Source organism: Eptesicus fuscus, chromosome 11, assembly GCF_027574615.1.
Source record: "Eptesicus fuscus isolate TK198812 chromosome 11, DD_ASM_mEF_20220401, whole genome shotgun sequence".
NCBI classification, from domain to species: domain Eukaryota; kingdom Metazoa; phylum Chordata; class Mammalia; order Chiroptera; family Vespertilionidae; genus Eptesicus; species Eptesicus fuscus.
The window spans coordinates 70,719,214-70,791,302 of NC_072483.1; the positions used below are offsets into that span (position 1 = coordinate 70,719,214).

The 72,089-nt window shown below is 38.6% G+C and overlaps 1 long non-coding RNA gene across 1 annotated transcript; it reads left to right on the plus strand.

The window, feature by feature from the left end:
* Positions 1 to 10,291: 10,291 nt before the first annotated feature.
* On the plus strand, positions 10,292 to 38,206 carry LOC129150746 (uncharacterized). Its single transcript, XR_008557493.1, has 2 exons — positions 10,292 to 10,369; positions 37,599 to 38,206. It is a non-coding gene; the product is annotated as an uncharacterized LOC129150746 (long non-coding RNA).
* The last annotated feature ends 33,883 nt before the right edge of the window (positions 38,207 to 72,089 follow it).

The following is a 72,089-nucleotide window of genomic DNA, read 5'->3' on the forward strand; positions in this document are numbered from 1 at the left end:
TGGTAATGATCAGGGACAGTCTGTGGGCAGCTTGAGGGATGTGCACAGAAGCAGAAGAGTTGGCAAGAGTTTAGGCAAGTGGAGTAATAGGTAGTTTAGGCAGGTGGAGTAAGAGGTAAGCTCTGGAAAGGACTGGACTTCAGTTCCAGGGAAGCTGGTGGACTTTAGCCACAGAAAAGGGAGCATGCATACTAAACCAGAATTTCCCAAAATGAAATCTTCTCATCACCTGCTGCAGAGTTACCTGAAAAGCCTGATAGAATATCATAAATGTATATTTTATCAAGGTCTCCAATAATGCATGTGCATTTGAAAATTGAGAACCAGTGTACTAGACTTTGAACATTTCTAGTGTATGGTCTATGCATAATCCTCATTATATTCCCAGTGTCTGGCAGCTTGTACATAATTATTGAATGAAGAAAGGAATAATTGAACAGACAAAATATATTGATACTGATGTCAGTACCCTACAATCTGTTAGTGATCTGACTCCAGGTTAGAAATGCATGCAAGAATGCAAGACAAGTCCATGTGGGATGTCACCAACAAGAGGGAGTCTGATACTGAGCCAAACGCTATTTACATTGGTGACTTCTCATGTCCTACCTGTTTCTTCTTATGCTCGCCCTTCTTTAGAAAACAAAGGTCATTCCATGATCTGGCTTCATCTGTGGTCTCAGTGTGTGAATGCTTCTGAGTCCACATAGAAGAATCTTCCCAGCTTCAAAATTCAGGTAAGGTGAAAGACCAAGTCGGCATTGTCACTGACTAAAAAACAGTCATCAATTTGAAGATCTGAAGTTTATAATTTTAGATGGGGTTGAGGGACATGTGTGCATCTGGGGTAGAAGCACAATCACGTTTAGTTTTTATGTCCAGAGGCTCACTAAGGTGTTTTTCCTAAACAATTACCTGTCTCCCTTAAGTCACATGTTATGCAAAAGAAGTTGCAGTAAATGTTTATTTTAAAAGCAAGCATTTTATTCCAAACTATATATATATATATTTCTCTATTTCATTCACTTACAACTCCTAATCTTGTCTTCCACTATTCTTGAGGATACTCTATTCTTGTTTTCAAATAATTACAAGTGACTATCATTCTAAACCAGAGTTTGTCACAGCTTATCTTTCTTATGCTTGATCCTATCCCCCACCACCCCCATTGGGCTTCCTGCCACAGCATTGGTGTCCCAACATTCAAAACTCACAGATGGTTAGAACTGGAAAATCCTATGAAACCACCTTATATCAACTCTATTATTCCACATGAGGAAACGTTGGCCCAGGAGGTTAAATTCTCCATCTCAAATTTCACTGTGCCTCACCACTGATCTTATTCCATGCTTTCTCATCAACTCAGTTATGATATCAATAGATTTTACATATACAACAAATAACTGTTTTAAAAATTGCTTTATTCTTTAGTGACATTGACTCATCCTTTAATAGTCATAGAAATAGAGTAAAGCCCACATTTAAACCTGGAAATATCTACGTAAATCAGCTCACTGATAAGACTTTGAGTATGATAACAAAATAATCAGTCTAGATATGAGACAACACAGGCTATTTTCATATGCCGTTTGCTTTCATAAGTTGATCCACCTCAAAAAAAAAAAAATCGTAGAAACAGTTCCTAAAGTCAAGCTAAGACCAAATTGTGATTTGGGGTTAAACTTTCAGGTGACAGCGGGGAGCTGCTTCTCCGTTGTTTAAAATAGCAGTTTACAGCAGGAGTTTACAATTTCTCAGAGAGGGTCTTATCAATGTAAATGTCAGGGAATTTGTTGGCTCCGTTTCTTGCTTTTAACAAACATATGGATCACATTCCCCTCGTCCATGCAAATACAAGATTGTATATTTTAATTCATCTGAAGCTTTACTGTGGAGTCTATAAATATTATATAACAAATCTGAGCAATACTACTTCCTTGTGCATTCAGGATACGTCTCTGTGATCACTATAATCAACCTAATTGGCCAAGACTCTCTAAGTGAAGGCAATAACATTTGTTTACTTCATTGTAGGAATGTGCTCTCAGCCTGGTACCACCACATTTAAATTAGTTTTTATCCAAAACAGAGAGAAATGCACCCTTCAGTCAACACAGTCTGTTAATTTGAATGTGTTTAAATTAACTGTGTGCATGCCTGTAGGGAAGGCTGAGAAGCTCTGTTCTTTGTCCTCTTATGAGAGGACTTGGTGACATTCAGACCTTTTCTTTCTTTCCTATTCTTCAGTGTGTGGAGGAGTGGAATTCCTCTGTTCTCTGCGGTGGCCGGTCATATGCCCAAAGCCACCCCAGTAACTACATTCCTGGTTGCAAAAGGAGGAGGCAAAATGATCTCTGTTGAGTGTTGTAATAAATACATATTGGAAGAATGCAAAATTTTGAGGAGAGGGGATGGAGATTGACATAGTTAGATAAGTTAAATCCAGATGAGGATAGAGTCATACCTTTTTGGTAGGAACCCCATACAGTCATACAATCCTTTCTCTTGCAGAATTAACCTCTCAACACCAAATGTTTCCTTCAGAATCATCATGCTTTTGAGATAGAGTATGTGGCAGGAAAGACTGTAACCAATAAGGCTATAGGGACTATCAAAGTGATAGTAAGACCAACCCCCAATGGATTTATGGCTTAGAACCAGCAAAAGACCAGCTCAATCCCACAGGGTGACTAATTTCACCTTAAAGTAACCCCTAGCCTCATTATATGCTCCTTGTAATACGTAGGCATACTAAACGACACACCCCACACTGCTGTGATCAGAAACTAAAAGCCCTTATAAGGAGACAAAATGGCTAATGGCGCTCTAATGAGAAGTTGCCACCTCTTTCCTGAAAAAATCCTGAATATTCATATTCCCCCCTGTATTAAATACCCTGGATTAAATGGGCCTTAATTAAAAACAAACAAACAAACAAACACACCAAAAACACACACACAAAAAAACAAAACAAAACTAGAGTCCCATTAGGGAGGGGCTGCTCTGCCTGAGGAGTAGCCTTCTCTCTGTCTCCCTGCTTCACTAATAAACTCTCTTTCACTTTAAAGTCTATGCTAGCTTTGGTTTGAATTCTTTCCTGTGTGATGCCAAGAACTCACAGTGGGTCACAAACCTTTGGGTACCCATAACCCCCAAATAGCTGCATCACTTTAATCCCCAAAGGCATTACCCCATTCCATTCCCCACCTTTTTCTTTGCCTTTTGTTTTGTAACCCTTTTCCAGGTTTACATTCTACATGCAGTCCTCACATACTGAATGCAGGGTGGCAGCTCCAGGTAGCGAATGTGGAGAGAAAAGGGATTTGCATGTGTGTGTGTGTGTGTGTGTGTGTGTGTGTGTGTGTGTGTGTGTGTGTGTTGTGGGGAGGGGGGTTAAATAGTGTCTCATAACTGGAGCTACTTCTTGTGGAAACATCTATGTGCCATGTAAAGCACATGTATATTATTATTATGAGCCTTCATGTTTGAGCAAAATTATTTTATTATAAGACATTTTAGGAAGAGGGCAATTTCTCCATCAAGGAAATAAAACCAGCCTGGCAGAAGGGACAAAGAGGGATTCACAGATTTCCCTGTCCTGGGCCTCTTTTTTGAGGTGGCCAAGTTGCCAATAGATGGGAATCCAGGCAAGACCACACTGAGAGCAAGAGAGATAAACAGGTGATGTCTCCAGCCCATGTTAAAAATACTCCATGAAACACACTTACACAAGTCAGCAAAATTAATCAAAGTTACCTCATTGCTTTCATATGCATTCTTCAGGAAACATTTTATATTTTTGTCATGTTATGCCCTCAAAAGCAACCTCCTGGTGCTCATATTTCACTTTTATAATTTTGCAGGAAAGGCCAAAGAATGTGGTATGCAAGTAGCCATTTGGGTAAATTTTATTTTATTATTATTATTTTTTTAATTTCTTTATTGATTAAGGTATCACATATTTGTCCTCGTCCCCCCATTTCCATCCCACACCCCATTTGGGTAAATTTTAAAGGAAGCCAGCAATCTCATGGCTGTCCCTCCAGTCCCTACTTCACATAGGGCTAGCACAAAATGAGCACACCTTAAATGTGTCCTGAATATGAAAGTCATCAACCATGGCTTGCTGCTGGTCCTCTTTGAAAATGTTAACTACCAAAGAAAGTGTTTTTAAGCAACAATAATAAACTGTAGTTGTCTAGGTCACCCCACTCTGAGAGGTATGATCTCATAGGGACAATAAAACAACAGCAACTCTTTGTGGTAGACCCTTAGCACAACATCTTAAATGCCACTCACCTTCTTGTCATTTTCATGACATGTGATTGCAAATAATCATAGCTTACTTTCTTTCTTTTCTTTTTTTTAACCCTCTCCCCAGGATATTTTTCCATTGATTTTTAGAGAGAGTAGAAGGGAAGGGTAGGACAGACAGAGAGAAACATTGATGTGGGAGAAACACATTGATTGGTTGCCTCCCACAGAAGCCCTGACCAGGGCCTGCAACTGAGGTATGCACATGCCCTTGACTGGAATCAAACCCCAGACCCTTCAGTCCATGGGCCTATGCTCTATCCACTGAGCCAAATCGGCAAAGTTCACAGCTCACCTTTCTTCTCAGAGGATTTGTTTTGTTCTCCAGCATGGTCTGTTTTGGTAACTTTTGATGCCCTGGTATATTTCTTGTCAATTGCTCATATTTTCCCTGGATGCCTGATTTTTATTCTGTGAGTCTTTCCCAATTTTTATGATAGGAAACCAACACAAACTTGTTTAAACAAACCCAGAAATGTATTGATCCATGAACCTGGCGTGTGTATGGGTGAATGTGCCTTCAGGTATAATTGGATCCAGGGGTTTACAAATGTCATCAGGGCCCAGTGGCCTTCTCCCTCATTAACACTTTCTCTTTAAACACAGTCATGGATGGCAACTGACAGCTCCCGATTCATCTCTTTTCAGCTTTATCGGTTTTAGGAAAAACAGATTTTTGAATGGCTCATACAGAAATATTCTGTTGAGGATTCTAGCAAGTCTCATTGTGTCACATGTCCATTATCCACTAATTATTTTGTTTGAGTCATATGTACTCTGACTGGGTCAGTCAATTGCTGTTGTTTCAAGGAGTGGGCTTGTTCCACCTGACCCACACAGAATGGGTTTCCTTCAGGAAAGGGGAATTATATTAGTGAAATAGGAGGAAAAATGGTATCAAAGAGGCCAAATATGTTTCCACAACCATATTACTCTGATGATATTCTTTGATGCTTTTGAAGTGAAATGAGGTACTGAAATGAAATGAAATAAAATGTACTTTTCCTGTAAAAGCTTTGTTTTATTTCACTAGTGATAGATGTGAAATTTTTAGAGACATGGATATTATGGCTCATTTTCTGTAGCACATCTCCCAGATGCTCTGACATGAATGAGTCTCTGAGCTAGAGGACAATCTTGGAATGTGAGTACACCATACTGGACTCAACAATCACATCCTAACTGCTGCCTGTGTTTTGACTTTTTACATTTCAAGGTTGCATTGCTCAACATGAACCCCTTCTCTCCAGATAGGTACCCGGGGAGGCCCTGGTGATTAAGAAACCTGTCCCTGGAGACTGGCTGTCAACATCAGTTCATTGTGTCCATTCATCAATCCATCTATGGATGTCTTAGGTGTTCTTTAGCAGATAGACTGAATCTGTACTCTCTGCTCAAAAGTCACCTGCTCAGGTAGCCTTTCCTGACTTGACTTCAAATAGCACCCTACCCTACTCACTTTCTAAAAATCTGTTCTGAAATTATTCTACCTGAAATTATGTCACCTATGTTGGTTTACTTAATAATTTACTATTTCCATCACTACAATATAAAGACCAGAAGGCAGGGAATTTTTTCCCACTTGTTCTCTGCTGCATCCCTGTGCCTAGAATAGTGTCTGGTTCATCTCAGTCATTCAATAACTATTTATTGCGTGTGTCAAGAAATAGATGAACAAGCAAACAAAATTATAGCAGCTACAGATGTTAGGCCATAATTCTCATACCCTCATTACGCACAAGCATAAATACATACTCAGGAAAAAATGCAACTGGAAAAAATTTAATGCATGAATAAACATGCTGGTAAAAGATCTCAGACCATGCCTTGCACTTTGCATCATGTTAGTAGTCTTGCATCTTCCCTTAATTTCCCTCTGCTTCACTTATGGGTTTTCAATTATTTATCGAGAATGATGACTAAGCAGATGGGGTTACATAAGAAGTAAAATAGCATATTTTGATGTGATTTTGGTAAGTAAAGACAGAGAAAACTGGTCAGTTAAACTGCCTAGAACATTTCTATTAATTATTTTTAATTTTATAAAGCAACAGCCTTAACACCCATTTAAAAATAAACCAGAAATGTGATTTTCTCTCTTTTATTTGCCCATTCTCATTTTCTTTTACTGTCAATATTTTTGTTTTCTCTCTTTAAGAAGTTTTGTTTTTAGATTTGAACTCTTTGCTGCAACACAGTGGAAGGCCATGTCATCCATTAGCTGTTTCCCACAAATATGGAACAATTAAAATCAAGAAGGCTGGTTTTGTAATTCATCTCTCACCTATTTCTCCAGCTCCTTTGTCTTTGGAGTGCCTGCAGCAGTGGGCAGGGCAGAGTCAGGCAGAACCAGTAGCCTGTTTTGGAGACTCTGCTACCCCTCAAGTGCAGTGGGAATTCCTTTCTGCTTGAGTGAAATGTCTAGTCTATAAAACCGGTTAGTAAAACACACTGTAATTTGGGATTTGGTAATACCGGCTTCATTTTGACAGAACCCAGGCTGACCCACAACATTACATCATGAACAGATGTGAATTCTAGCGGGTGGAATGATTAAAAACTCGTTCAGAAAGAAGAAAACTGAGTCATAGAAGGTCTTCATTCTTTTGTAGATTGCACACTGGAAGCCATGTTTAACCCTATTTACTCCATGTGGCATTTGCTTCCAAGTGGCAGTGACCTTGGAATCACCTTTGGCTCTCTTGATATGAGGAGGGTCTGATAACATGTACAAACTGAAGCTTTGAATAATATGCTTTACATGTAATTAAGACTTTGATACTTTTACATTTAAATATGCAAGAATGCTTATAGCTTAATGATTCCGGGCAAGTCAATCAAGAAACTTATTCTTCAGTTGTTTTCATCTGAAGAACAGAAACAGTAATACCTTAAGTGTGTTTTTATTGGAACAGAAACAATATATTAGGTATGATGTTATTGTGAAGACCAAAAGGGCAATGACTGTATGAAAGTACTTTTCAAACTATAAAGTACTATAAAATATTACCAGTAGTTACTATTAACAGCTATGGGCAGGTTTAAATAATGGCAGTGACTATTATATAAAAAGTATTGCTAGGATGTTTTTAAAGGACTATGCCATGCTTTGGATTTTTGATAGAGATCTGCTATATTCATATCTGTGTCTCACTTTAAATATAAATTGATTATTTAATTACTTGAAAAACAACTACCATTCAGTTGTTAGAATAGAGATAAAGTATAGATGAGTATTAATAATATCTATCTATCTATATACATATATATTTATATATTTAATGACATAATTTTGGGTATATACTAGATGTTAGCTGATGTGAATATTAACTTATGTAAATCTTTACTAAGGTTTAGGTCAAATAATTTAAATAAAATCCTCTTAAAATAAAATTCTGTTTTCTTGAAAAATAAGTAAATCTCATGCCAGGACAGATTATTAAACTGTTGTTCTGATGACACTCTACTTGGTTATTTGCAAGGTAAAGTGTATCCAAACAGGAATGATCCCTACTCAGATAACATTATGGAAGGTGACATTTATTATCTACCAAGATGGTAACCAAGACGGTGAATAAATACAGATTTGTATCCATCTAGTTTAGGAACCTATTACCCAAAGAAGTTCCTTGAAGTCAGAACATTTATGAACTGTAATTCATTCTACATAGAGTCAATCATTCAGCAAATGTGTCAGGCACTCTTCTGAGTATGGAGGCACAATGGAAGATGAGGCAGACATCGGTCCTGACTTCATGAAAATTGTATTCCAATTGGGGAGAGAAACAATATACAAATATTTACAAAAAAGTAGCTGTAATTTTCTAGGCTTCAGTTTGCCATCAAGTGACCAACTGGGATGATAAAGTCAGAAGAGGGAACTATTCAGGGCAGTGGTGACTTTGCAGGACAAGAAGAGGTCAAAGGACACAGGCTCTTTGGAGATGTAGGTCATTGGCTTTAAATATTGTTGTGATTCTTTTCAATTAATTCTTCTTCTGACTCTGTAAGCTTTATGAGCTTAACAGACTACAACTGGCAAGTAGACATCACAGCAATAGAGTCTGAGATCATCTACTCAGACTTTGTTCCTGTGACTTGGATGGAACTCTCAAGATGATGTATGTATGTCCTTGCTTGAGGGTAGTTCTTCCATCATTGTCCATGTTCTGTGCCCTCTTCTATTCCACTACTACATCCAAACAGGGTTAGGGTTCTACACGGAGTCATACTGGCCAATGCCAGTCAGGCCACTCCTTGCTGCTGCTGATAATGATAATAGGTAACTTTATTGTATTGCTTATGATGCCCAGTAGGTAATTCTTAAACATGTTAGATAAATAATGCGTATTATATTATCTATATATAAAGAGGCAATATGCAAATTATCCGGGATGCCGTAACGTCACGGCCGCTTAGGAGGAGGCTGCACGTGCAGGTGGGTGGGAGGGGTCTGTGTGGGAGGTGAGGCAAGCCACAGATGCCGGGGCAGCTTGAACAAGCCTGGAGCAGAGACAGACAAGGGGGCCTGTCAGTGCCGGCCGTGGCAGCTTGAGCAGGCCCAGAGCGGAGGCAGACAGGGGACCTGCCAGTGCCCACAGTGGCCCAGAGTGGAGACAGGGGGGCCTGCCAGCCACCGCGCACCAGCAGCCCCGCCTCTGCATGTGAGCTGCAGAGGAAACACCTTTTCTGACCGCTCATTGGCTAACCTCCTGGTATACCACTCGAAGTGTTCTTGGTAACTTGGGTAATCAGAATCCAAGAAGGTGATCTAGGGTTTTTTCACCTCACTCCTGGAGGAAAAAATGGAAGGTCCACTGCTGGAGGGGCTAAGAAATGTCATATCATTCCCTAGCCAGTTTGGCTCAGTGAATAGAGCCTCATCCTGCAGACCGCAGGGTCCAGGTTCGATTCTGATCAAGAGCATGTACCTAGGTTGCAGGCTCCTCCCTGGCTGGGTTACAGGTCAGGGCTCATGCAGGAGGCAACCAATCAAAGTGTCCCTCTCACATTGATTTTTCTCTCTGTCTTTCCCTCTCTCTTCCACACTCTCTAAAAATCAATGAAAAAATATCCTCAGTTGAGGATTAAAAAAAAAAAAGAAAGAAATATCATATCCTATGAAAGAGACATCTTGAAAATTCCTAAAGAAAGTTGTCATTTTTTTCGTGGTGAAGGGACTGGAGTCTGTGTTGATGAAAACACCTTGGTGGCTGTGGCAGCCAGCAGTGGCAGCAGCAGCAGGGTGATGGGGGTGGTGCCTTCTCCTGATCAGCCCGGTCACCTCCTGCAGAGAGAGGCCAGACTGCGGCTGTCAGTAGGACATCCCCTGAGGGCTCCCGGGCTATGAGAGGGGCAGGCTGGGCTGAATTTTGTGCACTGGGCCTCTAGTGCATATTATAAAGGGCATTTTAAGTCTCAATGTGGAAATTAGGTCAAAGTTTAGCCTTCATAATGAAGTCCGCATCAAAGCTACTTCTGTCACAGCACATATTTCTGGTTTTACCTGTAACCACATAGGTATTCCTCCTAAGGTTTCGGCAATGGCATTAAGACATGTGTCCTCCTCCTATAGTATCAAAACCAGATACAATAGTCCCCTTTATCTAAGGGAATATGTTCCCAAATTGCCGGTGGCTGCCTAAAACTGTGGAGAGTACCTAATACTATATATAAATTCTGCTTTATTTCCTATACATACATACTTGTGATAAAGCATAATTTATGAATTAGGCATAGTAAGACATTCATAATAATAACTAATAATAAAATAGAATAATTATAAAAATATACTGTAATAAATTATGTGGTCTCTTTCTTTCAAAATACCTTATTGCATTCTACTTGCCTTCTGCTCGTGATGATGGAGATGATACAATGACTAGTGATGAGATGAATGACACAGGCCTTGTGATGTAGCACTGGGCTGCGCTAAGGGTAACTTGAACACAAGCACTGTTATACCATAAGGGGCAATCTCATAACTGAGGTGGCTACTAAATGACTAACAGGTGGTAGAGGAGTAATGTATACAGCATGGAGACACTGGGCACAGGTATGATTTATATTCTGGGAGGGACAGAGTGGGATGGTAAGCGATTTCATCATGCCACTGAGTCAGGCACACAATTTAGAACTTATAAACTGTTTATTTATGGAATTTTCCATTTGATATTTTCTCAATGTAGTTGACCACAGGTAACTGAAACCATGAAAAGCAAAACTTTGAGTAAGGAAGGACTACTGTAAATCCTATAATTTAAATAGGTTCCTTGTAACTTAGTCTATGTTACATGTATTTCAGGAGTTTGAAGACTTGTTTAAAAAGTTATTAAGAAGCTAAGAGTATTGCTACTTAGCCAGGGGTGACTGTAAGATTATTATTTAAGAATACATTCCAATTTATATCACCCTCCTGTGTTACTTTTTACTATGGACAATAGTAGGGAAACTAGTATAATAAACTCTCATGTACCTATCACCTGGCTTCAACAATTATCATAGCCAGTTTTGTTTTAAGTATACCCTATACTTTTTTGGTGGGGTTTTTGGTAATCTTATATTGAGAAAATTAGTGACTAGTGATGTTTCCAGATTGTATAAGAACATGGGTAAACATGTCTGGATTGCTAATGTAGAAAAGCAGGGCTTGGTAAAATTAGAGAAAGAACCCACAAGGAAAATAATATTTGAAGGTAGAGTTCATTAAAGAAGGCCACCAATTCTCTGCTAATAAATGGAGTTTATTTTCTATCATCTGAACTGTGGTTGCTTAAGTCTTATCCCATAGAATGTGGAGTAAGGATGCTGTGCTAGTTCTGCGTCTAACAGGTTAAGAGCATTAGAAGCTTTCACTTTCTCCATCTTGCAACAATTAATCTTGGGTCACTTCTTCTTGGAACCCAGCCAGGTGGATGTAAGAGTCCCAAGCCATATGGAGATACCCCAGTAGACAATTTCAGCTGAGTTCCCGACTGACAACCAACATTACCTGACCCCTATGGGATGGGCCATCTTGGAGTTTCCATATGAGGAAGCTTCCATATGAGGTCACATAGAGTAGAGGAACCACCCAACTGAATCTAGTCAACCCACAGATTTATGAGAGAGGTTAAAAAGGTCACTCTTTTAAACAATGAATTTCTAGGGTCTAGGGTCACTTGTTCCATAGTAATAGATAATTGAAACAGAATTGATACAGGAAGTATGATCCTGCCATGACACAAAAAAATAGGTAATGTTGGCTTTAGAAATGGTGGCAAATGGAAGTTGGTGAAGGTAAGGACAACATGACAATTGTTTTTGCAAACTGGAGAAAAGAAGGCTCAAGTTATGTATTGGCAGAGTAAATATTGAAACTGTTGCCAGTGGTAACATGGAAGAAAGAAAAGGTAGATAATAAACTCATGGATCTGGTTAAGGCTATACCCATAAAGAATGTTCAAAGTTACTCATTCTGTTGGCCAAAGCACATTAGAAGGCCAGCCTGGATTCAAAGAGCGAAGAATGGACTTCACTTCTTATGAAAGGAATGGGAAATAATTTTTTTTTATTGTCTAAAGTTTTACATATGTCTTCTTTTTCCGGATTGACACCCCTCCCCCCAGCCATTCCCACCTCAGCAAGCTCCCACTGCCCCAGTATCTGTGTCCTTTGGTTATGCTAATATGCATGCATACAAGTCCTTTGGTTGCTCTCTAAACCCCCCTCCCCTACTATTTGTCTCTAGATCGATCTATTCTTGTTCATCAAATTATGTTGATCACTATATTCCACATAAGAGTGAGATCATGTGGTGATATTTATCTTTTTCTGACTGATTTATTTCACTTAGCATAATGTTCTCCAGTTCCATCCATGTTGTTGCAAATGTTAAAAGTTCCTTCTTTTTTATAGCAGCATAGTATTCCATTGTGTAGATGTACCACAGTTTTTTAATCCACTCATCTGCTGATGGGCACTGAGGCTGTTTCCAAATCTTAGCTATGGTGAATTGTGCTGCTATGAACATAGGGGTGCATATATCCTTTCTGATTGGTGTTCCTGGTTTCTTGGGATATAGTCCCAGGAGTGGGATTACTGGGTCAAATGGGAGTTCCATTTTTAACTTTTTGGGGAAACTCCATACTGTCTTCCACAGTGGCTGCACCAGTCTGCATTCCCACCAGCAGTGCAGGAGGGTTCCTTTTTCTCCACAACCTCACCAGCACTTGTCATTTGTTGATTTGTTGATGATTGCCATTCTGACAGGTGTGTGATGGTATCATTGTTGTTTTGATTTACATCTCTCAGATGATTAGTGACTTTGAGCATGTTTTCTTTCATATGTATTTTGGCCTTCTGTATGTCCTCTTTCAAAAAGTGTCTATTTACATCCTTTGAGCATTTTTTGATTGGATCGTTTATCTTCCTTTTGTTAAGTTGTATGAATTCTCTGTAAATTTTGGAGATTAAGCCCTTATTGGAAATATCATTGGCAAATATGTTCTCTCATACAGTGGGCTTTCTTGTTGTTTTGCTGATGGTTTTCTTTTGCTGTGCAGAAGCTTTTTATTTTGATGTAGTCCCATTTTTTAATTTTCTCTTTAAGTTTCCATTGCCCTAGGAGTTGTATCAGTGAAGATTTCACTTCTTATGAAAGGAATGGGAAAGAATTTTTGACCTTTGTTAATCCATCATAAGGGAGGGTTGATATTTGAAGGGTATGTGTAATCCTAGTAGGTAGTGTGAGAGAGCTCAAAAATAATACTGAATTGTGACTTAAAAAACATATGGGGGAGAAAGCGGTAAATGTATAAAAACCCTTACACCTAGAATAGAATAACAGGCTGATTTAATCTTTAATTAAAAGGACTGGCCGATTCTGCAACCTGTCCTTCCATTCTTCTATTATCATTGAAAGTAATCAAGTGGGCCAGCCAGAATAATCACAGATATAAATAAGAGATTTGCTTCCACTAAGAGAGAACAAACCACTTTCATTGTTTTCTTGATGTTGAATTAAGCAGCTAGTCTGCTTTTTTCATTAAACAGAACTAAACCCCGCATCCACCTGATTACATGGCTCTGTTTTAAACAAAAGACTATCATTGTTGAGAGGTAGGCCGTTTCATTTTTATCACAGGAAGAGATGTTAAGGTATGTTAATGTCTTTAGAAATTATTTATCCCTGAAAATCTCCTGTGCATTACACTGAAGTAGACTGGGAATTAGGAGACATTAATCTGGAAGAAAAAGCAACAACTGCTGTCTTCTTCAATAACACAAGACCATGGTTATAGCCAAACTCCAAGTACCTAAATAGTTATGTCTTTTTGGTCTTTACAGATACTGATACTTAACAGATGTGTTTTATTAAATTGCTGTGTGTGCCCTAAAGAAGGCCAACATATCTTTGCACACAGGTCTTATGTGTTCATGATCATCTGAAGGTTAATGAGGGGGTCCTGGGAAAAATTGGGAAGTTGGTGAAACTTACACTTAAACTTACTGGCCTCCTTTTTCCTGTCTCTTCCCTGGTTTCATAACAATTCTCTGCAGAGGGAAAGGTGAGGCCCTAGAAGTTAATGCTGGAGACCACATTCAGAAGGGTCAGAGAAGGGAAGAGAAGGAGTGCAAGTGAGGTGGGAGAATAAGAATAAGGCATGAACTCTGAGAGTGCAGACAGGTGTGTGCCTGTGCATTGATCTCCTAAAGGAGAAGGATCAAGAACTTACTTCCCTCAGATCCATTTAATTCAGGGGTAGTGAAGGTCCTCAATAGATACTCCAAGAATTTTCAATTTGCTCTCTCAGTTTTCAAAAACATAGTGAAACTGCAGAGTGAACAGAGGCTTTTAGCCAGTCTGTACCTCCAGAAAAGCAAGCTTCACAAAGATACAAATTGTAAAAGTTGGTAGAGAAGCTGCACCATTAAATTGTCAAGTCAATTTTCCTAACCTTCACTCACTTCCACATAAATATAAACCATCTTCCTATCAGAGGATTCTGGTGGGATTTTTCTGTCCAGCTCAGCTTGTATGTCTTGAGGTCCCCAGAATTTGAGGTCGCCATCGTGTCTCAGCCAAACCAAGGCTCAGGACCTGGCAATGGATGTACATGAGCACAGGTCTTTCTATATAATTGTCTTCCTTCTTTCTGCAGACCCTCTATGATTTTCTCTACTCTATGTGCTTTTCTTTCTGTCAGTATTAAGATTCTGAGTGCAAGAAATCAGGACTAGCCTTGGTGGTCTCTCTACTTAATGTACAACAATAATAACAACTTGTGCTAGTCATTTCAACATTTCACCCAATTTCCCACCTGTAAATTGTGGGGTTTAGCCTTACCTGAAAAGCTAGCATCCTATGATTCTGTTACAGAAAATCTGAGTACTCCCAGGCTCCCAATTTTTCTTAACCATGGCCCAAAAGACTTGTGCAGAAGATCATGTGACTTCTTTCCAACAATGCACCCTTTGTTTTGTTTTGAACACAAAAGTAATTAATCTAGCTAAACAAAAGAACACAGTCTTTGGAGAAAAATTAAATTGAGTGTCTACACAGGAACTAGCTGGTGTTTCCACAACATTTTTTTTTGTTTTTGTTTTTTATTCTGGCAACACTACTAACAATACAAGAAAACACAGTGGAAAGTGAAGGTATGAGTCACTGAGTATGAATTTGTCCCCAATATATCACAGAAACACACATATTTATTATGAAGCAGCAGGAATGAACTAGACAAGAACTATTTGACTGGCTTTAAAATCCCTAACTTGTTACCTTGGGTTTTGTGGGGATATTGATGGCTTTGAGTCTAGCTAAGAAGATGTGGGAGAATTTGCTTTTTCATTTATAGAGCATGGTTAGCTCTCACAGTGAGAAAATGCGCTCCTTGATGAAATGTTCCCATTTGTTATCAGAACAACAAAAAACAGTGCCAAAATGATGAGTGAACACTGAAACTTAAGTGGGTAAGGAAGAAATATGATGCCAAACTTCCATGGTCTTGTGGGGATGAACTCAGGCAAGGCAGAAGTTCAGTTTAAAGTATGAACATAAATGTTTAGTCCAGTGCCCATCTGTTTGAGTAAGCATCAGTTTTCTTCCCCCAAATGCTTTTTCTTTGATATTATTATTATTAACATTCTCCTAGATTTCCAAGTTCAAATATGAATATTGCCTCAACATTTCTTCTATCCTCCCAGGCACCAGATCTGGGACTCTGTCTCTAAAATGCCCCTTCCATTCACTTCTTTCTTCCTGTTGCTTCCCCTCACTACCCTGACTGGGCCTGCATCAATAAACAAGGGGAGCTGATGTGCTCTGTCTTCCACAGGCTCATAGCCCTTCGCTCATATCTCTCCAAAATATTTATCAAATGTTGCCTTGCTTTGGTTTGGATTGTATTTTTGTATGTCCTACATACCATCCTGGATCATAAATAGATGCTAGACAATGTTTTCTTCATGTTCAGTTTTTCCATGGCATTTTAGCTCTGTGCTTTGTTCATAATAGAGTCTCTATAAAGTTCATACATTGAATTATAAAGCTATTAAATTATTTCTCCAGGTCTCTGCAGCCTATGGGGTATGGTGAGAGCAGTAGCAGGATTAAGAGTACAAATTTGAACAGTGGTAATAATGATAATACCAATAACAATTAAAACATTTATTGAGTGCTATGGATTCCAACCCTTATATTGCTCACAATCTCCCTTTACACTCTTGATAGATGATAGATAGATAGATAGATAGGTAATAGAATAATTTTATAATGTAAGAAGAAGCAAATAAGGGCGTTATTTGTTGTTTATACATATTTACATCATTTTAAAGATTAGAAAATTCAGGAATGGAAAAGGTAAGAACCCTATTAAAAATCATATAGCCCATAGGCATCAGTATTAAGTTCCAAAGAGTCAGAACACAGAGCCCCGAATAGATTATTCTGTGCCTCAGTCTCTCTGTCTCCTCTAGATCACAAAGGGCAAGCATGTCCTGGGCTATCCTCATGCTGTGTCTTCCTCTTGCTACTGCAAAATCCCTTTGGCTCCCTGGTCCTTGAACTAACTGCCTTGAAGCTATCTTAAGTATCCAAGGTCAGAGTCTATGATAGCCTGAAACAGTTCCCTTTCTTAAATTATGCCTGTTAGTCCAAGCGTATGGCCTGGGCCTTGTAGGTAACTGGGGGGATGGGCAGGAGAATTGAAATAGCTGTGAGTGACTCAGGAGGTACCAACAGGGCTTCTCCTGGAGCCAGACTTCTCTGTGAAGCTTATGTTTTGGTGGGCAGAGAATCCCAGTATACAATCAAATAAAGAACCAAATATCAAGTGGTGATCATGAAAATGGAAGCAGGATGAAGGAAAGGGAATGAGGGGCTGTTTTAGGTAGGGAGGTCAGGAAGGGACTCTCATAAAGTTCCATGTAATACAAAGTAAGCATTTTAAGGGAACCTCCTGAATTTATGCACAGCCACAGATTACAGTGTCATTTTTATTTCATTTGATGTTTGCTGTCTTAGAAAGAAGGGTCAATCATAGTAAAAATAGGACACATACACACACAGGCACAAAGACACATAGACAGACACAAGCACACAAACACACACAAGGGATAAAAATTACCAGTTTAGGGATATTTTAAAAGTACAAAGCTAAAGGGCAAATTCTGATATTAAATTTGAGGAAATCAGAGGCTTTACCACACCAGTGGGGAAAGGGGAGGGAAAGGAGCTCTCTCTCAGTACTCCTGTGACCGAGCCCTAGATGTCACCTGCTCTACCCACACCCAAAGACAGGCCTTCTCTACATCAGCAGTTTTATTATAATGTGGGTCTTAGCTGTAAGCCCCTCAAAAGACATTTCAGGGATATATTTGAAAGCAAATTCCAGTCTATTATTAAAACACCTGCTCAATCATGAGATCATTCCTGGCATGAGGGATTATCAGCCAGAGAAAGAAATGACAGCACAGTTTATTAGTTGTCTCACAATTCAGTTTGGCGGAAACTAATCCCCTGCATTTCCTGTCAAATCATTATTAATAAAATTAATAAAAGTCTTGCAGTTTATATTTACAAAATTACACCAAACACAACAGATTAATTTCTCACATGTCACCATTTTTGGAGCAAAGCAGGAAGATGGAATAAAATAGTGCATTTCTTTGAGCCATTCACTGCATTTTAGCCTCTGTCAATCATATTTCTATGACTATGTGGTCATTCAAGGGTAGGTGTCCATTTCAGGAAAGCTTAGCAATTACAGGCTCTGCTGACATGATACAAGAGACTCCAAACAGGCCTTGTTATTTACCTTAATACATCTTAGTCCCCCTTTGTATTGATTGTCTACAAGCCCCTGTAATGAAACAGAGAGGTCAAGCCCAGTAACGTGAGTGTCCTTGCCATTCTTTTCTGTGCACATTTAGTCCATTAGCAGGAACAGCTCAGTAGCATCAGTTTTAGGTCAATAGCTTTCAGAACATAGATTCTATACCACAAAAGAACTTTTCCCAGAGAAGCAGAGAGATGATAGAAAAACTTGAAAAGGGGAGTCATATGTTGGAAAATAAGGGGAAAATCTGCTTTAATTATAAACCAAATTCCTCTCTAGAAAGAATTGAGCAGGCTAGTCTTTTCAATTTCAAAGACTATTCTCCATCTTCTCTATCCCTGCTTGCTTCTATCTACTTAAAGGTTTCTTTTATTTGTTTTATGAGTCATACACTTGTAGTTAAGGATTATATCAGAATGTAGACTGAAAGAATAATGCCATAGTGGGTTGTGACTGAACTTGATGCATGAAAATCAGTTGTCAGAAAGATAAGTCAGAAAACTAAGTGATGTGATCATATTAGCAGTTGCAAAGATGACAAACTTTAGATTGGAGAGCTGCTAAGAAGACTAGTGTTAAGAATTCTTATCAATAATTGACATTCATAGAAGTTTGAATCTTTGGAAGAGAAGAAAATTAACACCATCCTCAGGAAGTATATTTTCTGAGGGAATGGAAAGAAATGAACAAAAAGGATTGGTAATATAACAAAGATCAATTTGAAATTATTCACCTTTCAAGTACAGAAATTATGTCCACAATTTGTTCATTCATTTGTTCAGTCAGCAAATACGTACTGAGTATTTACTATGCTTTGCAATGTTCTTGGCATTGGGTCCATATGGTGAACAAAGTTGACAGATACCTGCCTTCATGGAACTTACATTCTAGTGGGAGAAATAAACAATGAACATTGACATACATTTGAATATAGTGTTAGGTGGTGACAGGTGTTATTTTGAAAAATCAAACCAAGTAGTGAGCCAACAAAAGTACTATTTTAGATAGTGTTGTGTGTCCTAGAAAAAAAAAAGATAGGCAGGGCCAAGATAATGAAGTACTATATGGACCATCTTGAGGTCTTTGGATACTAATCCAGGTGTGATGGGAAGTGACTGGAGAGATTTTAGCAGGATCATGTAATGATGTAGCTTATGTTTGAAAAGGATCACCCAGGCTGATGGTGGAGAACAGAATAGGGGGGTGGAAGCAGGGAGACAGATTTAGAGCACTTGTCAGTTATCCAGACAAAACATGCTGGTGGGTTGAATGGAATGGATAGTGGTAAAAATGGTAAGAAGAGCCATATTTGAGATCTATCTGCCTATCTATCACCCATCACACACACACACACACACACACACACACACACACACACACACACACACACACACACGTATACATATACATGTTCAAATTTAAATTCTGGGAACTCCAGAGATGGTGTAACTTCTCCTAGGCTAAACACCCAGCTATGGCAAAGCTGGGATTGAGGCCCATCTGAAAAAATAAAATAAAGCAAGAATATTGGTTTCCCAATAGCTAGAAGAAAAGGTTTCAAGGCAAGAATGGTCAGCTTTGCTATTCAGAAGATAAAAAAGGAACAGACAGAAAATTTACAATTAGATTTGCTAACATAGGGATCATTGGTGACCTTAGAGTTTTAGTAGCGAGAAAATCAGGGAGAGTGTTGGTTTGAAGCTTCATCTGAGTGCTTTTGAGAGAAAATGGGTTGTAGGGCAAAAGCTGATATAGACAACACTTTCAAGTTTTGTTTTATAGCAGAGCCAGGAAATTCAGAAGCTATAGAGGGGGTGTGAGATCAAAGGAGATTTTGTAAAATAAAGCTATTACAGCACCTTTGTATGCCAACTATAATGATTCAAGGAGAACAGACATTGGTAATGCTGTAGAGAAAAGAGAGAGTTACAGGAGTAAAGTCCTTGAGGGAGATGGTAGGAAGTGATTCAGAGAACAAATAGAAATATTGTTCTTAAACTGGAGCCCAAACCATTCATTCACCACAGCAGAAGAAAGGCAGAGCATTAGGGTACAGAGACCAGCCATGTGGAAAGTGGTGGTGAGTCGGGGAGAACTTCTCCTTGAATTGCTGTTATTTTCTTAGTTAAATGAAAAGCCAAGTCATCAACTAAGAGTGCAGAGTGGAGAAAGGGTGTTTGAGGTTTGAGGAGGTGATTAAAAAGTGTTAACTAACCAGATGGGAGACTAGAGGGTGAATCAGCCATAGGGCTGCCTGCCAGTGATGAGGGTCCACTTGAGATTTGCTATCATAAATACAAAGTGAGGCCAGTCACCAGTCAAGATGGCTAGTGTTTTCTTTCAGTAAAGTTTAGCTATTTGAGTGCAGTTGTAGAATCTGAAATGAGTTGGATTAAATCAGGGTTGGAGTTTTTCTAGGCTCAGAGAAGGAGGAAGAAAGGGACAAGGGGATAAATCATGAATACAAGAGAGCACTTATAACAATGGTCCATGGAATCTAAGGTACGCAGAGAGGAAAATGAGGAGAGGTGTGTGTATGTGTGTCCTGGTAGTGGTGGAGGTACCATTGTGATGATAGGTATCAATGGATTTAAGATTCTAATGGGTCCAGTGTTGGGGATACTAAGAGGAGTGAACTGAAAATATAGGAGAAAATAGCCAGAGAAATATGTTAAGTGAGATTTTAGAAGTATATCCATCTATACTAATAAAAGGGTAATATGCTAATTAGACCAGGAGACCTTCTGGGAGACCTTTCAGATGTCCTTCCAGACAAAGCCATGGTGGTGGGGCCAAGGCAGATAGGGGTGATCAGGCTGGCAGGGGGGGAGGTGGGGACGAGCAGGCCGGTAGCGGAGGGCAGTTGGGGGCATGCAGGATGGTGGTGGGGGGGCACAGTTGGGGGTGAGCAGGCTGGCAGGGGAGGGCAGTTGAGGGTGAGCAGGCCAGCAGGGGGGGCAGTTGAGAGCGAGCAGGATGGCAGGGAGGGGCATTTAGGGGCGATCATGCTGGCAGGCAGAGTGGTTAGGGGTGATCAGGCAGGCAGGCAGGTGAGCGGTTAGGAGTCAGTGGTCCCAGATTGCAAGAGGGATGTCTGACTGCTGGTTTAGGCCTGATACCATACGGATCAGGCCTAAACCGGTAGTCAGATGTCCCCTGAGGGGTTCCTGATTAGAGAGGGTGCAGGTGGGGCTGGACACCCTCCCCCCCACCCCTGCACAAATTTTGTGCACTGGGCCACTAGTATATAATAACAAAGTAACACAAGGGAGATTTAAAAATATATATATCAATCTCAGAAGTCATCTCTGATAATTGAATGGTAATCTTTTTTAAAAATATATTTTTATTATTTTCAGAGAAGAAGGGAGATGGAGAGAGAGAGAGAAACATCAATGATGAGAGAATCATTGATTGGCTTCCTCCTGCATGCTCCATACTGAGGATTGAGCCTGCAACCCAGGCATGTACCCTGACTGGGAATTTAACTGTGACCACCTCGATGGCAGGTCAATGCTCAACCACTGAGCCATGATGGCCAGGTTGAATGGTAATCTTTGAGAGGTGGGGCTCAGGCATCGGTATGTGTTTTATCAGTATTTTTGCTTGCCATTTACATTTCTTCTTATGGAATGCAAAGTTGAAACTATACTCTTTAATAAAATAAAAAAAAAACAAATAAAAATGGGAAAGCAAAGTTTTTAGGGAAACTGACTTTGTATCAAAATGAAAGACTGTGCCATTTAGAGTTGGATAGAAAGGTTGTATATATACTTGGCTACTGAAGAAAAAAAAAATCACATACAAAAGTTGCATGCTGTTTGTACTTCCACATAGCATTTTTCACACTGCTTTATTTGTTGACTTATTTATCTGTCTCCCAAGTTATGAATGGCCCATCTCTTAAAGGCATATATTTATCTTGCTTGATTTGTATCCCACCCCTCCAAAATCCATCTATTGGAGTCTTTATCATCTGATTTGTTCTCAGTACATGTTAGTGGGGAGTATAAAAGAATATCCCATTGATAGTTAAACATCTAGTATCATCTTTGCACCAAGAGGGGAGTATCATTCACTCTACCAATTCAATATTGAAAGAATAGTATCTTTTATTCTATCAAAAAATGGTCACTTATCATGCATTTTAGGGTAATTATTGTCTACTGGTTTAATAACATTTTCTGTTTTATAATTTATGCCCTGCCTGTTCCCCCTAAAAAGATGCTCTGTGGGTTAAATAACTTTAAAAAATTAAATAAGCGTTTAAAATTAAAGGACAATTTCTAGGACTTAGACTAGATTGATTCTTGCTGTTGGCAATAAAATTTAGTTATAAGATTTCTGAGGCCAAGAAAAAAGGTAAACATGTTGAGTTGTATAATTTTTATTGCCTCTAAAAGGAAGCTCAGTGGGGAGAAACTAGAAAAATATATTTTATCACCAGGATCTTTAGTAGAAAACATATCAGGTAACATTAAGAACAATGTCTTCTACTAAAATTTTGTAAGAAAAAGAAAATACACATAATGTTTACAAATTTAAACATGTTTTTTCCTTTTATGAGAGTGCAGTAGTGTAGCCTAATTCAATGAGCACATTTTAATAGAATATAGTCCAGCTATATTGCTCTCTGAATATCAAATTTCTACAGACACAAAGCTCAGTAGAACCAGATAGATGACAGAGAAGGAATCTAGGATATAAGTTATCTTGTAGGAGTAGTAACCTAGCACCCACCATTGCATGGACAGGCTTCAAGATACCTGTGCATTTCCAAGATTCTTTGCATACACAGATATTCTCTGGGGAGAAGACCTATATCTGCTTCATCTTTTCAAAGCAGTCATAGATCCAACCTACTTAAGAACTGCTTAATCAGAGTAACAGATAATCTCCAAATAATTTTCTTTTTATTTAAATGTGGTACTTTCTGAATCATTTCAAAATTCTCATCCCATAATCTGAGAATCAGAAGGAAATATCTTGAGATTTTTTTCTGGCAAGAGTTGGGGTGAGGGGAGACTAAAAATAGGATTGATGTTTTGAGCTTGCATAACCAAGAGAGCTGGAGATGTGAGGGAGCTGATGGCTATCCAGAGCCAGCTTTTGAGGTGTGCCCCCACTTACTGAAATAACTCTAAGCCATAAATTGCAAGTGCTTCCCTCCTTTTCTAATTTCAAAATCTCTCATTAAAAATTTACAGTGGGCAGTCATTCAGCTATTTATGACTATGTCTAGACAACTGAAACACAGCAGACGGTGGTAGGGTCGATTCAGGGTTTTCACTTGTCTTGGTGACCAGTTCAGATCAGGGCAGAGATGATCAGATTAGCTAAGTGGCAATCAGATGTTAATGCTACTAGAGAAATTGACTTGGGGAGAGAACCTGATCATGCGCCCTGTGGATGGCTGGGGCCACAGAGCAATATCCATTCTTTTGTTTTCAAACATGTGTCAAGTGTCACCCTTTTACCTTCCTTGGGCTGCCATAACAAAATGCCACAGACTGGGTGGCTTAAAAAACAAGTTTATTTTCTCACAGTTTTGGAGGCTAGAAGTCCAAGTTCAATGTGCTGTCGGGGTTTGTTTCTGGTGATAGATCTCTCCTTGGGTTGCAGACAGCCATCTTTTCCCTGTGTTCTCACATAATTTTTTGGTGTCTCTTTCTCTTCTTATATGAACACCGGTTCTATTGGATTAGGGCTACCCTCTTATGACCACATTTAATCTTAATTACCTCCCTAAACAACGTATCTCCAAATAGTTACATTGGGGGTTAGCTTCAGCATATGAATTTTGAGGAAACACAATTTAGTTCTGCACAATCTCTGACTAAATAAGACAAGGCCTGCTGAAAGCTTCCTGTGCAATGAAGGCGGCACCCCATTGTTTTCAGACAAAGTGCCTTAATTACCTCTGTGGCAGTGAGACCTGTTAGTCAGCTATCTTTTCGAGAAATGATGAGTTAACATTCATAGGTTGTTCAGAAACCATCTATGCTCTATTGACATTGTTACCAACAAAACACCTGGAGACAGGCAGAAAACACTCAAGACACCCTAGAGGAAAGACGGGCAGTGATAAATCTCCGGCCACTGGAGAATCCCTGCTTTCAGAAACAGAAGCCTGGGGCAAATAATGTCTTGTAATCTATGTCGACAGGGTTGGACTGAGCAGTGAGAGAATGCATGGTCCAGTGTGCAGGCCCTCTCCATTACAGTGTGTGCATTTGTTTGCTCATGGGTAATGGACTATGTGTAATTCTTAATGATGTGGCAAATTGGAGGATTGTGGAAGCACAGGATATGCTTAACCTGTGTGGGAAAAGATCATAGGATCCTCGGATTTTAGAAACGGTAGATTTAAGAATTGAGGAATATTAATGGTCCCCTAAATTTGTTTGGAGCTTCATGGTTGAGGAGGTACTTCCGTATACTTAACTGCCTGGCCCAGGCTGCCACCAGGTGTGGACACCTGGACAGAGCTGGGCTAGCCAAATTCTTTCCGCTATGGATTTGGAATTGGAACTGAAAAAAAAAAAATTAGTTAATCTCTGCTGATGTCTGGAACTAAGGGTATATAAAACCCAGGAGCGATGAGCAAAATCGTTCCCCCGTGCACCCAGTGAAAGCTGCTTGGCAGAGATAGAAGAGTAAATTAGATATGCAGAGAGTGGAGTAGCAAAGATGGATTAAGGAGGAGAGAGAGAGATGGTAGATAGGGAGGCAGAGACCGAGAGAGTCGTGACTCAATTCCTCATGGACACCGGCATATTTTAATTTGCATGGCCATCTCTGTGGGTAGGTGGGTAGAAGCAGTTCACAGAGTAGCAGAAGGGTTACTGTTGTGAGTTTTGAATATTCCCATAGTTTTGCTAGATTTACAGTTCAAACTCTGGTCTAACACTTATTTCACTAAGCAATGCTGACTTCTAGAATACTTATGAGCTATGATCCCAGTAATTTAATCCTGAAGGTATATATCAGAGCAAAGACCATTAACCCATGCAATAAAATCTTTTCAACATACCCTGACATTTAGATGTAGATCACAGAAATATTTTTAAAGTATCTTTATTGCCCCTTTCTGATCCACTGCTTTTATACACCACAGCTATTCCTATGTAGCTGGCTCCAATGACCTGCTTCCAGAAAAACCCCCTTTGTCTTCACCCCTGCCCCAACACACACAAACACATGCACACAGCTCCTAGAGTCCCTGCCCTACATATATTTAGTTACCAATGTAAGAACTCTCTAGAAGAATGAAGAAGAAAAAATGAGAGAGTGTTAAAATAAACATCTATTATCATGTGGAGGAGAACAAAAGCTGCAAACACTCGACTTATATCATTTGTGTCCCTATAGATTTACAAAAGCATATACAAAGACTGTGAAATCCTAGAACTTTGGATCCTAGAAGTACTTTTGAGATTATTAAGTATTCACAACAATTCTACAAATGAGGACACTTGGCCCTAGATTTGAGAAGTGCCTTCACAAAAATTACAACTTTAAGCAGCCTGATGTAATGAATATATTGGAAGGAAAAATTACCCAACTTCTCATGTAATTTTTGAGCTAGAAATAGGAGGAACTTAGAGATAATTTCTTCAGTTTCCTTACTTTGTGGATGACTGCACTGAAATATAATTAAGTGAATTTAACCTAGTTCTCAGAGTGCTTTGACTAATGTCTTTATCCTCTTAGACCATTTTATTATTTTAAGGAATAAAATCATTATTTAAATAAATGAATATAAAACTCTAATAACAAGAATCCTTCTAAGACATGATATGGGGCAGTTCCTGGCCTAACAACACACAAACACACACACACACACACACACACACACACACACACACACACGTACACACACACACAGTCATATCTGTTTACCCTCATTATACATCTTGTGACCCCATCAGGGACATTGAGATCCAGCAGAGCAGAGCTGGGAAACCCCTGTGATGCACCCAGGCCTGGGCACTCCTCTACAACACAGGGTTTGGAAGAATTCAGGCTTTTCAAAAAGAATGTGTCAAAGAAAAAATACATTTGCTTCAAAAGTTGACGCTATTCCATATTTCTCCAAAACAGCACAGAACAAGGGGGAACACAATAGATGAGAAGGAAGAGGAGATAAAAACTATTTTGAGACCTGGCTTAGGTGACTTATGAAAAATCATTATTTATTTATCACCTGGAGAGGCCAAAGTATATGGACTTAGTCTTTCTGTTGGACTGAGGATCCATCACTAATAGATTTTTGGACATGAAAACTGGTGGTCATTACTCTCCAACATACTAGTTAGACACAAACAATTTTACTTATTTCCAAGGTGCTTACTAACTTCCCAAACATTTTGTGTAGCAGGAGATCTGCTGACTTTGTTAAGAAATAAAAATATCTTCTTTGCATGTGCATGTGTGTTCTTAAAAAGGCATGCCAGCAATCCTAAAAAGGAATTTTCTGGACACTCTACATAATGAGAGAACATAGACAGGGGTAATGAGGACCAGGATAAAGATTAACTGAGGAAATTTAACAATCTAATAAAATGAGAGGCAAATTTTAAGGAATGAAGTGAAAATGAAGAAAAAGGGGATGACATTTCTTTTATGAGTAGTTAGTGGGAGAGTTCCAAAGCTGCTTCCCCTTATTCATCTCCATCTGTCAAATATTATACCAAAGGACTATTCTAGTAATGTTCTTAAACTACTTTGAATTTGAAATGTCACTGGGAGAGGAAATCAAGCTTTTTTCCCTAAAATTAAGTGTGTTTTTTTATTTGTCCTTATACAGTGAAAGCAACAAAGAGCCTAAATAATAACCTTTAATAATTAAAAACATATTTAAAATGTCTTAAAATACATATTTCCTATGAATAAGAATATAACCTTTCTGATTGAATTAGTAGAAGAGAATAACTCAAACACAAATCATTTAAAAAGTTCTCAAAACTATTAAACAAGCACAAATTTTTAAAAATAGTTTAAATTTAAATATGGAAGAAAATGACCCTTGTGTTAGACTAACAATGATGTAGAACATATTTTCTGCAAGACATTCAAATTTAATATTTGAAGATTTTAAGAACTCTAAGTAGAAACTGTCCTACCTGCCTGAAGCTCAGACAAAAAAAAATCTGCTGTATAATTCCAACTTTAATGTGATCTCAATTTATCTACTTAAAATATTCTTATAAAGAAAAGAAAGCTATTATTGTGCTAATCTTGCTCTCCTCTAAGAGCTCTAAGTACTCTGGTTATAAGCCCTCTAGAAATTCTTGGACAAATAGATTTCTGTGTAAGAAAATTTAGAAGCGAGGATAAATTCACATTATGATCATGAATAGTGTAATTAAAATTAATACACTATATTAGAGTCACCCCAAAAAGGGTTTTTATTTCAATAACTGTTTTTTAATTTCAAATAATTGCAAACTGAAGTAATAAATGTATTTATACCCAAATTCATTTGGCATGGCTCTAAAGTTAGAATGAAAATGAGAAAGGTTTGCAAATAAACAGTGTGATTATCTTCACCCTATCATGGATAATGTTCATTCAGGTAGTTGGGACAGCTAATTTTGTGCTTGAGCAGAAGGACTGAGTCTGGGAATAATACTGCTATTATATCTTAATAGAATGAGCCAGCAACAGTTTACATGTAACATCAGCATTTTTATTCCACAAAAGAGGGGCAAGTGTTTGGGAAATGTTTCAAGTTAGTGTTTTGTGGAGAAATGAGCTCTGGAAGTGGAATGAAAAAACCCAATTTGGAATCCCATATCTGTCATTTATTGAATGTGTGACTTAGGTCAGCTCAATCATTTGGGGCTCAATTTTCTCATCTGTAAAATGAAGAGATTGTATCAGAGAATTTCTCAAAGTTTCTTCAGAGCTAATGTATTCATGATGACAACTATAAATGCTTATAAAATATATTTTAGAGTAAAAAACATAAAATGGAAATGATCTATCAGTGAATAACTTAACAACAACAAAGAACTACGGACAACTTAGGCTTCATATGTGACGAATATACAAATTGAAAATATGACTTAATTCCCTTGAGAAAAGTTAAGAAAATATGTAACTGAAAACCTGGGGCTTCAATACAAAATATATCCTATATAATAAAAGACTAATATGCTAAGTGTCCAGTTGTCTGGTCATCCATTCAACCAATCAAAGTGTAATATGCTAATGATATGCTAAGGCCACTCAACCACTCACTATGATGTGCACTTATCACCAGGGGGCAGACAGTTGACCAGTCGACCAGTCGCTATGACATGCACTGACCATCAGGGGACAGATGCTCCAACTGGTAGGTTAGCTTGCTGCTGGGATCCCACTGATCAGGACTGAGCAAGACAGGCCGGACACACCCTGGAGCCCTCCTGCAGTCCCTCCCCGGCTGACCAACCTCCTGTGTCCCTCCCAAGCCCTGATCGTGCACCAGTGGGGTCCCTCTGCTTGGCCTGCACCATCTTGCAATCTGGGACCCCCTGGGGGATATCAGAGAGCCAGTTTCGGCCTGATCCCACAGGCCAGGCCAAGGGACCACACTGGTGCACGATTTTGTGCACAGGACCTCTAGTGAAGACTGTGAAAGCAAAACAGCCCAACTGGCATGGCTCAGTGGTTGAGTGTTGACCTATGAACCAGGAGGTCATGGTTTGATTCCTGGTCAGGGCACATGCCCAGGTTTCCGGCTCGATCCCTAGTAGGGGGTCTACAGAAGGCAGCCAATTAACCTTTTGCACTCGGATGTCAAGTGTGACTCGACACAGTTAGCATTAGAATAAAGGAATCGAGAAAAAAGCAAGCGAGTGCAAAGGGTTAATGATTCTCTCTCATCATTGATATTTCTATCTCTCCCTCGTCCTTCCTATCTAAAATCAATAAAAAAATTAAAAAAGATAAAAAACACCTTTTATCTTAACACAACTGCATCCCATATAAATATAATTTTTACTGTAAAAGTGTGCTTCAGAACCAGGCAAAAGTGTACATGTAAAGTTTTCCTTTGTTTCTATCTTACATGTACTTTTCAGCATCTTTTGAATATAACACCCCTAACATAGGCGAAGGACATTAATGTAGGTGAAATATCCTAACATAGGTATTTCCCACTTTAGGAAATAATTTTAAAAAATGACAGCAAGTAAAAGTCTATCTTTTTAATTAATTTCTTTATTGATTAAGGTATTACATATGTGTCCTTATTCCCCCATTCCCCCCCACCTCCCATTCATGCCCATACCCCCCTATTGTCTGTGTCCATTGATTAGGCTTATATGCATGCATATAAGTCAGTTAGTTGGGAAAAGGAAGTTGCAAACAAACCATTTTAATCAGAAAGATATAAGTAGAAAAGAGACAGGACAGTGCTCAACTTCAAACCCAAAAATGATGGGAGTCCATTTCTCAGGAGGAACCTCAGGCCTTCTTAGCAACTGTGTTAGAAGTCAGCTTCTCTCAGTGTTGGTCTTGTGAAGGCATTCATTGTGCCTCCTTCTGTAAGTGCAGAGAGAATGTGTCCAAGGTGCAGCCTCAGATTCACTTTCCTTAGGGGTGTTTTGGTTCCAGGTATGCACAAGTTACACATGTGATCCTTCTGTCATCCAAGGGACACCTGTTCTTCCATCTCAGATGTTTCTCTAATGTTCATCTCATTCTATAGCAGTTGGCTTTTTTTCTCTACCACAGGACAAGGTGGCATATGTCACATGTAAACAGCTAGAAGGACCAGCTGGGATGCCGAAGTCTTCTTTGCAGTCAAATGTTCTATACCCCCATCATGAAGTCTTCTTTGGTCTCCAACTCTAGAAGTAACTATCTCTGCCATATTTTGTATTTTTAGCATTTACCATATTTTATTCTTCCCTATCCCCATTTACGTATAAAACTAGGGTGTATGGCTCCAGAGAGCAAGACAATTTTTTTATTGACCTAGGACCTTGGTACTACCTCAGAAGGGATTGGAAGAGTGCCTAATGTATACAAGGGATTAAAAATATTTATTTATCAAAAATAAGTTACTGGTAGATTTTGGTAGAAATAAATTGTCCATTTTACAATACATGTCAGATTAAAAATATAGCACAATCTTACAATGTAATCATACACATTGAGTTCATTAATTGCCCCCTCTCTTTGCAGGCTGAAGTAGCCTGATTGCAGAGATTACTTCTTTTTGTCCCAATTCCCCAAAAGGCCCACCACTACCCACCCACAGGCAACAGAAGAAGGGCTTTAGGCATAGCTAAATATGGCATCAAGATTTTTGTATTTTTTCTTTAACATAATCTGCAGTGGTCACTTGCTTCAAAAACTAGGAATTGTGAGAATTGCCATCCAATAAGACTGGGTATTAACTTAGAAGAATACATTGATTCATAGATAAGGGTGTATATAATTCATTATAGAAAAGATTGAAGTATTTGAAGAACCATACATTCTTTGAGGGGAAAATATTTCTTTTTTAAAAATACATTTTATTGATTTTTTACAGAGTGGAAGGGAAAGGGACAGAGAGTTGGAAACATCGATGAGAGAGAAACATCAATCAGCTGCCTCCTACACACCCCTTACTGGGGATGTGCCCGCAACCAAGGTACATGCCCTTGACCAGAATCGAACCTGGGACCTTCCAGTTCACAGGCCGATGCTCTATACACTGAGCCAAACCGGTTAGGGCAGAGGGGGAAATATTTCTGAGAAAGCCAATGGCTTATAATAAATACAAAGATATAAAATATTTCATTATGAAGCATCTGAACATCTGGTTTGAACCCAGTCCAGGTTATCAATCATTAGATACAGTTACATTTTAATTACCACTGTCTATACCTAGTAAAAGTCTATCTCTGGCAGAAATTTCGTACAACTCTGTACTTGAAAAGCAACTTCCTATCATCTATCAATTTTCTTTTACCACTTCATTCCAAACTCTGCTCAAATCCAACTTTCCCTATGAATACTTCTTTTTATTAAGCAGGTTGGAGAGAGATTAGCCACCACCCCTAAACTGCTGTTGTGGAACTTTATTAAACACCCTTTCTCATGTACTCCTTATGAGTGAACTAACCCTTCCTCCCTAAGCTCTAGAACAGTACATGCTGGGGCCAGAGCTGCAAGGGTGAGATGGCTTCCTGCTCACAGCTCCTTGATCTTCTGCATGGAAAGGATTTACTGTTGCATTGGGCGCTGTTTGGTTGAAATAAAGCAGAAACTGAATCTGCCTGATCTAAGCCAAAAGGGAAATTAAAGGAAAGTAAGTGAATCACAGAGCAGCCCAAGAACACACTGGGATGCATAGGGTACAAGGCAGTAGGAACTGCTTGACAGCCTGGTTATGCTCCCATTGTTTTTAAACTGTGCCTCACTCTGCTCTTAATTCCAGTTCCAGGAAGAAGCTGTCTATTCGTCTTTTCTGGGACGAGCCCTCCTGTCTCCTTGTTATAGGAAGCACAGGGCACTTAACAGCTCCATCAGACAGGACTCTTCTGGTGGAGGGGGATTTACCCAAATAGAAATAAGCATGCTGTCAGCAAAAAACAAAACAAAACAAAAACAAAACAAGGAATTATTTGGTAAGCAAGCAAAAAAATAAAAAATCAGTCAATAATCACCATATCTTTGCTGGAGATATTGGCATAGGGACCTCTAGAAATCACTCAGGACACCTGTTGCAATAAAGTACAGCATGATAAAGGAGAAATAACATGGCCATTAGAGTTATAGCCACCTGGCTTTGCTAGTTATTAGTTGGGTGACCAGTCTTTTCTAAGCCTCCATTTCCACCGCTGCAAAATAGATCTATCTCTTGAGGTTATCATGGAGATTGCATTAGATAATAATATGTGAAAAGTACCTTGTCTAGTACTTTTAACACCCAGGAGGCATTCTCAACACTACCAGTTTTGTTTCCTTTGGCTTATGGTGAGCATTGTTCCACAGGCATTCTAAAAATGATTCTGGAGCTTTGTGCTTGCTCTCAGGCAAGCATTCTCTCTTTAGACAACTTCATCCCACCTACCTTATGATAGTAACAGACCCATTCTCCATCTAAAATTATTGGTGCTTTTAGTAAATCATGCTTTTCCCTGCTCTTTTCTTAGATCTTCCATTTAAGTATTGTATTTTCCATTTTGTCATTTTTTTCACCTTTGCTGTATATTTTCTTTATACACTGAGTGGCCAGATTATTATGATCTCTGAACGCATAATAATCTGGCCACTCAGTGTATATATATTAGAGGCCTGGTGCATGAATTCGTGCATGCAGGGGGCGGGGGCGGCCAGCCTGGCCAAGGGGAGGGGACATGGGCAGTTGGCCGGCCTGCCTGCTGGTCGAACTCCTGGTCGAGGGGACAATTTGCATATTAGCCTTTTATTACATAGGATATACACTGAGTGGCCAGATTATTATGTGTTCAGAGATCATAATAATCTGGCCACTCAGTGTATTTTTATTATTAGTTAACTTAATTCCATTCTCACCACTATCACACCTCCCAACTCTCCCACCTGCTCTTCTGTACTTCCTATGTCAGCAATCATCATCCATCCATTCGATCACTAGGTTTTTGTTCTTTTCTTAATTATTCTTGACATATTTCTCTTACCACCTTGCCCCAGAATCTCTCAACTACCAAGTTCTGTGGGTTCAGTCTTCCAAATATTTTATGATCCATCAGTTTCTTTTCGCATCTACCACCAGTATCCAAGCCACCATTGTTCCCTAAATGGGTGATTGTGGACTTTTGAATTAATCTCCTTCTGTCTGCTGCAATTTGTCTTCAATCTTTTCTCCACCAAACAGAAGAATTGCTTTTCTTAACTGCAAAACTGTTCAAAATGTGTCCCTGCTTGGAATCCATCTGAGTCAGAAAAAATATCACTCCTGTGTTTCTTCTTTGCTCACTCATATTGCTTTTGACGCCAGATGTCTGGGCTATTTGCCCCCACACCAAACAATTTTCTGTGATACCAGCTAGATTTCCTATAACTCAATTAGTTATATAAAGGCATAGCAGTTGTAAGCATGTACAAATGAAGTAAATATAAATTAGGAAGAAATTTTTTTTTACCTAAAATATTTTCTCTGTATCCATCAGATGCTTATATAAGACTATGTCTTTATGTTTTTGTTTGGTTTTGTTGGCTTCAGATAATCCAATGGGATTGCTTTCACTTTTATTTTTTTATTTGTTGCTTTATATATTCAGTATAGGACAACCACCCAAATGTAACATGTTTTTTAATTTAAAATTTGGTAATGTTCTTTAATTTTTAATGCATGTAATTATTTTATTAATTTTCTTAATAGCTAATATTTATTGAGGAGTTGCTATATACCAGTCACCATGTCAAGTCCTTCGTGGGCATTTATTCCACCCAATCATCCAAACAAGTGAGGAACTATTATTATCCACTCCATTTCACAGATGAATAAAATGAGACTTAGGGGAGTTCAACAATTGTTAAAGGTTACATTGCTGTTTTCCATAACTGGCTCTTAAACTCAGTCTTCTTCAAATTTAGCCCAAGTTCTAAACCACTCTGCTGTACTTAATGTGAAACTTAATATATTCAGCTAATTATGAAGTTGTTCTCTTAATTCCTTTCTTTTAAAATATCTCTGGTTATTGTTAGGGCCAATAAGTAGGGGAGATTACATAAAGTGGTTCCAAATCTAAAATACAAGGGTCATGATAATAGTGGCTATTTTTATAGAGGTCTTCAAATGTCCTGTGTACTATTTTGAGAATTTTATCTCATTTAATCCTCATAAAAGTAAACTGCTATGTCTCATTACCCCTGTTAAGGGTGAGAGAAACTTTATCAAAGTAAGTTAAATCTTAAGAAGTCTAGTGCTCTTTAAAGGCATGAACAGTAATTAGAATCCATGTCTTTTGACTTTCAGCCTCAAGGTCAAACTCCTAACTGTCCTGTAACATGACCCCTCTATTATGCTCATCCCTGACCTCCACCCCACTGCTCTCACTCCTCCCATTGCTGCTGGCACTGGCCTGCCTTAACTTCTTCCAAGACCCTGGATCAGGCTTGAGGGCCAGTTGGTATTCTCAGGAACACTGCTAAATACATTCTAGCATATTGACATACAGGGCCAAATACTCTTTACCAGTAAAACACTCCACAGGATTCCCTTTCCAGATTTGCTTAAATTGCATGTCTGCCCATTGTATAGGAACAATGATAATTCTCTAAAAAAAAAATACCCCAGATTTTTGGTCATTCATCCTGAGAAGTGATTCTTGTTTTAAAAGTCTTATTCTTGTTACTTGGTGACATTTCCATTTAATTATTGGAAAAATCCAAAATTTTGGAAGTTCAGGTAGCTAAAAGATGTCATTGTTATGATTTTAAAATGTAATTGTGAACTACCTTTTGTTTATTCTGTTGTGATATCATGCCTCATCATCTTTTAATCTTAAAATAAAAAATATATGTAATATGTAAATAATATATATTATTCTTTTGGAGGCAATATTATATATCTGTGTGTTGTGTGTATGTATTTATATGTGCATATGCACACACATATATTTTTCCCCAAAAAAAGCTTCCCTTTATGGGTTATTTGGTTTTATCCAAATTTGTTTGTTTAACAGGTAACATTTAAAAGATTTTGTTTGTTTGTTTGGTTTAAAAGGAAGAGAGCAGAACTTTATTTGCTAATAAAAAAACTTTTGTCAAAAAAGTATTTTTTCCACATAACCTGGGAATGCCCAGTCAAGGAAGTGGAGGGGGATTGGGAAAATCCGGGCAGATCCCAGTTGTCCCTTCTTCCCTCTAGTCCTTGCATCCTTTGCACAAAGCCTTGCAACCTCCTGGATGACAGTCCTTGTTCTGCTCAGTGGGATTGTTCAAAAAAGTTGTCCAAAAGTCGCAGTTTTGTAATATAAGCCACATCATTGGGCTTGATCAGTTGTCCAAGTCATTAAGGGTTTTGACCAGTTGTCCAGGTCACTGGGGTTGTTCAGTTGTCCAACCTGCACACCAGCAAGATTTCCCAACCTTATTAGCAGGAGCATGGTCCAGATCCAGCCCAGCCTAGCCCTGGAGGCACGTGCAGGGAGCTCTTCCAGGGTCCCCTTCCTGCCTGTGGTGCCCTTGTGCCCCAGTGGAAGGGGGAACACTGGGGCCTGGGCTCCTTGGCACCTGAATTAGGTGTCCCCCTCAGTGACGACTGCAAGGTGCAGGGGACCGTCTCCAGGTGTTTGTTCTATGCCTGCAAGACCATCTTGGCATAGTTGCCCAGATTGCTGCGCATGGCCAGACTGCAGCTGGGGCGAAACTCACTCTGGGCAGAGGGCGAAGAGCGGGCACTATGGGAGGCAGGGAGAGCTGCAAGGCCTAGCGCTGAGGCCCCCAGGAGGAGGGGCAGGACTCCTGCACCTGCTGCCATTGCTGCCTCTAAGGTCGTCACAGTGGCCGTCTTAAAAGTTTTCTTATGGCTCCTTGTCTTGTCACTCAGTTCTCTTCTGTCTTTGTTGTATATGATGCCAGGTCACTAACACCAAAAGTGGCCAGTGAGTTTGTGGGGGTGGTCAGAGCTGGGGGAGATGGGAAAAAGGCATTGCTGTTACTTAAACCAGAAAATGTACGTTCCCCTGGAATTTGATGCAAGGTGGAACTCATTTCAGGACCTTTAATTTCCAGATCTCTCTTTTGGTTGTAAAAATCATATGAAAAGCCCAGTGTTTCTTACTTCATCTAAGAGGCTTAGTCCCCTATTACAGGAAATTCTCTATACTTATACTGTCTATGGCCAATCCTATTTAATAAAAGAGTGATATGCAAATTGACCATACCTCCACTATACCCACAAGCCACGCCCACCAGCCAATCAGGAGTGAGTATGCAAATTAACCCCAACCAAGATGGCTGTGACCACGGAGTGAGCAGGAGGCTTGGGTTTCCCAGGCAATGGAGGAAGCCAAGCTCTCCTCACACCCTGGCAGGACCAGGCCTCCACTCAAGGCTACAAAGTTTCAATTATAGAAGATAAATAAATCCCAACAAAAATGGCAGCAGCCACAGAGCTGGAGAGAGCAGGAGGCTTGAGTTGCCCCCGGCAATGGAGGAAGCCAAGCTTTCTGCACACCCTGGCGGGCCCAGGACTCCACTCAAGGCTACAGAGTTTCAATTTTAGAAGATAAATCCCAACAAAAATGGCTATGGCCATAGAGCAAGCAGGAGGCTTGGCTCCACTCCAGGCTACAAAATTTCAATTATAGAAGATAAATAAATCCCAGATACCAGGGCCTCCACTTGGGCCATTGGGGGGCGTGGCCGGCCTGCAAACCACCACAGGCCCCTTGCCCAGGCCACCCCACGCCCCAAGGACACCCCCACCCTGATCTGGGACACCCTTCAGGGCAAACCAGCTGGTCCCCACCCATACACCAGACCTCTATGCTATCTAATAAAAGAGTAATATGCAAATTGACCATCACTCCAACACACAAGATTGCTGCCCCCATGTGGTCAAAGATGGCTGCCCCCATGTGGACACAAGATGGCTGCCACAAGATGGCCAGCAGGGGAGGGCAGTTGGAAGGGATCAGGCCTGCAAGGGAGGGCAGTTGGGGGCGATCAAGCCTGCAGGGGAGGGCAGTTAGGGGTGACCAGGCCTGCAGGGAAGGGCAGTTGGGGGGTACCCAGGCCTACAGTGGAGGGCAATTAGGGATAAACAGGCTGGCAGGGGAGCAGTTAGGCATCAATCAGGCTGGCAGGGGTGTGGTAAGGGGGTGATAAGGCTGGAAGGCAGAAACGGTTAGGGGTAATCAGGAAAGCAGGCAGGCGAGCAGTTGGGAGCCAGCAGTCCTGGATTATGAGAGGGATGTCTGACTGCCCGTTTAGGCCCGATCCAGGTAGGATCGGGCCTAAACGGGCAGTCAGACATCCCTTGAGCGGTCCTAGATTGGAGAGGGTGCAGGCTGAGCTGAGGGACACCCCCCCCCCCCCGTGCACGAATGTCATGTACCGGGCCTCTAGTATAATAATCACACTATACTTTATTTACCAGTCAACTTATGTGGATGACTATATAGCATTAATTCTTAGCCAACTTTTACTGTTTCTTTCTGCAGCTTTGAAATGACTTTAAAAGGGTCCTAGATTCTAGTATTTATTCTAGTATTTCTTTTTAAGTAACAGAGCAAATTCGTTTTTTCTCTAAAAATGCCACCATTTTGTTTCCATCAGACAGCTAAGAAACAGCATTTCCCAGTGGGACCTCAACAGGAGTCTACTGAAACTTGTATTCCTAAGAAAAATTTTCTAAAGTGTCCCCATTCATTCCAGGCTTTACAGATAGGTGCCATGGCTCTGTACCCTAAGGGCCACTTCCCCTTGCTGAAGCCTGTGTGTGTTAGAGATCCTAGCTGGTGTCATGCTCGTGCCAGATACCCGAGTCCCTCCAATGTTTCTGACATCCTGTGTACTCCTTTCCTCCACTTACTGCGTGACACTGCACACGTCTGCCCATCCTTCTCATTAGCACCTGGAAAAGTGGCACAAAAATATCTCGAGTGATATAGCCATAGTGAGACAAGCTAACTCTCAGGAACATTGGTGTCCTATTGGGTTGGTTTCTGACCTTCTGATCACTTAACCTGGGGGAAGAGCAAATGGGAGAATAGCACCTACGAAGGGAAGATCCTTCTTTCTCTAAGGATTGGAATGAAGACATAGATGACAGTAGACACCATGTGTTGAATGTTTGCTATCCACACCTTATGTTAAGAACTTCCATTCATCATCTCACTTAACCCTCTCAACAATTCTGTTAGCTAGGTACTATTATTACTATTATCCCCTGGCAGTCTACTAAGAGATTTATGTATATAAATTCAATTAATGTTCACAAACACAATTTGAAGTATGTATTAAAATTATTCATATTTTTACTTATAGGAAAATTGCAAGGTCCACTCCAGAGCCCATGCCATTGACTATAACACTGGAAGTCTGTAATGTGACTTGCTTAAATCAAGCAGTTCAAAAAGATCGTGATTTCCATCTTGCTGCCACCCTTTCTGACTGGCAGCTCTTGCTTTGATGAAGTGAGCTGTCATGCTGTGAGCACCCTACGGAGAGACCACATGGCAGGGAATAGAGGACAGCCTCTGGCCAACTAATCACCAGTGAGGAACTGAGTTGCTCTGTGCAACCACCCAGCAATGAATTGAATTCTGCCAACAACTGCATGAGTGAGCTCAGATGTGGGTTCTTCCCCAGCTGGGCTTTGAGTTACGGACTGAATGTTTGTGTTCTACAATTGATATGTTTAAGTCCTCATTCCTGATGTGATGGTATTAGGAGACAAGGCTTTGGGAGGTAACAAAGTCATGAGGGTAGAACCCAGAGAGCTATCTCACTTTTTCTGCCATGTGAGGATACAATGAGACGTCAGTTGTCTGCAACCCAGAAGAGGGCTTTCACCAGAGCCCAACCATGCTGATACATGATCTTGGACTTCCCAGCCTGCAGAAATGTGAGAAATAAATTTTTGTCGTTTATAAGCTTTTCAGTCTTTGGTAGTTTGTTGTAAGAACCTGAACTGAGACAAGATGACTGCAGTCCACATCAACACCTTGATTATCTATAATAATAAAAGCATAATATGCAAATCGACGGAATTACCCAACAGTAGAACGACCATCCAAATGACCACGCTATGACACACACTGGCGCCAGGCCAGCCAAGGCAGGTGCAATTCTATTGGTTGGGTGGGCCCCCGCCATCGCCCCATAATCACCCCACAGAGGGACACCCAGGCTACCTGGACAGCGGCCACAGAGAGAGGCACAGGCCACCTGTGGTGGGTGGGTGAGACCTCCCTCTGTGGGGCAATAGATCTGGGGGCCCTGTGGTGGGGGAGGGGGAGGCAGTGCTGCATAAATGGCAAGCAGTGGCAGCGGCAGGGGTGGGGCCAGCTGCCAGCAGCCAGGGGGAGGAAAGCCTCGATAGGCCATGATCGCTGGGGACCCTACCCGAGGGGTCCCGGATTGTGAGAGGGCACAGGCTGGGCTTAGGGACACCTCCCCCCAACCCCCACCATGCACACATTTTGTGCACTGGGCTTCTAGTAGTCTTATGAAAGACTCTGAGCCTGGGGCCCTGGTTAAACTGTGTTCAGATTCATGACGCACAGAAATGAAGAGATAATAAATATTGTTTTAAGCCACTAAGATTTAGGATAATTTGTTATACAGCAAAGATAACTCACCTTGGTTTACCACCCAACATAACATATTAAACTCAGTTTTATTAAGCAGCCAAAGGGTTGTTGAGAATCCTTGATTTTCTATGTTGAAATAAAAATTGTGTATTTAATATTTACCATTAATTGGGTACTTACTATGTACTAAGCACTGTACTAAGTCCTATATATATTCAATATTGAATGTTAATACTTAATCCTCATAACATTGTGAGGCCCTTTTTATTTATTTTATTTTTAATATATTTTTATTGATTTCAGAGAGGAAGGGAGAGGGAGAGAGAGATAGAAACATCAATGATGAGAGAGAATCATTGATCTGCTGCCTCCTGCATGCCTCCTGTTGGGGATAGAGCCCGCAACCTGGGCATGTGCCCTTGACAGGAATCGAACCTGGGACCCTTTAGTCTGCAAGCCAATGCTCTTTCTACTGAGCCAAACTGGCCAGGGCTTGAGGCTCTTTTTAGTTACTCACAATCATATTCATTAAATTATTTTTAGTAGTTGTGTTTTGAGGTTTATTTTTCATTGTATCCCTAATGAATTATTTAAGCTCTCCCTAGAGATCTCTTTACTCAGATCTTGCCTGAATTCTTGGTCTCCCTGTGTTATTCAAGCTTGCTGAATGTATTCTTGGTTCGCTGATATTGTGCTCTGAGATTTTTCTCAAGACCAATATTACATTAATAAAATGATCAGTATTTTTATGAATGCACACTGTACTTTAGAAGCATGATCTAAAGCTGACTTTTTATAATATCTGCTGCACAAATGCCTACTGCTTCAAATCACTTATTGGGGGACTAGTTTATTTTGTTTTTTTAAGATCTTTATTATTTTCTAATTTTTATTTGGAAATAATTTTAGACTTACAAAACAGTTACAAAAGGAGTTGAGTTCTTCTATATATCTCCCCTACTGTAAGTTAATATCTTATATAATGATAGAGCTATTATTGAAAACAGGAAAATAATATTGATTCATTGTTATTAATTAACCTATAGAAGTTCTTAGAATTTCCCCAGTTTTCCCACTAATAGGAGAACTAGTTCCTTTTATTGTTACAACCCTGCAATGTTTTGATAATTTTCATTCTGAATTCTCTGAGCTTTGTGTGTAATGGGGTAAGTATGTACAAAATTCTTCTTGATTAGTATGCAGACTAAAATTGGATTCTTCTCCCTATTTTCCCAAAATGAACATATCATATTTACTATGTAACACCCCAACACACACACACAAACACACTCACACCAATTACAATAGATCAGAAGTTTCCTGTTCAAAACTTGATGTTCACTATAAACTCAAAGCGAAACCCTTAAACTGAACATGTTACTTCAATTAATTGCTTCTTCAAGTTTGTCATATCTGCAGAGAGGCACCTGTTTCAAAGAAGGGATGTCAGTGTCAAGACTCACATATGCTCAGGTTCTTGGATTCTTCAAGGCTATCCATGCTGTGCACTCAGGATTTCACACCAAGAGCAGAGTTGAATAAACCACATGGCAGATTCATTATTTGGGGAAAATCAGTGTATATTCAACACATGTGCATTTCATTTGCCCAATGCATTGTAGAGATAAACTTTCAGTCCCTTTATATTTTATAATAAAAAAAGGATTTAAAATTTGATGTTTAGTTTTTCCTCTTTAGGTAAACATTTCTACCATAATTGCCAAGCTCCTTAGATTTCATTCCATTTATTTTTTTTTCTGTATGCCTTTTATTGAAGTTCTGTTTAAGTTCAGGCACCAGGCCACTGAAAAGCATGGAACATTTAAGCATTAACAATTTCTTCAAGAATCTCAGGCCAGATAACTGTTGGTGTCTTTTAACTCTTCAACCCCCCTTTTCCCCTTTAACCTTTGTATTGAAAAGGGAATTATTTTTGAAAAGATTGAGTAGTTGTTGGACAGAGAAGATGGAAAATCCTGGGGTTTTCCACAAGGCTGTTCTCAAAACCCTACACGGAGGCAGGAACATTAAAACAAATAATACTTTGACATTATTATTTAAAAACAGGCCCTCACATTTTTCTACTCTGGGGCTGTGTTGTAATTCCAACCAGATTATTGTGAAAAATGAATGGCTTTGATATTTTAGTGATCAATATGGATTACTGAAATACAAATAGCAGGGCTCCTGCTGGCCAAGCAAATTGTGATGAATAGTTTCTGTAAATATGTGGACCACCTTAGTCATTGTAAGGTTTGGAAGTTATAAGGAAGCTGATGGAAAGAAAGGATGAAGAATGACTCTTAAGTCTTGGTGTGGTGATGGGTGGAGACATTCAGAGAGACAGGAAATCCAAATGTCAGTTTTCAGTGAAAAATAGTGGATTTCTTTTTGGATATGTTGAAGAGGAGGTGCCTAACAGACCTCCAGTTAGAAATGTCTAGCAGGCAATTGAATACATTTGTCTGAAGTCCAGGCAAGTGGTCAGGACTTGGAGTTTGTGAGGAATGGAGGGATTTAAAGTAATGAGAGAAGGTGAACATTTATGGATTGATATCTTACTATTTTTAGAAAATGTGACTTAAAGCTACAAAAGCTATGTGAAAGAAAAATGCCTTGGGCATCAATATCTGTTCAAGAGTTTCATGTCTAAAAGCTTAACTGTATGTGATTTAATCCTTTACAAATATTTATTTAGTTCTTATACAAAGGCTCATTTTACTACTGTGAGATTATTTTGGGCACTGGGGAGCATCTTGCTCTGGTTCCAGGTGTAGTTGATTAACCTTGAACATCCAATGCATGTTCATCCCAGGTGTCACCCTTCTATATACATCTATTGAAACTACTATAAATTAAAATCTGGCATTATTATACTTACTTTATAAGTTTTTGTGAAAAACCACACACACAGCAGGCATATAATAAATTGCTTTGGGATGTTTGCTCAGCTCACAACACCATCTTTTTAAACATTAAAAAAATAATTTCTAAGGATGGCTGTCACAGTTATCTATTGCCATAATAATGCCATATAATAAAAAACAGCCATAAAACATCAATGGTTCATAACAATAAATTTGTGTTCATATGCCTGGGGAAAGCTGAAGGTTGGGTAGGTGGCTGTGATGATCGAACTGAGCTTTCTCAGATGTTTCAGTGTCAGTTGGCTGTCAACTCAGACAACTGGGATTACTCTGCTCCATATACAGGTGTTGGCAAAAGTAGGCTTACATTTGTAATACAAATAAATACTACAACAATTAATAAATAACAAGAATAAACTCTGTGTTTCATGTATTCACAACTATAAACCTGTTTTTGTGCCACCATCTCTCATCCTTCCACAAGCTAGCCCTGGTGTGTTGTCATGGTAATGTCAGAGGTACAAGAGAATAAGCCTGAATGCAAGCATGTTTCAAGCCTTTACTTGCATCTTGTGAATATCCCATTGGCCAAAGCAAGGCAGTAGTTGACATTGATGATAAAACGTGGAGCACAAGCCATAATTTCATCCACAGCAAGAAATCACTGCAAAGTTGCATGGCACAGGGTGTGGGCTTGGGGCAAGGAAAAGAAACTGGGCTAACATTGCAATTTATCATAACAGCACGGCTCCTGTCCACTAGAGTGGGTCCCTGGAAACTATGTGTCTCCTTTAGCCTACTCAAGGTTAATTAGTTCAAAGGCAGTCACCATCTAAAGCTAAAAATCTAAGACTGTAGAGATAAAGAAAAGCCTCTTTGAATTCAAAATTTGTATTATAGTTCCCTTATAAGCTCAAGGTTTTACTATAATTGAGGAATTATTTCCACTGCATTGTCCTGAAAAGTACCAAAAGAAGAGAATGTGTTTAATAAATATATAACTAAAGATATTCATCTTTTTATATGTTCAATATTATTTATCATCTTTATTATACACTAGAAGATTAAAAATATGCCAATAAAAAGAAATAATTTTCAACTCTCAAATTGGCAAAGATTAAAATTTTGAAAATATTGGCAAGGAGATTGGGGATTAGGGAATCTCAGGCTCTGTATTTCATAGTGTAAACTTCATAGCACTTCTGGGGAAAACTTGGTAAAATTTTCAAAAGTTTTAAAAAGGTCCAAACTCTTTTACCAGTAATTTTCTTTGCACCTTTGTAGCCTAGGGAGCTATCTAAACTATTTAAAGATTTTGATACCAAAATTTATTTCTCTGAAAAAAAAAGAAGGAAAATAAAATAACCAAAAGGGCCAGCAAGAGGAAATGTGTTAAATAAATTGCAACACATTTTTTAACTAAACAATATAAAACATATAGGATCATCAAATATGTCAGTAGATTATGTATTGTTAAAAGAAAATGTTCCCAATATATTTTTAGGTGGAAACAAAATGTACATTTTGTAAAAAGGAAAATAGTACAACAGTCAGAGGACATACACTAAAATTCAAGCAGTGATTAATTTTTTTGCAATGATTAACAAACAGTAAATCATGTTAGTGTAAATACTGTTAAAAGATAGTAACTTCCATAATTCACTGATGTCAAACTTTGTCCATCTGAAGGAGACAGGCTGGCAAACTAAATCCACACTTATTAGTCTCCTTTAATTTAGTGCAATAAATTAGATGAAACTAATCTTTTGATCCAGAGTTTAAGGCTTAAAAGGAAACTTTTTGATATGATAGGCTTATCTCCCCTGTAATACAGGCAGAGAAAGTTTATTCATCTATATAGGATACAATTCTAGATTTGATGATGTGGTATTTTGGCATTTTAGAATCAGAAGAACTAGTGTTAAATCCTGGCTTGGTCATGAGCAAGTCCCATAATCTCTCTAAGCCTCAATTCCTCATCTAAAAAACAGGGAAAACACTTGCCCTGTCTATAGGAGTGTTGTAAGAATTCAATATTCAATGAGATTCTGTTTTTTTTTTTTTTTTTTTTTGTGTGTGTGTGTGTGTGTTTAAGCATTCAAAAATGTTAGCCAAGGAAGAGACTTTAAAGCCATTTAAAACCACCTCCCAATCAGGAAAACACTATTAATCTAATTAAGGCATATATACTCAGAAGGGGGTCTGAGTTTTGGCACCTATACAAAAGTTATCAGCAGACTAGATTCTGAAGGAACCTGAACTATTATTAAGAACCCTATACCATTCAACAATTAAAGCATTGTATAAAGATAAATCAAGGAGTCATGTTTCTTCTCAAAGAAGCACACAATGTATAAGGAATAATAAAACCTAGTGATTTAAATCCCCATAAAATTAATGCATTGTATATGAAGAATTAGCATAAAACATACTGACATTTATAGAATTGTTTCCAAAATACACTGAAGGAATTCCTTGTTAGAGAAAACAGTGGTTTTGGAATCATTTCCTCATGCGAGCCATAAAAAGTCTTATACTTAGGTACTTTTATTTAGTTGCTTTAAACCACAATTAAGTTCATGTACATTGGAGCTTAGTCCTCAAATATTTTTAATCTCTCTATCCCCGCAGTAAAGCCAGCTACTGAGCTCTGAACACATCAGTGAAATGACTGGTTTGCCACCACTGAAAATTGGTAGAGAAGGTACAAATTAAGAAGAATAGCTATCTTTTCAAAATAAATCTCTAAGGTTGAAATATGCATATGAACTTTTGTAAAGGTTTAACAAATTTGCAAGTGTTTTTTAATTAGGTCAACAAAATTGCTCTTGGGCTTGCATCCATTTCATTGGAACTTTATTAGTTGGGTTGACTTGTCCCCCTTAAAACAAATGTTCTTTTAAATTTTCAAAACAAATGCCATATATAATTGTCTTTTACATCTGAGGTAGAGTAACTAATCACTTTTTATTTTGAATTTTCCTATAGGAATAATGATTTCTTTTAAATGGTGGAAAAACACATGAAATTAACCATCCTAATTATTTCAACATGTACAATGATGTGCAACCATCACTGGAACTGCTATCCAGTCCCAGAATTTTTGTATTATCCCCAAAAGGAAATCCCATTGAGAAGTTATCGCCCATTGCCCAGACCCCTACCCTCTGGCAGCTACTAATCTGCTTCCTTTTTCTATGGATTTTCCTATTTTGGGTAGAAACTGCAATCTTTAATCAAACTCTACAGCATAGTCTTTGTTCTCCAGATCCATTCTTCACTCCTCCATTCTGCTCTGGACTTTGGGAAACTAATGGCCATGGACTGCACTAATGGGGCTCCCTTTCCTCTGACTCCTAGATGGCTTTGTTGATCAGAAAGCACAGCAGGAACATCAGTGAATAGGAGAGGAAATAAAGATTTTTCTCAGTTTATTTCCTTCTTGGTCATGGGTCAACCTGTGTTTGTCTATATACATATGCACAATCAATATAGTATAAATTTGAATAAGTATAACATGTACATAATTGGGAAAAATGAAAAATAAATACATAATTCTAAAATATAAAAATTATGAAAAGTGTATTCTATGACTATTATCTCAAAAGGAAAATAGTATCTTGAAAAGAAATACTCAGAAAAAAATGTTTTTTTATGAAAGAAATGCAAAGTTATAGATACTTTTTGAACCAATTTGTGTTTGTCTCATATCATGAAATGCTTTAAATTGCTAGACACGTTATGAATGCTGGTTATTCAGGACACTTCCTTCAGTCTGAAGATGTTGTCCCTGCAATGAGATCAAGGCTTACGTTGTACTTGTAGTTATGGGAATCCCAGGCAGCATTTCACAGTGGATAGTATGTAATCCTTTATGTTTTGACTGAAGTTTAACTTGGGTCAATTCAAACTGTTTGCTGAATGTGCTTTTTCAATTGAAAGAGGCTAGCAAACCCACCAGTTTTCAGAGAATTTCATCAACTTAGATATTAAAAGAGCTCAGCAACTTTCATTTTGAGTATATTATTAGTTTGGAAATGTCTTTGTGTTCCTTTTTTATTTTTATTTTATTTTGTTCTTTTGAATTCTAAAAGAAAAAATAAGGATGCCAAATACTTTACGTATTAGCCAATGAATAGAAAAATCTTGTAAGAGAATTTTGTGTAAGGCATAGCACCCTATAATCACCCCATAAAAATAAGAAATATTTACAAATGCCAGGTTTTCAGTGGTGCAATAAATATGGCAGTGGCTTAAATAAGTTATTCAGCACAACTTCTACATGCAAGGATCTTAACAAGCTTTGTTATTCAACTCTGAATATGAATATGAGCTTTACAAAATTCTTAAATGAGAGAACCAACAAAACTGCAGTGGCTTTCAACTGAGGTTGGTTGTAAATCATCTTGGCTTTGGTTTAGACTCAAGAATCAGAGCAAAGCTTTATTGCTTCTCAAAGACTTTTCAATAAGTTTATTTATAAGGCATGTTTCATAAACTTCAATATCACAAAATTGTGTAAGTGACAGCTGTTTATTCTCTCCAGACTGAGAGGAAAAAGGTAAAGTAAAAAGAGTAACTCAGTTCTCCCAATATAAAAAGAAATCTATAGCAAGGTTTGTCCAAAAAAGAACATCAGTGGGTTCTGATCCTAACAAGTTTCTAAATATAACCTTTACCCTATAAAAACTAACATATTGAAAAGATTAAATGAAAAGCAAGTTAATGATGATGTCATTAAGCAGTTCTTACTGAAGAACTATCTCAGTAGGTAAAATGAGGTTACATTAATGACCCAGTGCAGAAATAAAACCAATTCTTAGGACATAAACTTGTTTTAACACCTTCAGAATTTAGGCCTAGTCTTTTATAATTTGTTTTACACCCTTAGAAGGTAAGGGTTTATAGCTCTGAGGTCATACTTTACCCAGAAGTAAGTTTCCTTACGGATATCTATCTTGTGGATTATTGAAAGGTTTGTTTGTTTTAATATTTTAGGACACTTGAAGTATTCATGTCACGTTGTTTCTCTATTCATGTCAAAAACCCCTCAAAGATGAAAAAAAATATGAGGAGAATTAAAGACAAGCAGTGTCCTTATTTCAAAGGCTAACAAAATTATATTAAGGCAAATGCTTCCTTTTAGTAGTGAATTCAAGAAATTATACAGGGTTTGGCAACAGTAGGGTTATAGTTGTTAGTATGCAAGACAGGTAGTTAATTTTTGTAGGATTATTTATTAATTATTATATGATTTTCTATATGAACCACTGTAAACCTAGTTTTGCCCCACCCTGTAAGCATATAGCAGAATAATCCTTCATTAAACCATCAGTAGAATTAGTGAAGGGAGAAGTTAAGGCTAGAGACTGAGCAACTGTGTACTTTAGTCCCTAGATACCTGAAGAACAAAGAATTGGAATCCAGCATAAACATGCAAGCAGCACATTATTTGAACTGTTGGATTTTGTTGGTCTATGTGTATTATGATAAACTGCAATGAATATCCCAACAAACATCAGCCCCATTTGCCAGCAGTGTTCTACAAATACAATCACAAAAAGCACAATGCATCTTTAAATGCTCAAGATAATAAAGATGATAGCATTTGGTGCTTCTCAGTCTATTGATTATCACCTTTATCAAAATATCTCTTAAATGTTTTTACAATTTATGTTTCTACAATAGGACTCCTAGAAAAGTTTCAATGTAAAGTAATCCCTTATTGACTTTATGTACCATTGAGATGTCTTTCCTGAAATATAAAGGAGATTATGGAAGAGTATTCCTATTTGATAACAAGGGAGAAGGGTGGAGGAAGGAGGCTAGGGAATTAAGAAAATAATTAGTCTTAGCTGGTTTGGCTCAGTGGATAGGGCATTGGCCCTTGGACTGAAGGGTCCCAGGTTCAATCCCAGTTAAAGGCATGTACCTCGATTGCAGCCTATTTGGTATGTGTGAGGCAACTAATTGATGTGTCTCTCTCACATCAGATGTTTCTGTCTTCCTCCCTTCCACTCTTTCTAAAAATCATTGGGAAAATATTCTCCGGTGAGTATTGACGAAGAAGAAGAAGAAGAAGAAGAAGAAGAAGAAGAAGAAGGAGGAGGAGGAGGAGGAGGAGGAGGAGGAGGAGGAGGAGGAGGAGGAGGAGAAGGAGGAGGAGGAGGGGAAGAAAGAAAATAATTAAAGTTAGGTGGGGGCACATGCCCTCACACCCTCTACCCCATCTGTGTCCATTGGTTTTGCTCATTAATCCAAACCAAGATGGCTACAGCCACAGAGAGCAAGGTTTCCTAGGTAACAGAGGAAGCCAAGCTTTCTGCCTGCCCTTGCAAGGCCTAAGCCTCCACTCAAGCTACAAAGTTTCAATTATAGAAGGTAAACAAATTTAAACAGAATGGTGGCAGAACGGAGCTTGAGAGAGCAGGCCAGGGTTGCCGCCGGCAACAGGGGAAGCAAAGCTTTCCACACACTCTGGTGGGGCCCAACTGCTTAAGGCAACAAAGTTTCAATTATAACCCCAACACAAATGGCTGCTGGCCTCGGAGGGAGCCCCAGGCTTGGCTCCGGTCCAGGCTACAAAGTTTCAATTGTAGAAGGAAAATAAATGCCAGATACCAGGGCCTCCGCTTAGGTTGCCAGGGGCATGGCAGGCCTGCAAACCATCACAGGCCCCTCGCTCAGGCCACCCCATGCCCCAAGGGAACCCCCACCTGATCCGGGATGCCCTTCAGGGCAAACCAGCTGGCCCCCACCCCTGTACCAGGCCTCTATCCTATCTAATAAAAGAGTAATATGCAGATTGATTATCACTGCAACACACAATATAGCTGCCCCCATGTGGACACAAGATGGCCACCACAAGATGGCCAGCAGGAGAGGGCAGTTGGGAGGCACCCGGCCTGCAAGGGAGGGCAGTTGAGAAGGACCAGGCCTACAAGGGAGGGCAGTTGGAGGTGATCAACCCTGAAGGAGAGGGCAGTTAGGGGTGACCAGGCCAGCAGAGGAGGGAAGTTGGGGGCAAACAGGCTGGCAGCAGAGTGGTTAGGGGGTGATCAGGCTGGCAGGCAGAAGCAGTTAGGGGCAATCAGGAAGGCAGGCAGGCAAGCAGTTGGGAGCCAGCAGTCCTGGATTATGAGAGGGATGTCTGACTGCCCGTTTAGGCCCGATCCCGGTGGAATCGGGCCTAAACGGGCAGTCGGACATCCCTCAAGGGGTCCCATATTGGAGAGGGTACAGGCTGGGCTGAGGGACAACCCCCCTCAGTGCACGAATTTCATGCACCGGGCCTCTAGTATATATAAATTTAAAAATAATAAAAATAAAAATAAAAATGTATCCAGTACAATAAAAAAAAATAAAGTTAGGTGGTGGTATTTGGGAATTTGTTGTTTGTGACAGCTGAGTAAAAAGGAGAAGACAAGGTAAGAGAACTCAGACAAATATTTATGTTTAAAATACCGTATGGATTAATGTTACAATTCCACTAAAACAAACAAACTCTACTATATTCTGTTGGAACCCAATACTCACCATGCACTTTTTGTATTTGAACAAAGTTTGATTTTTGAAACAGAGCTCACATTGATAGCAATAAGAATCCTTTATTTTGACCACTATTAAAATAGTACAAGGGTATAGATTTTATTTATTTACTTTTTCCTTTTTACTGGATTTATTGGAGTGACATTGGTTAACAAAATTATAGATGTTTCACAAGAAAAAAAATAGCAAAGGAAACAATGTCATAGGTGTTTATACCTTTTCTTATTATATAATTATATCTAATATTTTAATAAAGATTCTAATGAAAAGTAAAGTCACCACACCTTCTACTATAAGTTGTCAGTGTAGTTTTATTTAATTTCATTGGCCTAGTTTTAAATATTCAAGGAACCCATGCAAATTGTAAGTATTATTTTTCCTCTTTCTCTTCCCTAGGAAGAGCCTCATCCTACAATTCCACTGTTCTTCTCTTTAATGGTTTCTCAATCACTTTGAGTCAGTTTGGAAAGTGTTTATCTTGACTAAACTTCCTAAGATCTTTCCTAAATAGATAACCAATAGAATTTTATGTAAAGAATATTATTTTAGATTTATCTTACTTTATATTTTGTTAAACTCAAAGCCATTTCTCTCTATACCAAATCAGAAATACTATGTTTAAAATAGCTTTTGGAGTAAGCTTGAATTCAATAAACATTCTAAGGCCCATTCTTTTTTATTTTTATTGAATTTATTGGGGTGACATCTACACTAATAAAAGAATAAGATGCAAATTGACCATACCTTTGTGATTACCACCAGCCAATCAGGAGTGAGTATGCAAATTAACCCATCAAAGATGGTGGGTTAATTTGCATATGCAGGCGGCTGAGTGGCTGGGGGCGGGGCGGGATGCTTGCATCATTGCCATGGCGACAACGCAGGCGTTCTGTACCACCCCAGTCGCTCCGGGCCTCTGGGCAGTGTGGGAAGGTGGAAAGGCGGCTCTAGCTGGAGTTGGTAGTGCCGGCAGCCAGGGGAAGGAAGGCCCATTCTTGCACAAATCTTCATGCATTGGGCCTCTAATTGGTTAATAAAATTATATAGGTTTCAGGTGTACAATTCTATGATACATCATTTGTATATTGCATTGTGTTCACCACTCCAGGTTAAGTCTGCTTCCATCACCATTTACGCCTCCTATACCCTCTTCTAACTCCCTCTACACCCTTTTCCTCTGGTGATCACCATACTGAGGTCCTTTCTTTATGTAACTTTTTGTGCTAGGTTCTCTGAAAGATGCCTGGATGAAGAGGATGCATTTCCCGAGCAGCTTACAATCTAGAAAAAGAAGCAGAAATGTACACAACAACCTCCCTTTAAAGTGCTATAAGAGTGGGGAGGAAAAATTGACCCCACCTAAAATGATCAGAGACTTTATGAAAGCAGGTCTTGAAAGTTATTTCAGATTTGGCTCATTAGGTTGGCATTGGCACACAGGAAGAAGGCCTTGGGTCTTAGGCTATTTCTTGGCAAATATTAAGGCTATATCACTGATTCTTAGAAGTTCTGAGACTTTCCATCACTGTTCCTATTCTTTGTTACAAAAGTTCAAAAAAACCAACTAATTCAATGATTTAATAAGCCACATGCACTGTTTGGTTTCTGAAAACTTTGTTAAATTGTTCAAAATAAAGAGATTGAATGAGCCTCTTGGAATAAATCTACAGGATGACCAGAGAGGAAAAGTAATCATGATTGAACTGTACTTTGCAAATGCAGAGCTTAACCTTTATATTGCCTAAAGTGAATCAAAATGGATCAAATTTCAAAAATGTACAAAACTCATTGGAATGTTGACCTAATTTCCCTTCTGATATTTGGCCTTGTCTGGCAAAGGTGAAGTTGACAAAAAATAGAGCTCTGAGGTGCCCTTGGGGTATAATATCTGTATTAGTTTTCAGAGGGGAGCAAAAGTTCAGGCAAGTGGCACTTAAAACCTGCCTGTGATGGCGTTCTTTTTATCATTCATTTTTAGTGGAAGTATTTAGGAGCTAGCTCATAAGCTAGGGTGATAAATGAAAGGAAGTGATTGAATTGAAATGTTCTTCTTTCATTCAATCATCCCCATGAGATTCTTCCTGCTCTAGAAGAGTGACCTTCCTTACTTTTAATACTAACTCAAAACAACTATTTGAGAACTCAATGTGCCGCTCAATAGTTGTCTTACAAACGTGTAACCCTACCAATGGTAGCAACTCAGCCATGATTATAATATGTTGGAGCCTTGATGTTCCAAATGAGGTGGCTGACCAGTAGCAACAGCACCACCCGGGGAACTTTAGAAATGCAGATATTAGGCCTCAGCCTAGGCCACCTAAATTATTAGAACCTGCTCTTCAACAAGAGCCCCAGGTGGTTAGTATGCAAATTATACATTGAGGAGCACACACTGGAATTTTGACTTAAAAGGGAAAATAATAAAGAAAAGACCACATCCTGCAGAAATTTAGAGCTGGTGTTGAAAGGAAACAGTACCACAGATGATTGAGGATCCATAGAAGTTTTCTGTGTTGTTTTTCCTCGGTGTTCAATCCTGGTGATTTGATCAACAATCACTTCCATAAGGAAAAGAAGCTCCATGCCGCTTTCCTCCACAGAGTTCTTCATGGTTCTGCCGACACAGTTTTTAATAGGCCTGGGGCCTGCAGTTGGTCTCTGAGACAGAGACAAAGAAGAATAGCTTGCTGCTGACACAAACAATAGAGTACAGCTCTGTAACTCAACTGCCACCTGCCAATTCATTCTCCTTTTAAACTCAACCCTAAAGATTCTACAGAGCCTGGCTATCTCCCACCTGGCCCCTTGTGGACATTCAAAGGACTCAGATGAAAGTTGCTGATAGGGACAACCAGGACAGTGATGAGTATCACGGTCCCAAAATCGTTGGCAGCTTCTCTCTGCTCACCATTAAGGGTTCTTCTAATCCATCAGTGGTTACTTTTGAACTTTGTCTCACAGCAAATCCCATGCCAGAGTAGTTAGTATCTCCAGATCTTTGTACTCTACACTTTGAGCAATGGGTTGACTTGTGAGCTCACTCACTACTTTTTGAGAGAAATCAAAGTTATACACAGATGTGAGTAAGAGAAGAAGAAAGAACCTTACCCACAGTCTGTGCTTCCCAAAACATCATAACCACCAGAGAAAGAAAATGAGATGCCAGTTCCACTTGAAAATACCCAGCAGATTTCAGCCAATGAACCAGATGTTAGGATAATATTTATTAAAGGCAGGGTCTAAGCATATGACTTTGGGTCTTTTATCTTCTATTGCACTCATCTTACCGGTGAGTATAGCCATGTGTCTTTGTGTGTGACTGGATAGAATGTATCAAAAGGCTGAGGTTTTGACAATTCCATGATCATTCATATGGTCTATAGCCCATGGGTACCCAGATAAAATGCCTGCCAGGAGGAAAGCTCTAAAAGTCAAAACAAGGATATGGGCAAGTCACATGCAATGAACTCACTTGTGTAAATTAGTCCTTTTTTTTTAAGGTGTCCAGCAAGTGCATGTGAAAATTAGAGACTGGGATTCTAGAGTTGCTCTGTATGAGATCTTGGGACTAATATTTTATTTCTCTGAGCTTTGTTTTATTATTATCAAAATGATGAGTTTTAAGTTAGTGTCCCAAAGTATACTGCTCCTAGCAAATTAATTGTTAATACAAGAAAAAGATGGGAGGATTCTCAAAGCTTTGCATGTACAATTAAGTGGGAAAACATTGTATTCAACACAGGTAAATAAATGGGCTGCTTTCCTTTGAACCATCTCAGTGTCCATTATGTGTTAGTGGAAATGTGATAATCCACGAGGAGACACAGCATGATAGATCTCTCCAGATCCTTGACTCACATTCCTCCTTACTGTGGTAGATCTATCTGTATTCCTGGGAACATGCTGGGGGATGATAATGTGGATGATCTCTAAGATTTGTGTTGGGGCTGACACTTTATGATTTTGTGATCTTGGAGGCAGTCACTGTTTCTCTTTCACTTCCTTTTTTGAAAACATATTTTTATTGATTTCAAAGAGGAAGGAAGTGGGAGAGAGAGAGATAAAACATCAAGAATGAGATAGAATCATTGATTGGCTGCCTCCTGCATGCCCCCTACTGGGGATTGACCAGAATCAAACCTGGGACCCTTCAGACCACAGGCCGATGCTCTATCCACTGAGCCAAACCTGCTACGGCTCCACTTCTTTTTCTAAAAAATTTTCCCACAACCCTGCCCCAGGCCTTCACAACCCTATTGTCTGTCTCCATGGGTTATGCATATATGCATACAAGTTCTTTGGTTGATCTCTTCCCACCCATCCAACCTCCCCTACCTTCCCTCTGAGATGGGATAATCTGTTCCATGCTTCTATGTCTCTTCCACTTCTTTTTGATAGGAGTATCCAAAAGACTTCCAGCGGTAGGGAAGTCATTTATATACTGGGACACTGCACTCTTGGTCTCCCATGACTCTAACTGTGTATTTATGTAAAAGCAATTAGCTCACAATTACAAGACAACCTTGAATGTAGAATAGGTTGAAATGTAAATTGACCTAATAGAAGAAAGATGCTTTTTTATTATGATTTACTCTGAAATAAAATTTATATAAAATTTAAACCAGTTGTTTGAAATGAAATAATTTACTTGAAAAGGAAGAAAATGGCTCTCCATTTATTATTAGAAAGTTTCAAATATTTCGGGCTAACTTCTAAGTGCTCAGTTTTATCTTTTTTTTTTTTTCTAAGTAAAAAAAAAATTATATATATATATATATATATATATATATATATATATATATATATATAGTTGTGACAGCCATTAAGCATGTTATTTTATTGGGAAAATATTAAAATTATAAAATTGTGTGCCTGTGGTGTTTGCACTAAAGCTTTGTAATTAAGTGTTAATACACAGGAAAAAGTGCCAGTTCACTATAAAAAGTGTCCTGTTAAAGTGAATTATTATAGTAAAGTATTTTAAATTTAAAGAATTCTGGGATCAAAAGAATTCCAGTTTAAAAAGATAGCAGACAAAGGTTCTAATTTCCTGTGGCTTCTAAGAACTGCGCTGGAATTAAAAGAAAATAAAGTCCCAGTTCAGTTTTAACAGAAAATGATGAAAGTATACTTGGATGATCATTTTCAGTGGGCTTTCCGAAAATGCAAGCATATTGACTTATTTTTCTCTCCTTTTCCAAACTATTAGTAAACTTTTCTCTTTTTAAAATGACACCACAAGTTTATGTCTGCTTTTGGGGAAAATTAAGTTATTTAACTTCAAAATGAGCTATATTCCATTCTTCATAAGGGCATTTCCTGGAATCAGTCTAATTTTGAGTACTTGTTCCTGGCTAGAGCTTATTATTACTAGAAGAATATGTGCTGACAGGCAGAGACAAAAAGGTCATGGAGAAGGTCACTTTTAAACAGAAAATGTGATTTATATATTATAAAGCACTCTATTATTATTAGATAGAAATGGAAGTTCAGGGAAAGAATATGGGACTTGAAAAGTCTCTTATTTCTGAAAGTTCAGACAGATTTTAGGGGGAAATTGTGCCATGAATTTCTATTTCACTAAGAATGAGGCTGCATGGTGAGCAGTGCAGACGGAATTAAAGACAGTTATATAAGCCAAAATGATCTTATTATGTTTTAAGCTAAACAAGCTAAAATATTTGATTTTGTTCTGGTAAAGATAAATTGCATTTATACACATAAAAGTGAGTGTTTTTCTTAAGTTAGCAATTATTGATTTTGAAATGTAAAATCTGTTAATGGTGTTTTATGCAGCTAAGAGCCACTGCCCTTGTAGTGTTAGATGATTTGTATGTTTTTGTAATGTTTTATTTTTCTGTTTTGGAGGATGGAGAGGAGAGGAGAGGAGAGGAGAGGAGAGGAGAGGAGAGGAGAGGAGAGGAGAGGAGAGAGGGAGGGAGGGAGGGAGGGAGGGAGGGAGGGAGAGAGAGAGGGGGGGCGGGGAAGAGCTTTTACTATAGTTTCAGGTCAATGTTAAAATATGATAGATTTTCAAGAGTCAAAACCAGTTTTAGACGTATATACTAAGCACTAAAAAACAAAAGGAGGCTAATAAATTAAGATGACATCACAAACCACAAAACAGACCCTGTTTCTTTCTAAAGTTAAAGACATCTGATTGGCACAGGCAAGGGGGCTTTCTGGCCTGGAGCAGTATCACAAGTTCTTCAGTTTATCCATCTGCAACCGGTTGACTATGTTCCACATTGGTGATGAATTATACTCCGTTTCCTCAGTCTAATCCTTTTCATTTATTTATATTTTATGGAGGAAACATAAAAGGCTTCTTAGAAAAATCCAACTGTTTTTGATAAACCTTGTCATGTGCAAATAATGGAGCCTTGTCAGGGCCAACCTTTTCTGGAAATTTATACCTTCTAATAATAATTAAAAGGAAAAAAAAGAAAATCAGAAACAAATAAGAAATATATTGAGTTGGATTCAAAGCATGTTTGTGGCTTTGAATCAGTGGCAATAAAGCATTTTCTGTAAAAAAAAAAAAATGTTTAAACACGGGAGTGTAACTGAAATCCAGGTTCAGCTTGAATTTGGGATTTTTCAAATAGTGAAACCATGACTTCAATTTTTAAGCCGAAGGAAAAAAGAAAACAGTTAGTTCTCAGTGAAGCATTATATTAATAGCCAGGAACAGGGACAGTGAGGAAGAGCTGGGCAGCAGGACAGAGTGCAGCTTGATGAAGGGCCTTACAATAGGCCATAAAGAAGTCTCAGCAAGAGGCTTTCAATGACTTCTAAAGAAGTAAATTTTATGTGAACAAGGACATACATGTTGGCTGTTCATGGAATACATATATCTGGGCTTTGATATTCTAAGTATTTTCCCCCAGTTTTTCAGAAATTGGTATATAAATAATTTTTTAAAATAACTGAAAATTAGTAATGTTTATAAATTGAAAAGTCTGAGAAAAACAGGCCAATTTTGTGATTAATTCTATCCTTTGTTCCTTGTCTATTTCTATTAAGTCAGTAGAAACTCTTCAGCTAGGGTCTTCAAGGTCACCTACATTTTACAGCCACTTGGAAGATGCCTCCAAGTAGAAGTCACAAGGCCTGAGGGGACGAATAAGCAAGCACCTCCATTCTCACCCTAGATTTTCTTTCATCTTCAAGGAAACAGAAGAGACATTTAGCAAGGATTCCTGTACTTCTCTGAGGTGCCAGCTAAGAGATATTCTGCATTGACAGGTATTATTGGGACCCTATGAACTTTCCAGCTGCTGTGTTCTATCTATATCTGATGACCCACATAAAACAACTTGCAGAGAGCTGCTATCTATACATATTCTGCAAACATTGCTTTCCTTCCACTCTCCACCAATTGATTTTCCCCTCCATTATCTCATTTTTATAGACTACTGTTTGATATCCTTGTCTCTTTAAGTCTTCTTTGCATTCTATATATAATTTAGAATATTTTACCTTCTGTGTAGTTGATTGTTCAATGAATTTTCATTGATTGTATTTGTTAGCTAGGACTGCCATACAAAGTATCACAGACTGAATGATTTAAGTAATATAATTTTATTTTCTTACAATTCTGGAGGCTAGAAGTCTTAGATCAGGTATCAGCAGGGTTGGCTACTTCTGAGGGACAGATCTGTTCCAAAACTCTCCCATTGGCTTATGAGTAGCCAACTACTCTCTGTGAATCCTCACATTATCTTTTCTTTATATGTGTGTCTGTGTCCAAATTTCCTCTTCCTATTCTGAAAGCACCAGTTATATTGGAATAGGGCCCACACTCATAACCTCATTTTAACCTAATTACCTCTCTAAGGAGCCTATCTCCAAATACAGTCATTCTGAAGTAATGGGGATTAGGACTTCAACATAAGCATTTTGAGGGGAGGGTACAATTCAGCCCATAATTTTGACTAGTTCATGGGTAAAATAATAAAGCTTTATGAATAGAGAAATAATAAGTAAATGAATGCATAAGACTATTAAAAAGTCTACAAAACTAGAGGCATTTTGAGTTTTTATATGCAAGCAAAATCTCCTAAACTATAAAACCACCTTTAAGTTAAACCTTTGTTTCCTAGGAAACTTGTTTATTTTTCTTCTAAGAACTTCTGGAAGTATTGCCATGAAACAAGCTTATTCAGAAATATCAAATTTTACATATATATTTTTTATATATTAATTTTTTCCTGGAGTAGTTAAAATAAAAATAAAGGACTAACCAAATATTGTGGGTTGTTTCCCTCTGGGTAACATGTACCTCAAAGTGGTTAAATTGGAAACAGGTTAAATGAGTCTACATCTACATTTATTTGGGGAGCATCGTGTAAGCCAAAAGAGCACTGATTACTATCCAGATCAAGAATGAAAATCCTAGACCACTCCTATTAACTTCCAAAATGCCTGACAACAATCCACTGAGGTTTGACAAAGACATGGAATCTAGTAATTGATGCGGGGGCCTGATGCGGCGGGAGCCAGACATGGCAGGGATCTCCCTTTTCCGCATCCCACGCGGAAAGAGAGATGAACGAACCGGTAAATGGAGGCGGCCAGGGATTGAGAAATAATAGAAATAAAGAAAACAAGATGCAAAAATAGATTCATGAAGCTGGGGCTGGGTGGGACGCCATCTTTCCTCTCTGATGGAGAGGCTGCAATGACGACGACCCTGAGCCACCCAGCAGGTTTATTTTATATCCCAAAAATCCAGGAAGTAACACCAAAACTTAGGATCAAAGGAGCTTATTTGCATTCTTAACTAGGCCCTAGCATTATTGGATTTACATATTTAGTCCCGCCCCTGCTGACACCTGGGTTGCTATGAAGTCAGAACTGATTAACATGTCCAGCCTCATTGGGGAAGCATGTTCCCAGGGCGTGGCTCGGCCTATGCCCTGAGTTCAGCTGATGATAATTAAGGAAATGCCCAGGTGCCTCCCAGGCGGCCCTCTCTACACATTGATGCTTCCACTGGCTGCATCAAAACATGAAAATCATCACACCACAAAAATTACTTTTCCTCCAAAATCAGAACTACAATTGAAGACTATGGCTTCATAGAGTGTGACCTGGTTCGGTAGTTAAATATAAAATTGAATCTTTGCAACTAATATGCACATTGTAAGTAGGAAACACTTTTAAGTTTCATGGAGAAAATAAAAATTACCAAACTTATGAAATGTCTAAAAGGTATCTCCAGGTATATTTGAAGTATTCTACCAGGACAAGCAGTAACGTTTTATCAATGTGTGTGTATCATAGTTTTATGTTATAAACACATTTATCATGACCCAAGTGGTTTTTATGTGCCATGAAAAATAAATAAGATAATTTTTTATCTATCTAGTTTATTATCTTGCCTTCTATTTTTTTCTTATTGTTTGTTTTGTCCTATTTCCTCATGTTCTCCATTTAATTATCATTGGGCAGTGAAAAAATACAGCAATGACACCTGCATTAGAGTTTTTGGTGGAAGTGTAAAACTAGATTTTAATACCATTAGAGTTGAATTTTATTAGAGTTTCTTCAAAATTATCTTGAAAAATGTTAGCCATCATCATTTCAAATGAATTTTAGATTCTAAGTATAGTTTTCATTTTAGCTATTGCATAGCTCTGGATATGGATAGGCAGCAGCTGATCAGTAGCAATTCAAAAATTATTAAAAGTTAATAATATGTTTTAAAATAATGATAACAATGTTTCCAAATCAGATATAAATCCTTCTAAAGTATCTGAGTTTAAGCTAAATTTAGAAAGGCTTTGTGAAGGATGGAGGAGGAGGAAAAATGAAATTGGTCACTGTCTCTTGTTGGAGAGTGGGAATTTTTGAGCATTCCAGAGAGGCCGTGGACTATGCCCCAGATAGAGTTGTCGGTGCTGACACCAGGCCAAGCCTTGAGATATGGTCTCATGGCCCATTCCCAGCACGTAGCCTTCTTTCATAGAACACTGTCAGCTTTCTGAAGAACAGGATGACCCTGTGAATAACATGGTCGTCATTGGCATGATCCTGACGTTGCTTGGGAAAAACTGTTTTGTCTTGGGTTACTTGTTCTGCAAAAACCGGATGTGGTTAATGTGCTTAAAAGCGGTCCTACACAAAGGGTCGCTGCTGCTCTCTGGTCTCCCTGCGTGGAGAATGGCAGAGCAGTCGCCGGGTCGCCCGGCCACCCGACTAATAAAGGCTCCCTAAATTTAATTTGGTCTGGGCTCCAGTGGTCGTTCACTCGCATCCGCTCCACAACATCTCTAAGATGTATTTAAAAAGACAAATTTTTAAATTATATTACATCTTCTCAAATTTTGGAACCTCAGTTATTGCATCTATGACAAATCACTTCAACAGAAACTGTACCATAGCCTCTCTATAACTAAAAAATGTATTGTTTTTCATTCTTTCACCTTTAATCATGCCGTTGCACACATGCACTCATGCCCACAAACATGTACCGGTATATCTACATGTACCACTCCCCCCCAACACTGTTTAGTCTCTGATTTAGAAATCAGAATATTTTCAAGTTCACTCTCATTTGCTAACTTTTAACTGACATCAGGGTCAAGTAGAAACTACATCTAAGTAATTCTCAGTGAAAAAGGAGACCCTAACAAGGAATACAAGAACGTTTTGATAAGGGAATATTTTTACTATTTATTAGGGGGAAAATTCAAGAGGCATGTTGAGATTTGAAGACATGAATTCTCCTTTTAGAGACCTTAACTCTTTAAAGGAAAAAATAAAAAGGCAACCATTAATTTGGACTTGAGTAGCAAGGAAGTGCCTCCAGAGGAGAGAATTTCCAACCAGGTGAAATTCTCACCTGGCAATTTGGAAATTGGGGTTCTGAACAGCTAAATAATCAAACAGATCTGCAAACCTCTCAGTGAACCCTAGCCAACTCTTAGATGAATTTTCAGCAAACCTGGGCTGAGTTTGGAGAAATTCAAAGCAATTTTATGGTTGCAGATGGGAAACAGGCCCATCTCAACAGTTTAAATGAACCTGAAACTCAAGGGCCATCTCAAAGGGTCTGAACCCAAGCAAACCAAAACAAAGTAATGATTCCCAGGGAACATTGGAAGTCCTCTATGCATTGTCTTGGCAGAAGCTGAGCACAGATTCATTTTATATTATTCAAAAGGAATAAGTGAGAAAATTAAGTAAGGTTTCTTAATGGACTGTCTGGAAGGTCTGTACTATTCAAAGACCGTTGGAGGAACTTTTAGGCATTGTTCCATTTATACAAGCAAATGTGTCAGAAAATAATTGAGACTTTTAACTACTATGAAAACTATATAAAGAGATTAATGGCTCAACCAGTGTGGCTAAGTGGTTGAGCTTTGACCTATGGACCAGGAGGTCACAATTGGATTCCCGGTGGGGGCACATGCCAGGTTGTGGGCTCAATCCCAAGTGGGAGGCATACAGAAAGCGGTCAATCGATGAGTATCTCTCATCATTGATGTTTCTATCTTTCTCTCCCTCTCTCTTTCTCTTTAGACATAGGTTGAAATGACTCTTTCTAAACTCAAACTATTATAAGGATAGGGCTATAGAACTTAAAGGCAGTAGTTGCCTGTTATTGTTGTCCCAGGAATGAAGAGTATCAGGACTGAATAATTCTGCCCATAGTCATTGACATCTGGATTCAAACCTCATTTCAAGTGTTCTGGTTGACCACCAGGTTCCACATGATATCAGGTTAATGCCTTGCATGCTTGGTGTAGCTGAACATCCTTCTTATTTTGAGAACACCTGGATTCCAGGCAACTAGGAAGAATTCTTTCACTTCTGAAAGGTGCTCTTGACTTTTTCCTGAGGACTTTCATAAATAACCATGTCAATAGTTTACAACAGAATACTGTGTGTGTGTGTGTGTGTGTGTGTGTGTGTGTGTGTGTGTGTCTTTCAGTCATGTCTTCTGGGACATCAAAGAATTGTAGTTTTGAAGATAATTTTATAATTGGAGCAGATTTTAATTCCACAAGAAAGTCCATTAATTTTTCATTTTGATGACTTGATCTCAAAAGTTATTAAAGATCAAAGCATCCAAAAATTTTTATAGAAGAAAGAAGGGAAGAATTATAATGATCACTATGTACTGGACTGGGAATTCTCATTTGGTATCTATTTCCTAGAACTTTTTGTGAAGATTAAATGAGAAAAAAATTGTTTCTATTATAAAGAGGAGGCTTGATAATTGTTAACTTTCCTCATTATATCCTTCATCATCATCATTGATATCAATTCTCTTTTATCAGAGATCATTATCATGAACAGAGTATGTTGCCCATGCCTGTACCTCCCATTTTTTATTTTTTATTCCACTTCTAGAAGTGTGGTATCTAACCTACCCACTGGCATTCATAAGTATTCTTATGTCCTTTTAACCAACTTTTCTATTGAAATTTCCCCAGATAGTTTCTAACTCACATGTGTTAATCTTTTCTTTAGAGAAAATGGTTACTTGCCTTCAAATATACTGTAAAATATGATATAAACAAGCCATTTGATATATTTATAATATAGTTTATACCTGTTGCTAGGGATGCCAAAACTTGTTACACATTAAAAACATTTTGAGAAATAGAAAAAAAAAAAAAAAACCAACACATACACACCAGAAACAAATATAAAGCTCACATTCTAATTAAACCAATAAAATTAGAATCTCTGAGGTCGGGACCTGGAGATGGCTTTTTAAAGCCTTTTCCCATTCCCCCATCCCTGTGACTATAAAATATAGACAAGGGTAAAAATCACTGCCTCGCTTAAAGCAACATGCCTCCTCTACCTACATTACAGACATTCAGAATCACAGTAACTGAGGATCCACACACTCATTAAGACATGGTTCTGTCAAAGTATATTTCTTTCTTTTTTTAAAAATATATTTTATTGATTTTTTACAGAGAGGAAGAGAGAGGGATAGAGAGCTAGAAACATCGATCAGCTGCCTCTTGCACACCCCCTACTGGTGATATGCCCGCAACCAAGGTACATGCCCTTGACCGGAATCGAACCTGGGACCCTTCAGTCCGCAGGCCAACGCTCTATCCACTGAGCCAAACCGGTTTCGGCCAAAGTATATTTCTTTTGCAATAGGTTCCCAGTAGGGAGAGAAGGCTGATATTTAACAGGCATCACACATTTTTATATCAAGTTCCTATAGGCAGCATTATCTGAAAACCCAGTTTACTGTGAGATCTATTAAGTCCCAACCCAAGCAATTTCTATAGACTTCTAATGGTCATTTCTACAGAGTTCAAATAATAGCAGAAAATATAGTTGTCTTTCTTGATATGGGATCTAACTTAGGCTGGGTTCCCTAAATACAGAGACTGGGGCAAAACTTCCATGCAATTGTAAGGCAGGAGGAGTGAATGAAAATGGTGAAGGAGGCAAGGAAAAATGGAAAGCAAATATAAGGTAGAGTTTTAGTGAGATAGTCACAACTTCAAGTTTCTAGACAGGCCATATTGAATCACTGTCCCTTGGAACAGTTCTTCATGGTGGAATGTAGACAGAGGAATTTGGCTATCTCCTTTTCATTTCCTGTCTGTCACTGGTCAGTATTCACTTTCCCTGTCTTTAATCCCCTAAATGTCCAGGTTATATTTCTTAGGAACTCCTGATAGTCACTAGGTAAACCAGATACCACATCCTGCTCTGTGGTACTTCCTCTAGGTCTTGAAATAGTAGAAATATCCAAAGCCTTCAAAGGTCAAAATAGACCTTGGAGCTGCTGAGCCTTTTGCCTCATCAGGTGTGATGGGAGTCATGCCAATGCCTGTGCCTCATAATTGAAGAGGTTGAGATAACCAGCAGCATTGAGAGATAAAGTGTTAGTGGTGGTGGGCAGGCCTAGCCTTCATCAAACAGCTGAGCGATCAGGATGAAACCAAAAAAATCTGGGGAGACACAGATTCTGATACAGATTCCAAACCTTCCAGATGGGGAAAACGGTGACCTGCTCTTACCTGTTATTACCAGTAAGCCTGATGTGATGGCTCCACAATGAGTGCCACTATGAAACCACTCCAACAGGGTGAAGTGAACTAGGGATTGTATTGACTACACACTGTTGATTTTTTTAACCAAAACCCTATTTTCTTCTTGGGACTTGAACCTTGAGTGTCTGAGGTCACTAAGTTTAGAAACAGAACTGAAGGGTCAACAGTGACTCACCATTCAAACTCTAGCTCTCCTTCTGTTTCCTGAGTGACTTTTCAGTCTATTATTGAGGTTTTCCCCCCTCTACTTACCCCCTAACTACTAGTATTTCCTAGTGAACAATTTCCTAAATTTTGTCCTAAAGAATAGTCTTCTATGAATATATGTTCACTAATCCTCTTCCCAATCCATCCTAGGTAAAGTCAGTTCACAAAATGCCACATGCCTTCTTGTATGTTTATATTTTAAGCTTATTTAATTGAATATATAACAGGTGCCAACATTGCTATAAACCCTTGAACTTACTATCTCATTTGATTAACCTGGCAACTCTATCAGGTTGATATGATTATTAGCTGCTTTAACCCCCAAGGCACAGAAGCTAAAAGAGTATTGATATCCTTGAAAGAGGACAAACTAGGATCTGAGCCTCAGCCTTCCAGCTCTATGGTCTGTGTTCTTAAGCATTATACTGCAGCTTTCATGCACATTATACTATCACCGTTTCTAGGGAGCTGTGCAGTAAATAAACTTGGCTAACATTGCTCAAGCTTGAATAGCCTAAACATATTTGACCAATTTATTTTATTGTGTTTGCTGTTGAGATAAACTACTGAACCCCTAAAGAGTAGTGGTCTTAAAAACAGAGTTTGGGGACTACTGCCTTAATGCACAGCACTTGGTTCTCTGTTCCTTCATATCCTCATTCTCGGTGATCCCTTGTATATTTTCAGGTGGCTTTAGACTGAAGGTTAAAAAACATAAGAAGACTTCTGGCAATACAATTAGGGTTTCTGAGTTTTCTGCAGTCAGGAGGTGGCAGGGCCATGTGGTAACAATAAATTTCACAAAGCTTTCTCAGATCTAGGGTAATTAGCAGCCTGTTTGCTTCTGTTGGTGATCCCAATGCAGGATCTGTCCAACATCCACCCACCTTGACTTGGTACAACCTATTTCTTTAGTACATACAAGAGTAGCTGGAGCATGACCAAAAGTGTGATGATAACTGCTTCCAACAACCAGTTCTGTAGAAATGCTGAAGCAGTTGGGTGCAGGGACAGTGTGCCCAGTCAGCAAGCCAAGGAGCTGAAGGAATTTGCAGGGAGAACCATTTCTAATAGTGGTGACTCTATATACACTCATAAGCTAGCTCAACCTGCTTAGAATATGAACACTCCCAGTGGGTAGATTATATATCTAAAATCTGTCCCTGAAATTATTCTCAAGCATGCCTCCTCTCCCCCTTTATCACAATCACTATCATACAATCCTCATCATTGCTAACCTCTACGCTTACAATAACCTCTTCTAAATTGTTCTCTCACCTCTGGTGTTCTACTGGCCCATTTGTCCTCAGAAGATCTCCTTATTCTCTTTGGACTGAGTTATATGCCACAGTTCTTAGACTTTTGCAGGACACAAGTGAAGATCTGGAGAAAGGGGCTGGAATCCCTTCTATTCTGAACAGTGGAAGCTTACGTAATTAATGTCAACATTAAAAAGAGGTATAGCATTATTCATGCTCCAAGCAATAAAGCAAGGGATGGTCTTGATTATTCAATTTTCCTGCTTAAAAATGATCAATGTGTTTCTGTTGCTGCTCTACATTGTTCTGATGCCCCAATATGATGAGAGGTTATTCACAACCAGTATAAACAAATAATTCCAGCTTCATCTGCTTCATTCTTAAGCTCATATAATTTGATCCTATTGAAGTTGCTGAGTGTTTTCAGATTTCCACATTTCTTTTCTCTCATTCATCTCTTTACCTGGGCATTACCACTACACATTTCCTAAAACAAAAGTTTAATGGAACTTTCCCTTTGGATAAATAACTGAATGAATGAATGAATTCTCAGATGAGGAAACAGATTCAGAAAGATGGATTTACTTAGTGCTAGAGATGTGGTTAGAAGCCATACTCCTGATCCCAATTCCCTTCTTCATATGCCAGTGGCATCCTCATTCAAACTTTCATTAACACAAGTCTGATAGGATTCTTTCTAACAATTGTTTACCTAGACTTAAGGTGTCTGGCCTATATCATGCCTCTCACCTGACTCATACTGTCTGTGTTGACATTGCAACTTAGAAATGTCTATTCACTACAGTTCTAATCACCTTTCCCAAACATTGAAAAGCCCAGGTTCTCGCAGTGACAAATTGATGGTCAAAACTGGACAATATTCTGACCATTATATTGATAAGAAGCATACATCCCAAAATGACTTGTCATGAAAAATATGTGAAATATAGGATGTGGTATTTTTTTAAAATATATTTTTATTTATTTCAGAGAGGAAAGGAGAGAGAGAGAGAGAGAGAGCTAGAAACATCAATGATGAGAAAACATTATTGATCGGCTGCCTCCTGCACACCCCCCTCCCCTACTGGGGATTGAGCCTGCAATTAGTGCATGTGCCCTTGACTTGAATTGAACCCGAGACCTTTCAGTCCACAGGCTGATGCTCTATCCATTGAGCAAAACCAGCTAGGGCAAGGACTTGGTATTTTTTAGTTGCTTCCCATACCCGGGAACAAGGGAGACCATAAAGATGCTCTGTTTCTGAGAACAATGATGGAAGAGCCATTTCAGAACCAAAGGTCACAGAAGAGGCAGAGGGAGTGGGCCTGAGATGAACTTCACCCAATGCCCACTATATTTGCTGAGCTAGTTTCAATTTTAGAAAAACCCTCTCGTGTGGTAAATTTTCTAAGGGCAGAAGAAACATAACTTCAGCTTGAAGGGTGTCTGGAGAGAAAATAATCTGATTTTGGAATTTAGGATATGAGCATTCTAGCCCACTGAATTGTAACTTTATTTATGCTCATGCTTAACTCAGCTGTAGCTTCCAAGTATCTTTTTGTGTCATTAACTGCCGATGGTGCAGCCAGAAGACTAGAAAGTGAGATGTTGCTTTGTTTACTTTTGTTACCATTCAGCATTTCATCTAGTAGCTCACGGGACACCTCTGGCTATATTCATAATGACGGTGACAGAAGTTTATATAAATGCAGTGGGGTTCCACTGATTTGCAGCATACTAAATCTCAACACATGAATGGAAGTCTCTTGGAGAGTTCTTTTTATTTTCATGGTTGTAAAAAATGCCATTGAAATATTGAAATATATATATATATATATATATATATATATATATATATATAGAGAGAGAGAGAGAGAGAGAGAGAGAGAGAGAGAGAGAGAGACTTTTGGAGTTAGGAAGAGAAAACTATAGACAAAGATGCAATGATTATTTCACTAGAATTTTGGCTAACTTCTTGTTACTTTTAATTCATCCCATTAGAAGCTGGTAAACAGATTTTTAAACATTGCAAAATGCTGTCTTTGCTAAGAATCATTGGATGTTAGAGTTGTAATAGACCTTGATAACTGAGTCTCACTTGCTGATTTTGTAGGTGAGTCATCTGACCCAGAGAAGTGGCTTTCTCAAGGTTGCATAGCTCATTAGTGGTGTTTGTGAGTGTGGAATCCAGGTCTACTAACTCCTTGCCCAGATAATTTTACCCCATGCTTCTGGGATTCTTATTAACCTCCTCAGCTAAATTCTTTCCTAGAGTGCAAGGTTGGAGAGAAAGTGCTGGCTGGAAAATATGCATGCACAACACACAGAGACCTGTACCAATGGAATCCTCAAGGATCATACTGTATCCAGGAGAACTTGGTTTAGTTTTACAAAGTAGGTCTGCAGGAATCTATACTAGTACAGTCTCTCCATTTAGACAAATTGAGGACTGGGGTATTAAAGTCAGGAGCAGGAGCTTCAGGAGCCTGTATTATATACTGGGGCAGGGTTCACTGTTTACTGGACTTAAATGAAAAGTGTTGAAAGGGTGGGTATATCTGGAGGCTAAATGGAAGTTACTGTATTTGAAAAGTCATACCATAAATTGTCAATCTAAAGCTAGGCTGAGTGGAATCCTTCAGATATAGAAGCAATGAAATGGAAATCCAATGAGAAAGTTCAAGTGTTAATTGTCCATGGAACTTAAAACCTCCAGGAATGAAAAGACAACCACATCACCCTTTTACTTAGCTCCCCCAGCCATAGGTATGACCAGAAAGGTACCACCCCCACACTATCACATCAGCAGCACCATTCAGAGATTCTTTCTGCTTCAGTTCAGAGGAACTCAAATTCCCATTCTCTCTGACATCCCACATCAAATCTTGTGGGTTTCTCTCTTCATGATTATGTTAGCTCATTCACCAAATGTCATGGTAGGAACCAACAAGTTTCTATTATCATTCATGACTTTCCAAGATTATTGTAAAAGGACAGTTGACTGAGCATTTTGAATTTATCAAATTAGTTCACATGAAGCCACATTATTTTTCTCTTGTTTATGATGTTTTTACCCTATACAAGTAAATTGAGTAGTTTTATTTATTTATTATTTTTTAATCCTCACCTAAGGATATTTTCCACTGATTTTTAGAGAGAGTGGAAGAGAGAGGGAAAGACAGAGAAATATTGATGTGAGATAAACACATCAATTGGTTGCCTCCTGCACGAGCCCTGACCAGGGCCCAGGGCCAGGGAGGAGCCTGCAAATGAAATATGTGCCCTTGACCAGAAATGAACCCTTGACCCTTCATTTCACAGGCCAATGTTCTATTCACTAAGCCAAACTGGCTAGGGCTTAAGTAGTTTTAAATGTCCTTTTTAAAAAAACAACAACACACAAATAGTTTATAGCTTTATTCAATGACATAGTTCTCCTCTCTACCTTCTCAATAAACATCATGGATTAATAGTTTAAAATCACACATCATATAACTGAGATCATGTCATTTTAAGATCATTTCCATAAACAAATAGCAATCTAATTTGTACAAACTTCACCCTTTAATTTCTTCCCTGAGATGTTGTATCCAGAGGCTTTCCTCCATTGCCACCTAATATGATGTCGCTTTGCTTATTTTTAATGCAGTGCATGGGCAATTTTTGATTGGATGTCAATTTCCAGCTATAATTTGGATAGTTCTATGCCTTAACTTCTTCCCTTTGGTGTGTCTACTGGTATCTCGAGCCATGTGACCTTGGGGAATGAATAATCCATTATCACCTTTTATTATATGTTGTGCTGAGATACAGCCTGAGTGGTGCTAATTACCCCAATATTTTAGGACTGATTGACAGAAAGGTTTCTTATTTCATGGCTATTACCTCCCATAGAGCCACATTGGGCATGTTTACTGTGGGTCATAAGGAGGACATGGCAAAGAAACATAGTCATGCAAGTCTCCAAACCTCATTATTATGAGAAAATCAATTCAAAATCCTAGACCCTATTGTTCAGTGGTCAGGACCATCTTATTTTCACAAAAGACCTAAACAATACTCTTGGAAGCTATGGTTCAATATTAATTCATTTCTTGGTGATTTCCATTTGTTGTTTATGTTCATTTTTTATGGCTTTATTGTACTCAATTTCACCCTTTATTTCCCACATGTTACTGTTAATGAAGTAATTGATGAAGTATGCTCTATTAAAGTGATGTACATTTTTATAGCTATCTTCCCTAGGTACAGTAAAAACTTTAAACAGCCTTGAAATTAAATGCAATATATTTGCATATGTATAGTTTTTATTTTAGCATCTGGAAACCATTTAGCTAGTTATTTATTTGAAAACTGGTATCAGAGACTTAAAAGACCATAGACTAAAGCTGTGTCTATATACTAAGCTACTGAATCAAGCCTAGGTTAGAAATTATGATGAAATCCAGTCAGGCTGCTGACCCAGTGGAGAAGGGCTGTTCCAACATAAATTGGAACATTCATCGATTCATAAAAGGCAAGAAACCACAATCACCTGAGTTTCAGTTCTAGTTCCAACCAGTGTTATCATGCAGACAGCAACCAGTAAATTCCTTGCTGGTTTCATGATTACGTTTGAATCCCAGTCATCATGGGAATTTTGAGAGGGGATATTTCCTCCTACTTATTGGGCACAAAAAATATAAACTATTAAAGGCATATGTGATATGTTTTCTACAAAATTATTTTCAAGAAGGAAATGAGGAGGGGAGTTGGATGATATGAGATGGTAACTGAATATTGGAGAAAATGAAAGAAACACACAGGGCCAGAATTTTTAAAAGACAAGAAGTGCATATAAAACATATGAGTAAGTCTTTGAAAAAGTAGTTTCTTGAATTTCAAAATAAATTTAAAGGGTCAAATAGCTCTTAGCATTATGCCTGGCACAAAGTAGTGTTCAATAATATTTGCTTCAACCTCACCTCTTCTTCCTTCTCCTTCATCCTTTCCTTCTTGCTTGTATCTTTGCTTTCCTTTTTATTTCAATTTTTTGGATAGGCCTAATTTTGACAAATTTTCATAATTAATGGAAAATTTATTTTGTACATAAAAGTGTGGACTGTACTCTATTCTTCAGAAACATCTTGGCTGTATGTGATGATGTGTGGTTTGTAGACTATTGTGGCCATTTATGACCCTTTATAGAAAAGTGAGTTCAAAGTCAGATTCCAGAACTAAAAAGGAATCTAGAGATCTGGGAAAGGTTTCAACAACAGGCTTATGTAAACCCTGAAGAAATGAAATAAAAGAAATGTATTAGACATTGATCCAGACTCTGTCTTCTTATAAACGAGGAAACTGAGGTGAAGAAAGGACAATTTTTAACTCCAATTCCTGTACTATCCTTCCTAATTCCATGGTCTAAAGTCCATACAACTTAAAAGCTGAACCTCTAGGTAAATAAGTATTATATACAACAGTGCCTGGTGTTATATCTTGACATATTAAATACTCAAGAAAATACTAAATCCCTGTGTGGGACAGCCCCTACAATGATCTCCAATTTTTTTCCTTTGCTAGTTGTTCATGACCTGTGTAACCCCCTCCCTCTTGGGCTGGACCTGTGATTGCTTCTAACAAACAGAATTCAGTAAAAGTGTTGAGATTCACTTTCATCAATAGATTGCATAAGATCTTGGCTTGCATCCTGTAAGCAGGCACTCTTCCTTGTTGGCTTCGAGAAAGCAAGATGCCATGTTCTAAACCGATTTATGGAGAAGCACACATCACAAACTTTTTTGGCCCCCAGTCACCAGCCAGCAAAGAAATGAGGCCCTCATTCCAACAGCCTTCTAGGTACTGAAACCTGTCAATACCATAGAGCTTGGTAGCAGGTCCTTATCATGTAAGCATTTAGATGAGATCATCACCCTGAAAACACATTGAGCACAATCTTGGGAGACACTCCAAGCAAAAGGACAGCTTTGCCTATATTCTTGGTCCACTGAAATGGTGAAATAATAAACAGGTATTGTTTTAAGTTGATAAGTTTTGTGGTGATTTGTTACCTAGCAATATATAACTAATACAAGCATTTCCTTATTTCTCATCAATTTATGAGACCAATTTTGCTTCTGGAGCCCTATGAAGAAGTTTTTCTCAATCCCCTCTTACTAAGTCTCCACCCCTGCCATCATCCTGCCTCTGCATGTCACATTCCCCATATTTCACAGCCCATGTTTCTTAATTCCATGGTTCTGTATTCTCCCTGGAACCCAGGCACCAAGCTGGAGTCCTAGACTTCTTTCTCTTTTTACTGGACCACCTTTAAGTAGGTGGGATCTTCACTGACTACTTGCTATGTTCATTTGCTAGAATATATGTTCAACTTTGCTTAAATAGAAACCTCACATCTTTGACTCAATATAGAAAAATGCTACCTAGATTAATGCTGCCCACCTTAGATTACTCAATAATCTAAGTCTGTATAATGATCAATTGGTGGCTATATTTCTAAACCTATCTCCCTAGACTTAGATTTTTTCAGGTGCATCTAAACTCCTGAACTGATCTATAGCGTTATATCACTGAATGAAAGTATTATCAGCTTGAATATATCAGCTGTGTCTGTGATATCAGTGAATCAAAGGCTTAAAAGGCAAAGCTAAAACCAGACTCCAGATTTCCTTATCCCTTATTAAGTAAACTTTCTACAGTCTTTTACTGCTTCCCTCAAAGATAAGACCACAGACCATCTCACCCAGACCAAATAAAGATAATCAAAGGTAATTTCCAACTATATTCACAAAGCTTACTGTTTTTCATTTCCATTGGGGATGAAAGAGGAGGAAATGTACTTGTTATATGCTGCATACTGAGTATTATTTATTATGGCAGTGCATTCTTGAGAATGTTATGAAAATTCCTTTCTACCTAGTTTATAGTCAGTATTGCACATAAAGGCATAAAATGGCCTAGTGACCTCAAGAATCTAGCATGATGCATCTTACCTAGTAGGACTTATAACTAACAATTGAAAGCAAAAAGGTAAATCTAACCTTGAATTCTAGGATAAATGAGCCACTAACAGAAAATGAAAAGCCAAGAGATAGAACAATTGGTATTCAGGTAAAAATCTGTTAACTGTACAGTTGAAAAATTATATTTGAAATCCTACCTTAAACTGTCTTTCTCAAATGGTTTGTGTTGACATGTCTACCTAACCCCAAACATAGGACTACTTCCTCAAATAAGTTAAACATTTGAAAACACAATCTGAAAGAGTGAAAAGATCAGAGTATAGTTATGTCTACCTCTT